A 72,089-nucleotide genomic window follows, 5' to 3' on the forward strand; every position below is an offset into this window, starting at 1 on the left:
TGCTAAAGGATTGTTCTGAGTCTCTAGCATCCTGAAAGTAATCTAAACACACCTATCAGATCTTTATAGGAAAGCATATGTTAATTTTAAAATCAATTTCTAATTTTGCCATACAGAAGATTTGAAAATGAAATTGTCAGTCTTCACGTCAAAGTATAAGTGAGACATGTATTTTAAAATCAATCATCTATTATAAACTATCGTGTAAAAATCACACACATTTCAAGCCTAGGATGTGGCCCAGAAGCAATTCTAGTTTTTTTCCTATCATTTATTACTGTGAATAAGTGACCAAGTCATGTGAGAAATGGATGAAAAGATTCACCCAGAACAAACAGAAGGTGGGGTGGTGTAGGACATCTGTGCTCACTTTGAAAGGTGTAGTGGCTTATGCGCAAGCAAAGTCTCCTGTGTGCAGACTGCCTGCAGATGCTGAGAGCAGGTAGGCAGCCCTGAAATCACCATCAGAACAGAGTGGCTCAATGCTCAAAGAAAGGTTCAGGACCACCAGAGTCAGAGAGGTGAAGGGTCGGCAACAGCAGACTCTCCATCCCACATTGTTCACTAGCAAAGCATAGTCCTTTTAGCTTTAGCAAGGAAAGCCTGGTTTGCACATTTCTCTTCACACATTCTGTCTAACTAGATTTCCCCTAAAACCTCTCAAAATCAGCCATCAAACAGATGAAGAAATCAGCTGAAAGGCTTAGCATAATGGGAACCTAATTGGGGGGTGGGGGTGGGGGTGGTGGTGGTGTGTGTGTGTGTGTGTGTGTGTGTGTGTGTGTTCAAAGGACACAGGTGATTTGCTTATTTACTGGATTAAGCCAAATCAATTTGCACATATATCCACTGCTATAGAAAGCTGCTATTAACACTTTAAATTTTTTCACTAAAAATATGATCCAGATACAGTCACATTCTGAGTTACTGGGGGTTGAGGCTTCAACATATTAATCATATTAATTTGGGGAGACACAATTCATCCCATAACAAAATCTATCACAAAGTGATTGCACTATCTGTGCAATATGCAGTTGTTATTCATGTGGCTGTTAGGCACATATCATTTCACTACTATACTCAAGTATCTGAAGTTTTGTAGATTAAATTTAGTAATGTATACTATACTAAGTGATTGCTTTTGTTTTATCGGTTTCATAATAAATAGTAACCATTCTTTTCACAGTGTCTAAAACAATAAGATCAACTATTAATTAAACTTAAAGCAAACAATGTAAGTTTTAAGAATTGGACTTCTGAAACCATGTGTGCTTAAATTTGCTGGAAATTTTTAGTTTATTATTTGGATATATATGTATATTATATATATAATATACAAACATTAGAGATTATAAAGCACAATGCCTAGAATAAATAATGGATGATTTAAGTAAATGCACCATGTATCTCATTAAACATGTAAAATATCTGATGCAATGCATAAGAGGAAAGTGCTTTATTTACCCATTTACAATCCTGTATTTATAGAAAATAAAAAATATTTGGCATTCATTATAAATGACTATGATCACAATCTTAGATCATTTTTGATGTTATAAAATCACAGACAGATATTAAACAACTTAAAGTATCTCCTTTTTTAAAAAACAAATTGTATTGTCTCAAAAAGACAACCAACTATATCTTTCTGAGAAAGATCATAGTTTTCAGACTTAGTGTCTTAAAATTTGAAATTTAAAAACTTGACACATTTAAAAATTTTAATTCTGGTGAATTTTTTTAAAGCTACCCCCCAAACGAGAGAAGAGTTAGTATTTATGGTTATCAAAGGAAATAAAAAGTTAGAAAAATGACATTACCTGAAAATACAGTGATAAATTATTTAGAGATGCAATAGTGATAATTTACAAAATTAGTAATAAAACTATATTCTCTATACGAACCATTTGTAAACATACTTCCCAGAACAAAGATGAAATAAAGCGATACATTTTATATAGCAGTCACTACTACACAGAAGAATCTAATTGCGGGTTCAATGAAAATGACACATATCATTTTATAGTTTACAAGTACTTCCTGTAGCAGAAAGCATTCATTGTAATAATCATCACATCCAAGTCTTAGCAGAATCCTTCTAAAAGCTCAGAAGATTTTCAATTGAATTTGTCGGTTGTGATCTAGGTTTAGGTTCCTTTAATTTAGCATTTTGTAAAGGTTAAGAAAAAGATAATTGAGGATTTTAATGATCTAAAATTCATATGTTGAAGTCCTAACTCCCAGTACCTCAGAATGTGACTATATTTGAACACATGGGTGGGCACTAATTCAATATGACTTGTGTCCTTAAAGCAGAGACTAGATTACAGATACACACAGAGTGAGGGAAGAGAGTGTGAGGACACAGAGAGAAAGCAGCCATCTGCAAGCCAAGGAGAGAGGCCTCAGAGGATACCAAACCTGCTGACATTTTGATCTCAGACTTCTGGCATCCGGAACCGTCAGAAAATAAATTTTTGTCATTTAAGTCACTCAGTCTGTGGTATTTTTTTATGCTAGCTCTACCAAACTGTTAGAAGGACCTCTGAACCTAGGCTATAAAAACAAAAACACATGTATTTAAATATATAACTAAAGGAAGTATGAATATTTATAAACAAGGTAAAACTAATACACAATGTTGTTCTGATAGTAAATTCTAATTGCTCCTTTACAAAGAGTTGTGGAAATTTTTATCCAGGTAGTATCTTCATATCACTGTCCTGTTCTCCATCAGATTTTCTTTTTTTGCAATCTATCTTGACATCATGCACAAACCTATGTCCACATTGTCTACATCCCACTCTAGCCTATACCAAAAGAATTCTTTAAAAAGATATATGATATGATTACATTTCTATCAAATTCCAGAAAATGCAAACTAATCTGTTGGTGAGAGAAAGCAGATCACTGGTTGGCTGCATCTAGGAGGGCAGGGAGGTGCAGGGGGAGAGAAATTATAGCATGAGTTCTAATATCAATTGCAAATTATTGTTTTGCTATCACATCAGTCCTCCAAATTTGTTTTTTAAAAGATCCTTGATTAACTATTTCTCTGTAATTGATTTATGCATTCATATAATATTGGAATATAAACTTTTCAGTAGCACTGAAAATGCCTATACGTCTGCTTATTATCACACGCACACACAGAGAGACACATACACACTCACACACTATGGGTTTTCTAACTCTGGGTCAAGGCTCTCTACTTCGCACCATTATCCTTGTATATGCCCACTTCTGCATTTCTTTCAATGCACTATTATGGGAAATAGAGTTTTATAGCATCTGATTTTGTTCTGATGGGACAAAAACAATTTTCAGTTTGAGAAAAACAACTGCCAATAGTTTGGCTGGTACTTAGAAAATCATGTCACTATGCAGAAGTTTTTGAATTCTTTGATAAATTTTTGTACCTAATGTTCAAACCTCCCCAGAATAGAATTCACTGGACTTGTGTTTAACTTTTTAGGCTGCTTTCTTATGGCCTATACTATTAGTGCCATTGTAGAATTTTTCCATATACTAAGTTCGTACAGTGCAATTTGCTATTCCTATTTTACACTTCTCTGTAACGCCTTCTGAGAGATTGTGACTTGGAGTAGCTTACCTGAAAATTATGGTAATTAGCAAACTTGTCTAATATAATTTATTCTAATATACTTAAATTTTTTTTCTTACATCAGTTTATAATATTTACCACCCTTAACAAATGTTCTGATGTTCATTTCAGCAATCTGTGCTTAAGGTCAGTAATATATGTCGACAAAAAAAATTTTAAAGACCATTCAGATGTCTTTAAATTTTTTTACCCACAAATAATTATAATTGACATGATAGTTATTATGCCCTTGAATAATAGAATTTTTACTCTTTATCCTTATGCTTTGGGCCTTCATTTTCTGAAGAGGAACAGAATTTATTTTTGAACAAGACTCCTAATTCCATAATGTGTATTGTGACTTCATAAATTTTGTAATCTAGTAAGGGATATTCCATAAAAATCTATAATTCCCCAAAATAACTACATTGATTTCATAAAATTAATAATGTATATGATGAACATTTCCACCATTATCCTTTTGTAGGGACATCAATATTTTATTCATTTCTAAGAGAGAGACTTAAAAATCGGGGTTTTTACCTTTTGTATTCTCAATAAAATGCTTTTTAACTATCTGAATAATAAACCTAGACAAGTCACCTTCTAGGCAGAGGCCTCACTTCATTTCTACTTTAAAATTACAGTTTTAATATCTATTCATACTTTATAATGTACCTCCAAGGGCTGAGTTCTCCAGAAGAAAAGCCAAGGACAAAATGGGCCCTTAATTATTAAATATGCCTCATACATAGTTCATAGCTAATCTGACTTATCAAGGATTCAAAAATTGCAAGTGCTTTTTTTTAGAACATGCCATTCTAATTGTAATTCCATGAACTTTGGTATAAAACATTGCAACCATCTCTGTGAGTTAAACTTCCATTAGCATCACAACATATGAATATAACTTTTTTCAAAACCCAGAGAAGATTTGTCATTTGTGATTTAGCATTTCTTTTCTTTGCTTCTCAGAGCCACAGAGTCCTTCTCACCTGATCTGAGATTAGCACCATTATTTTCCTTTTTGGTTAAACAAAATCTAAGTCACAGTATTTTAAAAGATTCTCTGAAAAAATTTTTTTTTGAATTTTATTTTATTTATTTTTTTATACAGCAGGTTCTTATTAGTTATCCATTTTATACAGATTAGTGTATATATGTCAATCCCAATCTCCCAATTCATCCCACCACCACCCCCCCACCATGAAAAATATTTCTACCAAAAGGGGCATGGTGGTCTTTAGTGGCCACAGTAGCAGAGATGAATTTATCAGATGGGCGAGTCAAACTCTGAAAGGCTCAGAGGAAAAAGCTGTGTGCCCATGGCCAGGTGAGTCAAAACACACAAAGCCTCAGCTTCATCATCATCAAATTGAAAGTGGCACTAAGTAGCTTAGAGGCTGATAGGATGAGGTAAGATGATTTGTGAAAGCGCCCAAGAATACTTGGGACTTACTGTTGTTGAATCTTGAACCTGGTATAGGCACACTGATAATGAAGCACTGGAGGCAGGGGAAATGAATTCAAGCCTAGATAGTGCTCACAGGTTCAAACTCTTGACATTGGGAGAGCAACATAATACCTGGAACAAAGCAGAGAAATCCTGGATGACAGGGTGACACGTGAGAAAGCAGAGGAGGCCTAATAACAAAATAATAAAGACACAGACTAGGGCGTGTCAACTGAAAAATAATGCACAACCTAAAAGTGGAGAGTTTTATTTTATTCAGCAGACATACTGAGGACTTAAGCCCAGGAGACAGCCAATCAGATAGCTCTGAGGGACTGTTCCAAAGAGGTAAGGGAGGAGTCAGGATATATAGAGTTTTTGAAAACAAACAAACAAACAAAAAAACCAGTTAGTCAGAACATCAAAAGATTACTGTTAATTAAAGAAAATCCAGACATCTCAAGTTAATGCATTTAGCACTTTTCTATGTAGGGGAAGATGCAAGAGTCTGGACTCATTGAAATCATTTCTTTGATATATACCTTAACTATCTAGGACCACTATCCTGCTTTCTCCATCCTGAATCCCCTCATGGGTTAGGGGGTTAGGGGCAGCAATGGCTGCAGTGGCTGATGGCTTGATGGCTGCAACATCCTTTGTTTACTGATATGGCAGTGACATTCTTTGTCCAAAGGGGTCATCCAAAAGACACAGTCTACCCAAATATAATTTTTTTAACTTAAAACAAAAGTTTCTCTAAATATTGTTGTAAAGATTTTCTTGATAGTCTGAAATATACACTATTAAAATCATATTATAATGTACTTAATTTTTATTTTATTACTGCTCAGTGGAAGCAACAAATAAATGTTGAAATCTCAATAATAATGCTATACACATAGAGAACTCTACATTAGAAACTATCCGTGTGCTTTAATTTAATGTCACTCTTTCTAGTGTTAATTGTCAAGGTGTAGTATCCAAGAGATAAATCCAGCTTTTACGTGTATTAACCTGACATTTAGCCTTGGTAAACTGGACCTTTAATGGCTAAATCACCAAGAGAAAACATTCAGTATAGAAAGTAGTGAGGAAACAGTGAAGAGTTATTACTAGGAGAATATAAGCTATAATTAAAACTGCAGCTATTAGGGCAAAGGAGATTCATTGTTGTCATGGAAACATGGTTTTATTAATTCATGTCTTTCAACAGATAAAATCAACTAATGCTCTGTAATTGTCAACATAGAAATGTAGATTTTTTACATTGTTTAATATTTTTAACAATACTAGCATACAGTATAAATTGTTTTACATAATAGAATACCTCAAAGCTAATAACTGAGTTTGTGCAAAGGTGAGCTCATTTCCTGATGTTTCTGTATCAATAGACTTCTAAAATACCATACTATACTGCACATATATTATGAAAATAGAGTATTAAGTAGCTATGGTGAGGCAAGAGCAAACCATAAATGGACCAAAAAATCATAAATTACCCCACTACTCTTCACTCTTTCCTGAGGTAAAAAGAAGCAAAGCCTAACATATTTGCCATGCTAGGAGAATCTAGATTTCAAATGTCTCATTGTCCTGACAAGTACTTCTCTGCTTAGTAAGTTATCTGTGACAATTACATGTTTGGAACACATGGATATTGTATATATATGACAACTGCTACACTGATTTTCTTACGTTTAGGGTTATGTTTTCTATTGTAAAATAAAATGCTGTGTTTATATTCCCTTTATATTTCTGTCTAGTACTGTAAGCCCCCGAAGTCCCAAACTATCCTGAAGATCATTTGTTCTCAACGTCCATTGGGTGACATTTGGCAATGTCTGGAGACATTTTTTGATTGTCACACTCTGTGGGACAGGCATCTATTGAGTAAAGATCAGGGATGATGTTGAACATCCTATAACACATAAGACTGCCTGCCACAATAAATCATTATTTGATTCCAAATATGAATAGTCCCATGCTTGAGAAATCGTGCTGCAGAGTAAACAGTTAAAAATGAAACAAAAATTATCATCATCAACAACAAAAGAAATCTATTTTCTTTTTTGCTTGGAGAATAGAATGAACAGGTCAGTTTTCAAGTTAAACAATAATTAAGTTGCCCTATTTTTTAGGAATGGCAATGAGTTCTACTTCTTCCTTATTATCAAGATTTGAGATTGAAGAGGAAACTCTTACCATCAAAAGTAATGAATAGAAATGAGGGAATGAAAAATGGCCATAACAGTGCTACACATGAAAATGTGTGGCATCAAAAGAATCTGTGACACACTTTATTCTTTGCTAAGTGTATGAAACTATTGCTTTATTTTTCAAGTGTCATTTGAGTTTAATTTTCTCTACATTTAAAGTTAATATCTTGAGATTGCCAAAGCTTCCCAAATCAGGGAAAATTAGTTTAGTCCTTTATTTCATCCTCTGCAGAATCTATAGCTGCAAAATTCTGTCCTCTTTATCAGGAGCAGTTCTTAAAAGGTTTTACCATATTTATACAATGTTTAGACTTGGTAGCTGATGTAAATGATTACATTTTCCCCTCACAACCACACTGACATTTACTTAGCATTGGCTGCAGCTTTTAAATTTATATAATCATATATGCTAACAACTCACAAAGCTATAAAACCTCTTATACAAATCTCAAAGCAGGATACATTAAACATAAATATTATTTTTAGAATCATACCACCATTGCAAATATACTCAAGTGAGGAACTAGCTGGGAATTTGCTTTCATGTATTTTGAGAATTCAAGATATATTTTTAGAAACTGTAAAAAACTAGGGAAAAATTGTTGCCAGACACACCAAAAGAAGAAAAAAAGGTACAAAATAAATACTTTGAAAAGTTGCCCTTGAAAGTCACATATATACAAGTTCAAAATTGGGACCTATCTCCAAAAAATATTCTAAAAGTTCAAAAATGTTACAAATTAATTCTTCTTGTCCTCTAATGTAAGTGGGAGCATTTTCTAGCATCTGCCTGTATGTTATTACAGTGGTTTCATGTGCTTTTACATATGTTCACCAAATTTAAATCTACATATATCAGAGAAACATAACTGCCTTTACAGCATTTTAGATCCATTGAGTAATACATTGTTTCAAAGACATGATATTCCCCCATCTGTGAATAATAATATAAGCCCTATTAAAATAGGTATTGAGAAAATAATCCCCAACACACTAGCATAACAAAGGTCAAATGAATAACACTTTTAAATGAAGTTATATTAAACAAAAAACAAAGGAAGGCTGAACTACACATATTCAAAATGTGCCAACCCTGGGCCAGGCAATGCACTTGGTTCTACAGAGAAATGCAAAAGAAAGAAAAAATTATTTATACTTTAAGACAATGTCCATGCTGTTTACGTATCAGTATGCTGCCTAAAAATAAGTTGAGGCTCAAATGTCTTAGGGATTAAATGGTTAGGGGGCTTGCTCTTTGCTAAGTGTGCATGGATCATGGCATAAGACATGCACTTAGCATGGCTCTCTAACTGCAAGATTATCATATTTCAGTATTGATTAATGGAATAATATCCAGAAGCAATTTCATGATATAAAGCAAGAAGACAGAGAATGAATAGTTAGTTGCTACTATAAGGGAAAAAATAATTATTTCCAATCTTCTTATTGTCAGAGCCCTAATACTAGGGCTCTAGTAAAGTTTTGTGAGTTGTTAACATACATGATTATATACATGTAAGAAGCTGCAGCGAATGCTAAATCAATGTCAAACACCACTGTTACAATGCCAGAGGGTCTCTTGAAACTTCTTTGGCTAGACTCAAAAATCTGTGCAATCCTTTGACACTTTCATTGACTCTTACAGCTCTAAGAATATTGAGGCCTAAATATTACTGTTGCAGAACCAGCTAGTTTTAGCTGACCTTTCATTTCTTAAACTCCAAATAAAATTGTTCACTGGAGAAATCGTCAATAGAATGTTCAAGAAGGCAATGCTTCAAACTTTATTTTCCATCCAAGGTACTCAATGATCTGTTTCTCTTTTAAGTCACATAGGAGTGTCTGTTAACCTACTTCAACTTTCACATATTTTATCTCACTTTTAAAGAAGTTGAAACAGCTAAACTGAGAGAAAATGGGGCTGGGTCAACACTCTATTTTCAGAAAAAAAAAATTCCCTGCTGCCAAAAATTTTGTATATGTCAGAAATATTCTGCCAACTTTTCACATTTCCAGAGAAAAAGGATAGTATTTTTGATGGTGATGAACATCATCATCTTGGAAAAATTATTATTTTCTAAGCATTACTTGACTAGATGATTGACTTATTCAAAATCTAAATAAGGTTGTTGTTCTAAAATCCCAAGTTTCTTGGCTCATGCTAAGAGACATAGTTGCTTCTTCCAAAGGTTTGATTTCTCCTGAGATGTTTATCACTTGAAATCCTCTTGAACTTGAAGAGTGCACACCACTCAGGTTATCAAAGTCACTGCCCACATATTAAACTGAACCAAATATGGGAAAGTGGCATCCCTCACCCCATTCTATTTGGATCAGCAATCCACTTATATGTCATTTACTTCAAATTATCTCTTTTCATTCCTCCATTAGTTCTGCTAAAGCAGATGGCATCATGTAAGTGTGACTATTTGCTATTGGCATACTATATTCCCTTCTGATGACCAGATGTGTCTTTTGGGCTTCAGTTCTCAAAGGTCTGCATGTTGTTATTCCTTATTCCCTGTATACTAACTAGGTTAAGAGGTCAAAACCACAGAATTAGCAAGAGAATTGTCCCTGACTATCATGCTGTGGAGAAAATAAAAAGAGCTCTTTATATTTCACACAAATTGAAAAACACACCTTATAAAGAGTAAATATCCAGACGGCTAAACAGAGATTTTTGTTGATCTGTTGACATATGCCTAGAAAAGTTTTCAATGTTTTATTTTATCATTATTCTCACCTGCCCATGGACGTTGCCCACCGACTGTAAGAACATAAAAGACCCACATTTACCAAAAGAATTTTTAAATTTCAAGTAGAATGTATTTTTTAGGGACAAAATAATGAAAAAGGCTTGTTCATAGGAGTCACTTAGTTGCATGCTCACATCTTTCCATGACTAAATTTTAGAAATGTAAAAAGATATATATTTTTGCAGAAAAACTAGCCTTGTCTCTTCAATAGTCATTTACATTTAAAAAAGCTTAATGTTAATTAAAAGGGATTTATCAGACATAAAAATCAGGAACGACAGGTGGCCCTGGATTAGAAACTGGCTTATGCAACTCATTCAAGTTTTATTTTGTTTTGTCTATTTTCTCTAAACAGAAACCAAAAAAACTAAAGATGCTGGTAGTTGCAGAAGAATGTGAGCCTAAAAGATGGTTGTTGTAGGATGAAAGAAATAACAAATGGTTCATATGCTCATAGGGATGATCCAATCAATGGGAAGGAAAAGTGGATGATTTAGGTTAGAGTAGGAAAAGCTGCTGAAGGGATGCTCTTGAATAAGGAAGAGAGATCTGGTGCACATGTGAAAAGTTTGGTCTTAGCAGAATGGAGAGATCATCCATTCCATAGGTACAGAGAAAAAGATGAAGGTAAATTTCTATGTGTATTTTACCAGAATAAAAAACACAATTGGAAGTGTCAATAGAATTTCATGAAAACAATTAATTTGAGAAAAAGAGTTGACATCTTGTAAAATTTAGTTTTCACACTAAGAAGAGAGTTCTATGGAAAGAAATTGGTTGGTGTGGCAGTGGAAACGCAAATCATTTCTCTTCTTTATTTTTCAATGAAAGAGAAAGCTTAGTCATCACTTGGAAGCATGGATGAGAAGGCAATATTGGACACTGGAAGGGAGAGAAGTTTTTTGAGAGAGTGGCAAAGTGCCTGGACCAGGCAATGTTATAGGACTCTTGGGCAGCACAAAAGACTGACTTGAGCTTAATGAACCTGAATTTAGAATGATTCTTGTCATCATGGCCAGATGATTTTCAACAACTACACTCAAAAAAAAAATGTGATGGATTATAATTTAGGTAAGAAAGACTATACAAAACTAAAATAGGCAGATCCACACTAAGAAATATGGCCTTTGCCTTATCTAAATGGAGTGGTGAGTAAATGCCCATGTGTATGTTTTCATTAAAATGTTTAAATATAGGTGCATTATTTTTAAGATCTCTTGTTTTAACTAAAGTTTTCAATTGATGACCATATAACATTGAGAATTTTCTTGAGTAAACAAGCTTCAGGAAAATTCAAGATATATAAGTTTAAAATATAAAACTTAATGAGTAGTCAGACAAGAATAATCTTTTATTTATACTACCAATAGACTACTAGAAGCTGTATTTTAAAATATTATTTATAATAGTAATATAAGTGTAAAAGAGATTGGAATAGACATAATAAAAGAAATATTGGGGAAACTACTACAAAACTTCAATAACAAAACTAAATTCAATGTCAAATGAGACAGAATTTTCCTTAGAGTGAAAACTAATTTTACAACATGTCAACTCTTTTTCTTAGGTTAATTGCTTTCATGAAATTCTATTGGAGTTTCCAATTGTGTTTTTTACTAGTTTTTTTTTATTGTGGTAAGATATACATAACAGAAATTTTACCACTTTAATCATTTTTATGTGTACAGTTCTGTGGCATTAAGTTCATTCACATTGTTGTGCAACCATCACCATAATTCATCTCCAGAACTTTTACATATTCCTCAACTGAAACTCTGTCCTGAAGTCCCTGGAAACCATCATTCTCTTTCTGTCTCTATGAATTTGACTACTCTAGGTACCTCATATAATTGGAATCATACAATCCTTTTGTGATTGGTTTATTTCACTTACCATCATGTCTTCAAGACTCATCCATGTTGTAGCATGTGCCATATTTCCTTCTTTTTAACAGCTGAATAATATTCCATTTTATGTGTATACCTCATTTTCTTTATCCATTCATCAACTGATAGACATTTGGGTTGCTTCCACATTTTGGCTATTGTGAAGAGTGCTTCTACTAACATGGGTGTACAAATACCCGAGTTCCTGCTTTTGTTTCTTTTGGATAAATACTTGGAAGTAGAATTGGCAATTGTGTTTTTCAAACCATAAGAAATAGTTCTAATGTTAACCCAAAACAATTAAGAAACAAGGATGTATACACAAGAAATGTGTATAAAAAGGGTTATACTGGAAACTGGAAATAAACGTTAAAGCATATTATAGAACTATAGTAATTAATCAAAATATATATCAGGGGCAAGGAAAGATATATAAATGTGGCAGAATAATAGAAATAGAATATAAGCTTTTTAGCCATCGGGGAAATGCAAATCAAACCACGATGAGATACCACTTGACACCTGCAATGATGGCTATAACAAAAAACACATATAATAACAAGTATTTGCAAGGATGTAAAGAAATAGGAACCCTGATACCCTGCTGGTGGGAACATAAAATGGTGCAGTCACTTTGAAAAACTAACACCTCCTTAAAAGGTTACACATAGAGTAACCATATGAGCCTGCAATTTCACACTTAGGTATATTCCAAGTAAAACAAAAACATATTTTCACCCCAAAAATTGTACAGGAATATCTATAAGAAGCATTATACTAGTAGTGAAAAAGTAGAAAACCTCCAAATGTTCATCAACTGATGAGTATATAAATAAATGTGTTATACCTCTATAAAGGAAGATTATTTGGTAATAAAAAGTAATGAAGTACTGATACATGCTACAACATGGGTGTACCTTCAAAACATTCTAAGAAGTCAGTCACAACATAATGTATGATTCCATTCATATGAAATATAAAGAATAAGCCAATCTCTAGAGACAGAAAATGGATTAGTGGTTGCTAAGGGCTAGTTGAGGTCTGGGGGAAATGATGAGTGACTGTTGAAGGGTATGGGGTTTCTTGTTGGGGTAGTGAAAATGTTTTATTGATTGTGGTGTTGGTCGCACAACATTGTGAATATACTCAAAACCATTGAATTGTTCGTGTATGGGATGTGAATTATCCTTCTTTAAAGCTGTTAATCAAAAAATAACTTTAATATTTGAAAAATGAAATACCTAATCAAAAGGGAAAACTAACTTATATTTCTAGGTAATTGATCTTTTAAATTTGAAATAAACATTATTTTGAATTGTTCTCATTCACAAACAAATAGATGCCCATGAAGTATTAGACCAAATCTGAGATGAAGGGGTATATGACAGGGAAATACTTTTTAAATTAATGTCTGGAGAAAGTCACAAAGAAAATTATCAATAAATTTGACCATACGCACTTTGTAAAAGTCTTCTTTGAAGTATTATGTTAACATATATCAAGAACCTTATAATCATTCATATCATATTATCCCAGTAATTCTACTTCTAGTTGTAAATTCTAATAAAAGAATATAACTCATAAGCAAACATATATGCAAGCTCACTTCCATTATGTAATTATTTGTAATGGTAAAATAGTAAAAAAAATAAAAATAAAAATAAACTCACCCGTGAGTTATTTAAGTAAATTATCTCATATTTACTTAGTTAATAGATTACTATTATTTAATAGATTACTAAGTAGCTACTAGAAGTCATACTTAAGTTTTAAGGACATGGGGTAAAACTGACATTTTAATGATAAGTGGAAAACTACACAATTGTATATAAACTATTTATTTTGCAAAGATAGAAAATGAGAAAATTATAACAGTGAAAACAGTGGTTGACTTTGATTAATAGGATTTAGCTAAAAATTTTTCCCTACTTTATTCTATTTTTCTATCGTTTCTAAGTTTTTACAATAAACAATGAAATAAATAAATAATTAAAACAATATTTATAATTTTTAGAATTGTTTTAACTAGAATCATGCCAGTACATGGTAAGCATATAAGATTCTAATGTAATTTTGATTACAAAAAATTTATTTAGGCAGCAATATACAAGAAAAGATGAAAAAGAGGATGATGATCAGGGGTATCTTCTACAGGTTTAAGAATTTTTCTACAATCTTTTTTCAATTTTATCTAATTTTCTAAAAGTTTTAAATTAAGTATATCAATTTTCATATTTTACCTTAAGATGTAAATTTTATTTAGAAAAATTAAAATATGTGCTTAGCCCATGGTAGGAAGGAAAACAAAAATGGATGAATGATTCACTTTTTTCTCTATATTTTCCATATTTGTCAAGAAAGACCTCTCTTCTGAGGTTTATACTGCCTAAATGTCTAAGATGTGAATGACTGTATCTAATTATTTGCCATAGAAAGAGTTCTATGACCTATGAGTAGTAAAATCACAGGGGAAAGGTTATAGATAGAGGCGTAAAAGACAGAAATAGCAAAGAAATTGAAGAAGATACCTTATACCAGAGAATATAGGCACCATCAAGATCAAACGGTTTGTCAAAGAGAGATGTATAAGTGCCCAAGACAGACCTCATCTACTTTAGTTTCACCCTAATATATCCCACTTAATACAGACTTGTTAAGCAAAGATCATGATTATAACACCTGAGAAATCATTATAGTGAATGGGAGCATAATATATTTAGAATAACACAGTAATAGAAAATGATAATGACCATAAATTAGCATGCATTTGGCATAGATAAAACCTATAATGATCATTTTAATTAAGCAGGTACAACATAGCTTATAGTTTTAAATTTCCTTAAGGGATTCCCCCAAGGATCCTTGGAATAGTATAATAAACAACAGAGGTCTCCTTTTAGTCATAATTTTAGAAAGCATAATTTACTAATCCCTAAATTAAATGGCTAGCCACATGGGCAAAGAGTGGACAAATGGACAAATTGGTTGGGTGCATTTTTACTGTATATTAAAGCCTCCTGTCAATGTGTACATAGGTGGAGTTTTTATAGACATAGGCAAAATTACAATTTTTATTACACTTTAAAGCATGAGTACCAAGACAAGTAGACAGCTTAATGACTTCCCAATCTACATCAAAATTACTAAAAATACTATGATTTTGAAATAATACAATCTCTCAGGAAGAAAGGCAGAATAAGGGGGCATGTGTTTCCATCCCTAAGGAACTCTCAAATATCCAATTATACTGTCTTCTACTAGAACGATAAAGATAGAAAAGAAAGAAACAATGTCTGGTCTATTTACCATCAAATGTTAACAAATGTTCAATAGCCAGAAAAATTTTTCAGATAAAATATGAGCACAATATAATATCGTATGGCAAATGTATTTTACTGCACAGATGGCTCATAGAAGATTACTGAAGATGGTTTGGAGATTTACTATACACACGTAAGGTAGGGTCTTTAAAATGAGGCAATGCAAGAGAAGAAATTGAACAATAAAATGAACAACGTAGGTATAGAAAAACGTGCTATCACAAAGAAAATGAGAGTAGACATGAAACAGGAGAACAATATAATTTGAAGCATCATCTTATTCTAAAATAGTGATGACCCATATCACTACGACTTAGGTTGACAATATTGAAGCTATATTAATAGATAACAGCAAATGAAGATTAATGAGTAAGTAATCATTCAGCTTATTAAATTAATAAATTGCTACATCATGGTATGATCACTAAGAATGATTTAATGATACAGATGTATTTAACCACATTGGATATAGTGCTTCAAATATGTGGTAGAAGTTTTACTGTCTTAAACACAGTTGTCTTTTTTAAATTAAGTAATTGTCTTGAGAAATTAAGAAACATGTTCCATTTAAGATGATAAAGCAGTACAAAAAGTCCCTAATAAAGATCACAGGTAATATCCTAGTGATTAACGAGGCAATTAGTCACACAGGCATCCTATTTAAGGTCCTCTGATAAAAAGTAACTATATAGTCTTTTAAAAATTTATGAAAATGATATGGTGTTTTCCACCTGCTTCATTGTTTGCATTGTCAATTTAAAATCATATTCATTATGTATTCAAGCATTCCTATTTACCAGCTGTCTGGCTAACAAATTTCTCCATAAATATGGGGTTTTTTTGTTGTTGTATTGTACACAGCAAAATTGAAACCAAATCATTATGTAGTTAATGCATACAAACCCAGATATTTAAGGACCCTAACTACACAGAAAAGGTTGATATATAATTTTAATATTTCATTGTTTAAAGTAGATCAATTTATTTAATGGAAATACATATTCATAAGAAATTAAGAGAGTGTGGATGTGCATTAAAGGAAAAGCAATAGTCAATTTCTTGATTCACTATACTCACACACCTAACCATTTCCATCTCCCATAGGTAACAACTGCTAACAATATCTTATCTAGACTTTGACTTATATATGTATATATGTATATTTAGAGGAATAAAAATCATATAATCATTTTCATTTACTGTATTTTATTGTACCCTATGGTTATACAATAATTGGTTTAACTGCTTTCTTAGAGTTTTAGATAAACCCAGTTTTGCATTATAAATAATGCTTCAATGAACATCTTGCTATAAATTTCTTTGGATAATTGTGCGACTTCATCTGTAAAGAAGTTAAAATGGAATTTCTTCAACAATTTTTATGCATTTATAAACATTTTATATGCACTGCCAAACCGCCTTCCAAAATGATTGTACCAATTTTTATTCTTATCATTTTTCCAAACCCTTAAAATTTTCTCTGTTTTCACTCTCCAATTTTCATATGACACAGTGACCACTTTAAAATGTAAATCTGTCAATTCCCTACTTAAAATCTTCCAATATTTCCCTACTGTATTAGTTTGTGGGGCTGCCAACAGAATATTACAGACTGGGTGGCTTAAACAACAGAAATTTATTTTCTCATAGTTCTGGCGGCTGAATGTCCAAGAAGAATTCTGGCAGCACTGGTTTCTCGTGAAACCTTTCTTCTTGGCTTGCTGAAGGTCACCTTCTCATTTTGTCCTCATATGGACTTCCCTCTGTGTGTGCATGAGAGATCTTTGGTGTCCTTTCCTCTTCTTAAAAGGAGACCAATCCTATCAGATTACAGTCCCACTCTTAGGACTTCATTTAATCTTAATGACCTCCTTAACCTTCAGTTATATAACTAGAAAGTCCTGGGATGTAAGGTATAGCATGGTGACTGTACTTAACAATGCTGTATTATATATTTGAAAGTTGCTAACAGAGTAGATCTTAAAAGTTCTCATCACAAGAAAAAAAGTATGACTATATGTGATGATGGATGTTAATTAACTTTATTGTGGCAATCATTTTGCAATATATACATATATTGAGTCATCATATTGGACACCTAAACTACTACAATGTTATATCTATTATATCTAAGTAAAAATCAATGTACAATACAACTATTCTGAGGCTGTGAGGAAGCCTAAGCCATAAGAAGAAACCATATGTAGGCATTTCAGTTAATAGTTCCAGCTAAGTCTAGCCTTCAAGTATTCCCAGCCGAGGCACCAGACATGTGAATTAAGAAACCTACAGATGATTCTCCAGCTGTGAGAGTCTCCTCTAGCTATCTGAGAAATGGCAGCTGATGCCCTAGACATCGTGAATCAGAGATAAACCATCTCTTCTGTATTTTGTCTAAATCCTAATACAGAGAATCCATAATGAGAGTAAAATAGTTGTCCTTTTATGTGACAAAATTTTGGAATGGTTTACACACAAATTTGGATTGTTAACTAGAATGCTTTAAATACAGTTTCATTTTATTTTTTAACTTAGATCACTCTAGATCATTGGCTGCAATGGCAGATGAGGAAGACCTTGAGCTCACCTTCTCCCATGGGCACACCAAAATTACAAGTATTTATGGAGTAGCTATTAAAGAGTTTCTTTTAAAGAAACAAGGGCTCCAAGCCCACCTCAGGCTCCCCAGCCCCAGGATCCTGCACCAGGAAGATGAGCCCCAGAATGTTTGGCTTTCCAGGACAGTGGAGCTTACTTTTCAGAGGCCCAGATGGCTGTGGTAAATAGACACACCACTCTTAAAGGGCACATGCAATATTGCAAATGCTCCAGGACCCAGGGCAGAAACAATAATTTCAAAGGTGCCTGGCTCAGACCCACCTGTGATCTTAGAGAACCTCCTGGAGAGGCAGGAGGCAGTAGCGACTCATCCCAGGGACATAGACACTGGCAGCAGCCATTTGGGGGAGCTCAGCCCACTATGGGGACACTGCTGCTGGCAAGTGCATTTTGGAAATCCTCCGTCTACCTTATTAGTGATGGGATGCAGACACGCCCACCAGCCAGGCAGCACCAGTCCTGAGTCACCCCAGGCCAAGTTGTTAGCTAGGCAGGAAACAGCCTCACCCACAGCAAGCCAGCTGCTGTCGGACCTCCTAGGCACAAGCAGATCCAGGACATGGACCTGCCTACCAGCAGATCAGCACTAGTCCAGGAACCCAGCCTCACACATTAGTGGGCGGGCACCAGCCCTGGGGACCCCCTGGGCACTGGTTCCACCTACCAATGGGCCAACAGTAGCTCCAAAACCATCTCAGCCACACAGTAATCCATGTCAAGACCAGGCAAGACACACTAGTAAGCTGGAACGAGCTCCAGGACACCTGGACCTGAAGCCCATCACCCAGGATCTGGTTCCACCTACCAGTGGGCCAGAACTATTCCCAGGAAATTCAGGGGCTCCACAGCCAGTTGCCTCATGACCTGGCTCTGCCCACCAGTAGGCAGGGCCTGGCAACCAACAGGACTGGGAGCCAGCCACACCTAACAGCATGCCCACAGTAGTGAGCCCACACAACAGAAGGACACATGTAGCCCACACAGAGGGCATGCCTAGAGCATGTAGCTCTGGTAACCAGAGGGCAGTGTGCTGCTGGGCCCCACAGGATGTCTCCTAAAAAAGGAAACTTCTCCAAGATCAGGAAACATAAACACCCTACCAAATACGTAGAAATAAAAACAACAAATTAGGCAAAACGTGTTCAAACAAAGGAACAAGATAAAACCCCAAAAGAAGAACTAAGGGAAGTGGAGATAAGCAAGCTATCCCATAAAGAGTTCAAGGTAATGATCATAAAGATGCTCAAAGAACTCAGGAGAAGAATGGATGAACACAGTGAGAAATTTAACAGGGAATTAGAAAATATAAAGAAGAACCAAACAGAGCTGAAGAATATAATAACTGAAATAAAAACTACACTAGAAGGAGTCAACAGTAGATAAGGTGATACAGAGGAACTGTGAAGCGAACTGAGACTGAATAGAGGAAATCACTCAAGATGAACAGAGAAAAAGAAACAATAAATTTAAAAAATGAGGAAATTTAAAAGACCTCTGTGACAACATCAGCTGTACTAACACTTGCATTATAGGAGTCCCAGAAAATGAAGAGAAAAAGAATAGGGCAGAGATCATATTTGAAGATAATAATAGCTGAAACCTTTCCTCCAGGTCCAGGGAACACACAAAGTCCTAAACAGGATGAACCCAAAGAAGACCACACGAAGACACATTGTAATTAAAATGGCATAAATTAAAGATAAAGAGAGAATATTAAAAGCAGCAAGGGAAAAGCAACAAGTTACATACAAGGGAACTCCCATAAGGCTATTGGCTGACTATTCAGCAGATACTCTGCAGGCCAGAAGGGAGTGGCACTATATATTTAAAGTGAAGAAAGGGGAAAACCTACAGCCAAGAATGCTCTACCCAGAAAGGCTTTCATTCAGATTTGATGGAGAGATCAAAAGTTTTACAGAGAGGCAAAAGCTAAAAACGGTCAGCACCACAAAAATCAGCTTTACAAGAAATTTTAAAGGGACTTTTCTAAGTGGAAAAGAAAAGGCCACAACTAGAAATATAAAAATTACAAAAGGAAAAATCTCATTGGTAAAGGCAAGTATACAGTAAAGGAAGAAATCAACCATGTACAAAGCTAGCAGGAAGGTTAAGAGACAAAAATAGTAAAATGATCTAATTCCACAATTAATCGTTAAAAGATACTCAAAACAAAAAGATGTAAAATATGATGTTAAAAACAGTAATTATGAGGGGAGAGGAGTAAAAAATGTAGGGCTGTTAAAATGCATTTGAAATTAAGAGATCATCAACTAAAATAATCACACACACACACACACACACACACACACACATGTATTTGTATATAAACCTCATGGTAATCACAAACCAAAAATCTATTATAGATACACAAATACAAAAGAGAAAGTAATCTAAACATAAACTAACGATAGTCATCAAATCACAAGGGAAGCGAACAAAAGAAGAAGAAAGGAACAAAAAAGAACTACACAAACAACCCCAAAACAATTTAAAAACTGGCAATAAGTACATACCTGCCAATAATTACTTTAAATCTAAATGTACTAAATGCTCCAATCAAAAGACATAGAGTGGGCTGAATGGATACAAAAGCAAGTTCCATATATATGCTGCCTACAAGACTCATTTTATATCTAAAGACACACACAGACTGAAAGAGAAGAGATGGAAAAAGGTATTCCATGCAAATAAAAATCAGAAGAAAGCCAGGATAGCAATACTTATATCACACAAAATAGATGTTAAAACAAAGACTGTAACAAAAGACAAAGATATTACATAATGATCAAGGACCAACCTAAGATATAGCAATTGTAAATATATATGAACCCAACATAGGAGCACCTAAATACATGATGCAAACATTAATAGACCTAAAGGTAGAAATCGACAGTAACACCAACCATATAGGGACTTTAACATCTCACTTACAACAATGGACAGATTATCCAGATAGAAAATCAGGAAGGAAACACTGGCCTTAAATGACACATTAGATCAAATGTTCCATATATATATATGGCACATTCCACCCCAAAGCAGCAGAATATACATTCTTCTCAAGTGCACATGAAATATTCTCCAGGATAGATCACATGCTAGGCCACAAAACAAGTCTCTGTAAATTTAAGAAATTGAAACATATCAAGCATCTTTTCTGACTACAACCCTATAAGACTAGAAATCAACTATAAGAAAAAAAATTGCAAAAGCACAAACACGTGGAGGCTTAACAATATGCTACTAAACAACCAATGGATCACTGAAGAAATCAAAATAGAGATAAAAAAATACTTGGGGAGCAATGCAAACAAAAACAACAATCCAAAATCTTTCGGGTGCAGCAAAAGCAGCTCTAGGAGGGAAGTTTATAGGGATACAAGCCTAACTCAAGAAAGAAGAAAAATCTCAATTAAACAACCTAACCTTTAACCTAAAGGAACTAAAAAAAGAACAAGCAAAACCCAATTTTAGAGAAGGAAAGAAATCATAAAGATCAGAGCAGAAATAAATAAGATAGAGACAAAATAAATAGAAAAGATCAATGAAACTAAGAGTTGGTTCTTTGAAAAGATAAATAAAATTGATAAATCTTTAGCCAGACTCATCAAGAAAAAAAGAGGGCCCAAATCAATAAAATCAGAAGTGAAAAAGAAGTTACAACTGACACCACAGAAATACAAAGGATCATAAGATATTACTACAAACAATTTTATACCAATAAAATGGATAACATAGAAAAAATGTACAAATTCTTAGAAATGTACAATCTCCCAAGACTGAATCAGGCAGAAATAGAAAATGTGAACAGACCAATTACCAATAATGAAATAGAAGTAGTAATTTAAAAAAAAGAAAAATTCTCAACAAACAAAACTCCAGGACCAGATGGTTTCACCGGTGACTCCCACCAAACATTTAGAGAAGAGTTAATATCTAACCTTTTCAAACTATTCCAAAATATTGCAGAGGAGGGAATGCTTCTGAATTCCTTCTACAAGGCCAGTAATCACCTTGATACCAAAAACAAATATATCACAAAAAAGAAAGTTATAGACCAATACCACTGATGAACATAGATGCCAAAATCCTCAACAGAATATTAGTAAACTGAATTCAACAATACATTAATAGGATCAAACACCATGATCAAGTGGGATTTAGCCCAGGTATGCAAGGATGGTACAATATTCATCAATCAATCAATATGTAACAACACATTAATAAATTGAAGAATAAAAATATGATCATCTCAATAGATGCAGAAAAAACTTTTGACAAAATTCAACATTAATCTATGATAAGAACTCTCAACAAAGTATGTATAGGGGGAACATATCTCAACATAATAAAAGCTATATATGAGAAGCCTACAGCTAAAATATACTCAAGACTGAAAAGCTGAAAGCATTTTCTCTAAGATCAGGGCCAAGACAAGGATGCCTACTCACAGCAGTTTTATGCAGCACTGTATTGGAAGTGTTAGCCACAGCAATCAGAAAAGAAAAATAAATAAAAGGAATATAAATTGGAAAGTAAGAAGTAAAACTATCACCATTTACAGATGACATGATACTATACATAGAAGATCCTAAAGTTGCCACCAAAAAACTACTAGAGCTCATTAATCAATTCGGTAAAGTTGCAGGATACAAAACTATATACAGAAATCTGCTGCATTTCTATACACTACCAATGAAGTATCAGAAAGAAAAATTAAGGAAACAATCCCATTTACTACCACATCAAAAAGAATAAAATATCTAGGAATAAATCTACCTAAGGAGGCAAAAGACTGGTACTCCAAAAAATATAAGACACTGATGAAAGAACTGAAGATGACACAAACAGATGGAAATATATACAGCATTCATGGTTTGGAAAAATTAATATTGTTAAAATGACCATACTACCCAAGGCACTCTACAGATTCAATGCAATTCCTATCAAAATACCAATGGTATCTTTCACAAAGCTAGAACAAATAATTCTAAAATATATTTGGAAACACAATAACCCCGAATAGCCAAAGTCATCTTGAGAGAGAAGAATGGAGCTGGAGGTATCATGCTTCCTGACTTCAGACTATAAAACAGAGGTACATTAGTCAAAACAGTATGTTACTGGCACAAAAGCAGACACGTAGATCAACGGAATGGAATAGAGAGCCCAGAAATAAAACCACACACTTATAGCCAATTAATCTACAACAAAGGAGGCAAGAATATAATGGGGAAATGACAATCTCTTCAATAAGTAGTGCTGGGAAAACTAGACAGCTTCATGTAAAACAATGTAATGAGAACATTTTCTCACCCCATATAAAAAAATAAACTCAAAACGGATTAAAGACCTACATATAGACTGGAAACCATAAAGCTCCTGGAGGAAAACAGGCAGAACACTCTTTGATGTCGATTGTAGCAATATATTTTTGGATATGTCTTCTAAGGCTAAGGAAATAAAAGCATAAATAAGCAAATGGGACCTAATTAAATTTAAAAGCTTTTGCACAGCAAAGAAAACCATCGACAAAACAAAAAGACAACCCACTGAATGGGAGAAATTATTTGCAAATGATATCACCAATAAGGGATTAATATTCAAAATACAGAAAGAGTACATATAACTCAACATCAAAATAAACAAACAACCTAATTAAAAAGTAGGCAGAAGGTCCAAATAGACATTTTTCCAAAGAAGACACACACATGGGCAACATTCACATGCAAAGTTGCTCAAAATCACTAATCATCAGGGAAATACAAGTCAAAACCACAATGAGATATCATCTCACACCCGTCAGAATGGCATCAAAAAGACAATGTACAACATGATAAATATAACTAACACTGCTCTATGGTATATCTGAAAGTTATTAAAAGAGAGTAAATCATTAATTCTCATCACAAGCAAAAATTATTTTTTCTTTTCTTTAATGCTGTATCTATATGAGAGGATAGATGTTTACTAAACTTATTGTGGTAATCATTTCACGATGTATGTAAGTTGTTTGACATTATGCTGTACACCTTAAACTTGTATAGTGCTGTATGTCAATTATACCTCAATAAAACTGGAAGAAAATAATGTTTCTTTATATATAAAGAAAAAGCCATGTTGAAAAAATAAGTCATCTAACTTTTAGGCCAATATTGTGCCACCACTGCTTCAGTAGTTGACTTTGCATATTGAAATATGATAACTGTAGGTACATGACCCAAGAGTATCTAGTCCTGTTTTGATGATGGGTTTATCAAAATATAATTCTAAGTTTTAATTCTGCCTTTGATTTTGATTTTTCTATTTCTTATTCTGCTTTGAAATTTATTAAATTCTAGGATCTTTAAGGGTCACAACGACAAAGGAATACTCTTACTTGAAGTCACTGGCCAGCAAATTACAAAAGATGATAAAGGGGAAAAAATTAAAAGTTAGCAAAATGAGAGTAAAACAAAGTTGCAGTGTTAAAATCACATTTTTCCCATCCTTGAAATGTGATGATAAACCCCTTTCCTCTGTCTCCTCTCCTTTTACTCCCTCCCTCTATCGCTTCCTTTCCTCTCCTCTAATCTTTCCCCTTCTCTCTCTCCCCATCTCCTCTTTATTTATAGTAGCATGTATTATTTAATGTAGAATATTTCACATGAATCTTGTATTGCCATTTGCTGAACACTTTCTCTACGTTGGTGACTGGCACATGTTATCTTACTTAATATCTACAACCCTCTGAGTTTGTAACTTAAAAATTCCTAATAAGAGTGTGTGTGTGTGTGTATTAAGATCTTGACACTGTGCCAAATGCTTTATGTCCAATATTTCATTTAATCCTTGCAGTAATCCCACAAGGTTGGTACTATCATCAACTATTTTGGAGGAAACAGCCTATCAGTTGATGAATAAACTGTCTGACTCCTGTAGTAAATTCCACAACCAAGATGTAGTTTCAGTACTGTTTGATTTCAGAGTTCTGGTTCTTAACTACTGTAATTCTCTCCTGAATCTCACTAAAGGAAGGTTTAGCATTATTGTCAACCTAATTTGAAAGAAGTCACACAGTAAGTAACTGACAGAGCTAGCTAGCACTTCTTACAAATAGTAAAAAGTATTTCTTCATAACATGCTATATTAATTCCTTGACTATCAAAAAGTCACTATAAAACTAAAATGTGTACTGTATACTTCTTACCATCAGAAGTGTATAGTCTGATTGTGAAGACTGGCAGATACAAAGAATTTCACAGATTATGGGGGTGAATTTCTAAGTCACTGAATTTTAATCTCCCCTCCACTGACTTTCAATTCTAACTCGTAGTTACCTTCCACTGCCATATCATGTGGCTGACCAGATTGTGTATGACATTCTCTGTGCAGCACCAGGAGGAGGTCCTGTCTTGATTTTATCTATTATTTATTTATTTCTGTATTTTATTCAATTTTATAAAATAAATTATTTGAGGAATAGAATAAACCATACATGGAGAAAATAAAGACAAACTTAAATTTAAAATTACGTATAAACTATACTCAGAGGAAGATTTAGACTGAAATAGTTAAGTGGAAAATCCAGCAGTTTTAATTTTTGAATTGTACCCCTATTCTATCTTGGGCTTGAGACAGAACCTCCCTTGGACTTATTAGTTATTTCAAAAACATTTATTGAGCGTCTTCTGAGATTCACCAGTGAATGAAAGAGGAAAATCAGTGAACAAATGAACCAAGAGGGCAGATTCCTGACCTCATGGAATTCCTATTCAAGTCGGTTTAAGAAGTGGTAATCAATAAGCAGAAGAAAATAAATTTAATTAGTGCATTAGAACAGAGAAGTATAAATAAGATTAAAGAATAAGTGGTGTATAATGGGGAGGAGGGCAAAAGAAATACTATGGGAGGGAAATAAACAATTTTTACAACATAACACCTTTTATGGATCACTCTGAGGCAAGTTCTCATCACAGTGTCCCTAGAACTTGGGGAGTTCTTTGGTGTTGTTCCTCTTCCAGTGATACAGGGAATCACAGATTTTGTCTGAAGGTTGGAAAAAAGTACCTGTGAAGAGTGGCTGTAGGAATATACCAGCCTGAATAATAAGAAAAGATGACATCTGTTGAGTGCTCATTATGCAACATTGTGCAAAGTTCTGTGAATTATTTTTTAAAATACTTAAAACAAGCCTATGACATAGGCAAATAATACATGCATTTTGTAGATGAGTAAAAGGAGGCCAATGGAATCACTGGGGTTACCCAAGGTTAGAAACTTACTATGTGGAAGAGGAAAGTTTCCTGAGCCATAATGCCTGACACCAAGTTTTTAACTACTATTACCTCTCATCTATACCCCAGATTACCTCTCATTTATCACCTCATTATTACCTCTCATTTATACCCCAGAACCTCTAAGACTCAAGTAAAGAAAGAAATTATTTAGATCTCCAACTAATTATATTATGCTGAAGTGGATGTGGTGATATATGTTCCAGCAGAAGAAGTGTAAAGGTAAAAGTTGTAGGGCCTTTGTCTTGAACCTTCCTTCCTTAATGTGATAGTGGCAGTGGAAGTTACTTTAGCAGTAATGGAATCAAGAGTGGTGGTGGGGTAGAAGTAGTAAGGGGTCCTTTTCTTCTCTGAGTACTTCTTTAGGTCTTTTATTTTTAATCAGCTAATGGTGAACAATAGTTCTTTTTAAACAAAATAGTTTGTGTCTCTGCCTATGTGCTTATTTCATTCTATAGGTAGTGTAATAATATTTCAAAATTTATATATGGCTGAAGTTCGGCTTAACAAGCAGGCTGAAAATAGGAGTTCAAAGCTGTTTGCATAGGGAAAAAATCAGTAATTTGTATCAAACACAAGGATATGTTTGTTGGTGAATATAGTCTCTTCATTTTCCTAAGATTAGAGGGTATATTTTAGAAAGCTCCTCAAATAATTTTCAGGTTGAATTTGGTGTATGTGAAAGTTTGATGCTCTATCCAAGATGTCTAAGCCAACATCTTGTTATAGACAAATCACTTCACATTTTTCTTTCAATAAAACTTTTCCCATTCGTGAAAAGAAATATATCATCTTCAGATAGAATTTATCAAAATAAGATTATTAGTACATGAAAATATTTAATAATGTAGGAAATGCTCTAGGAGTCAAAAGTGCCCCCAACCCACCTCCCCTCCAGGCACTGGAACAGTATGGCAGTACAATGGAATAAGATTAATTTCTATAACTTGGCACAAAAATCAGTGTCAGAGTCTAACATTTCTAAAACAAACTAGCTCATTCTTATTATTTTAACTGTAATTTTTCTTTGTTTTAGGAATTTGTTTTGGAATTTAATTTCTGCTAAATTAAATGATTTTGTGAATATTTTCATAAGGATATGTAGGATACTCTTAAGAAGATAATATCAAGATTTATAACAGGAATGGGAGGGTTGCTTCCATTTTTTTATTCACCCTATCTGAATTTTAAATTCAAGAATATATATTTATTATATAATGCAAACCCTTTATTAAAAGTAAAAGGCTCTTGGATGGAAAACATAGCTCTGACCTGAATTTCTATACCATTATATACAAGAGATTATCATTACTGTGGCTGCCAAGAGTTTCTTAATAAGCAAAGTATATTTAAGATGTTATTATTAGCAACATCTCTGCTGCTCAAGATGCTACTGGCTGAGAAATTAAAGCTTTCTCAGCACCTTTGGCAATGACATAGCATGCTGTTCTTCATGTTCTTGGCCCTTCACGAGTAGAACATATGCCTTGACATGTGTTTCTATAAATATGGTAAGTTGCGCTGTTAGCTACACTAGTGTCTTTTTAAAACTCACATTATATAAAGAGGATTTATCTGGGTTGCAGGTGCATTTATTTTTCCAGTTTAAACATCACAATCTCAAACCCACCTTTCCACATTTCCAGCTCACTCTCTCTAGTACCCAAATTTGAACAATTTTTCAACTCCATCAAGAACTAAAATCCATTAATCCTACAACTTTTCACTAGTTTTACAGAACATTTCCCTCCTTTCCAGAATAAATCATAGGCATTTATTTTATTAATCTTCCTGCAGTCATCTTCAACTCCTTTGAACCTGTTACTTGCAAATCTGGTTCTATTCAGATTTCTATTTTGTACCTGCTCTTTCTGGACTAGTTAGATATAGCTGGACAATCCTACAAAGCAATGCTAAGTCTCTTATTATAAATTCACTTATGTCAAGTAGTCTTTTCCTGTTTGTACATTCATGCTCCATTTCTTAGATGACACTCTTACCTCTACTTTTTATGCAACCCTATAATACCTCCAACTCGAGGACGCTTGTCCTAGGAATAACTAGTGTATGCTAAAAATACTTGTTGATGAATGAACCTATATGGTGATCATTTTATGTTTGTTTTGATTTTTGAGTTGTCTTTTCACATTGAATTATCCAAAAAGATAAAAAGAAAAAATTTTGAAGATACATTTAAAAAAATATTTTGTGTTTTTTAAATGTTTATTTTTATTTTATTCATTTTATAAATGATCTTATGACTTAGTTGAGTCTGATTTATCTTCTTTCTATTCTATTGTTTTGTTTATGTTGTTATGGCTTTACTCAGTCAAGAGTTTAAGTCAATATTTTCAAAGCTTCTAAAAAATGTTATTTTTATAATGTTATTGTCTTGAGAGTCAATTCTTTATTTCAGATAGCATTTATAGGCATGTGACACTCGTTAAACACATTAGGCAAATTCACATACAGCCATGATGAAAAAACAAATTCTTTCTTTTTTTAATAAGGTAATGCTGAGTGAGAATAGGAGGTTATTACAGAATGGCAAACATTTGTAAAAATAAATTCCAGGAAAGGAAACCACTTAACTGTCTTTTGACTCATCTACTGAAATAGAGACAAAGAATGTATCTTGAAAGTGGGTGATAATTTTTAAAAATACAATTTATTCTATCATTTCCATTTAGTGGCAAATAAGAAAATAATTCTGATAAAAGCTAGGAAGTGATAACTTACTTTTTTTTTTTTTTTTTTAAATGAAAACTTCTTTATTTATTTATTTATTTTTATTTTTGGTTGTGTTGGGTCTTCGTTTCTGTGCAAGGGCTTTCTCCAGTTGTGGCAAGCGGGGGCCACTCTTCATCGCGGTGCGCGGGCCTCTCACTGTCGCGGCCTCTCTCGTTGCGGAGCACAGGCTCCAGACGCGCAGGCTCAGTAACTGTGGCTCACGGGCCTAGCTGCTCCGCGGCATGTGGGATCTTCCCAGACCGGGGCTCGAACCCGTGTCCCCTGCCTTGGCAGGCAGATTCTCAACCACTGCGCCACCAGGGAAGCCCTGATAACTTACTTTTAATTGTTATGTCTTCTATTGTTATTTATCTCTGTGCTATCAAATTGCTTCCTTAAACCTTGCCAATAACACAATGGAAAAAAGAGAGAACTTTTCCAACAAATTGTTCTCATTTTGCTTTCTGACTTTTCTTCAGAATAAAACAATACAATCTCAGAGTAAATTACAAAATAGTTCCCAGAAAAATAATATGTCCTATTCAGCTGTAGGCAAATTTTTCTTTCAACTTTGTGTTTAATATACCATAAAGTGCCACAAAATTTGAGAATGCCTGTATAATCTCCCATTTATAGATGCATTTTCCTTTAGAAAAATTGCTATATTGCATGTATCTTATTCCTATTTATATTTTATGTTTTTTTCTAAATGGAAACTGATGAAAACAACACTTTTCACATTTTACTATTTCATTTGTTGAAAGTCATACTTATCAGGTATTGATAACTTGTTAATAATTTTAAGAGCCCACTATAATGAAAAGAAGTAAATTACATAATCAAATCTTTGTGCATGCCACATGAATATACTTTGTATAACATATCTTCAAAGTCTCATATGTTAGAGTAAATATAACAACTCTAAAGACAAACTGATATAAAACTATGAGAAAGTGACAAGTTATTATTCGTCATTTTTACTTAGCACTGAGATGTATTGGTTATAGGCATGATTGCTGTAAGCAGGGGGAACTAAATCCTAGAGCAGAAAAGAACTGAGTCATCTAATGTTATAATTCATAAACTTTTAAAGGACATTTGATAAAATGCTATCTTATGTCAAACGTGAACAAACAGACAAAACGAATAGCTGCTATCATGGAAACTTTTCAGTTCAGCTCTGAGTTTAAAAATATTGATTTAACAGCCCTCCTTCTGATTCATGAATATCATCTACAATAAACTTGATAATTGGCTTTTGCTTTGACTCCCCCTAATAGGGAACTCCTTTTTCCCATGATAGTTTTCCTTCACCTTGCTAATTACTCTTCATTAGATCTACTAGAGTTTGACTATACCCACTTAAAGTGATATATTTCAAATGTGGTCTCACTGGATTAAAATAGATTTTTTTCTCACTATCCTGAAGACTCTATGTCGATTAATGCAGCCTATACAATCTAAGCATACTTTAACTTTTTGCCAACCAACAAATAATTTATTAAAGCTATGTATCAAAAAATATCCTAATAGTCATAAGGGTCCCCATCTTCCTTACCTTTTTCCATACTACCCCCTGCCCCTATTTTGTTTCATACACTTATATCTAAGTAGACATGGATATAGATTTACATATAGATATGATGTAGTAAATAATCTTTGGAGTAGCTGCCAAAGTCATGATTCATGCTTTTCTGGAACCATTCTGAAACAAGATGGGGCTCTCGGTGTCCACGTCTGTACTGCTTGACCACACCTCTCTGTGCACAATCAGTGATCCATGAGTAAACACTTCACTTAGTTGAGACTCTCGGGATTCTTGACCAGTACTTTTAAGGCAGGATTTGGAAAAGAAGGCCGGCCTCTCTCTGGTGTATCTGCCATGTGATTTCATTCCCTACCCTCTGGGGGAAAGTCACATTTGGAGGTTTTCTTTTTGGGTGGGAGGATTTAAATTCTGCTCTAGGGAGGAACAGTGGCCAGCACAGAGGTTTCCAAACATCAGACTGCATGTATTCCCCAACATGAGTTTTTAGTAAAAGCAGCCAAGAGTCACCATTGGAAAAGAAGAACAATGCCACTCTCTTTTACCAGTCTGGGCTCTGCAGCTCATTTGTTAGAAGCAGGATTAATTGAGTGTCAGGTTGGAGAATCCTGCTCTTAATATTTTATGATTCACTGACTCAAGTTCCACAAAGTCCTTGGGAATGACCCTCCTAATGTAAAAGACCTTGAGCATAATAAATATGAGATTAAAAAAAGCAAGCTTTGGACCTGGGTGTAACAGGTTCGTTACCTTCCTAAGTGGAGCATGTGAGAGGCATTGGGAGACTTCCAGGCTGCCAAGACTTGGGGTTGGAAAGAGGAAATATAAAGCAAGTCCTGGAATCTTTTAGTACTTTTGCTCTGAAGCAAACAGAGCTGTTGGTGTTTTTAATGATTTTTTTGTTTTGTTTTGTTTTTTAGCTTTTGCAAAAAGGATGGAAATCCAGATTTGATAACATAAAGACAATCAATTTCCCAACTAAAGAGTAATGAAACACAATCTTTCTCAATGATTTATTGAGATGCTCATACACCTCAATAGCAAAAAAACAAACAATCCGATCAAAAAACAGGCAGAGAACCAGAACAGACACCTCTCCAAAGCAGACACACAGATGGCCAACAGGCACACGAAAAGGTGCTCAATATCACCAACCATCAGAGAAATGCAAATCAAAACCACAATGAGATATAACCCTCACACCCATCAGAATAGCCACCATCAAAAAGACAACAAACAACAAATACTGGTGAGGATGTGGAGAAAAGGGAACCCCCTGTACTGCTGGTGGGAAAGCAAACTGGTGCAGCCACCACAGAAAACAGCATGGATGTTCCTCAAAAAATCAAAAATAGAACCACTGTATGATCCAGCAATTCCACTCCTGGGCATCTACCCAAAGAAAACAAAAACGCTAATTCAAAAAGATACATGCACCCCAACGTTCACAACAGCCTACCTACATCACCACCTACGATGGTCAAGACACAGAAACAAGCCAAATGTCCATCAACAGATGAATGGATAAAGAAGATGCAGCACATATACACATACATAAATACATACCCACAGTGGAAATACTACTGAGCCATAAAAAAGAAGGAAATCTTGCCACCTGCGACAACATGGATGGATCTCAAGGGCAACATGCCAAGTGAAATAAATCATATCGAGAAAGACAAATACTGCATGACCTCACTTCTATATGGAATCCAGAAAACCCAACTCATGGAGAACAGATTGGTGGCTCCCAGAGGCAGGAGTGGGGCCTGTGGGTGAAATGGGTGAGAGGGGTCAAAAGATACAAACTTCTAGTTAGAGCAGCGGTCCCCAACCTTTATGGCACCAGGGACCGGTTTCGTGGAAGACAATTTTTCCACAGACCTGGGCATGGGGAGGTGTGGGGATGGTTCAGGCAGTAATGAGAACAATGGTTCAGGCAGGAAGGCAAACAATGAGGAGGACGGTTCAGGCGGTAATGTGAGCAATGGGGAGTGATGGGGAGCGGCTGATGAAGTTTCCCTCGCTCGCCCGCCACTCACCTCCTGCTGTGCGGCCGGGTTCCTAACAGGCTGTGGACCAGTACCGGGGTTGGGGACCCCTGGGTTAGACCATAAATAAGTCCTGGGGGTGTTGCGTACAGCATAGGACTATAGTTAACAATAATGTATTATATATCTACAAGTTGCTAAGAGAGTGGATCTTAAAAGTTCTCATTGCAAGAAAAAAACTTTAATTCTGTGTGGTGGTGGACATTAACTAGACTGAGTTTGGAGGTCCCTTCATGATATACCCAGGCATCGAATCATCATGTTGCACACCTGAAACTAATGTCCTATGTCAGCTACACCTCAATGAAAAGTAAAGCTGGCCTGTCACCTCATATTGCTCTAGCTGAAGGCTGAGTTGATCAAGAGACTTGTTGACAACCATGATATCAACTAACAGTGACAGGTGCTCTTCAGTAGGAAAGAATCAAGTGGTTTTGCAGATAGAAGCAGATAAAAGAGAGAGAGAGAGAACTGAATATCTGGTTCTACATGTCCATAGCACCTAAGCAGATTCATGCCTTGCCTTTGGTTTAGTTATTACATGAGAAAATCAAATAGGCTTTCAATAAAACTCCTTCTCTTATTTCAGGAAGCTCAAGTCAGCCTTCGGACATTTAGGATCAAATAAGAAATGCCTAATATTATGTATATTTGTTTGTTCTCTTTATACAGAATATTCATACTATACATATTTATTCTGTTTCCTTCTGTTTTTTTCAAATTTAACAATGTATCCTGGATATTATTCTAGGTAGTTGAGTTTTTTGGCATTTATTTTTAGTAGCCTTCTATCTCATCAGAGACTGCCCCTCCTGTCACATTCACCTCCTTCCCTTATCTTTATCACCCACAGTTAGTTGTTACAGTGTTGTTCCTGAAAGAAAGAAATGCATTTACTATATGACAAGAGTGTATATTCTTAACATATACCTATTTTAATTTTTACCAGAAACTTCTAAGTTAGGTATTATTTTCCTTATTTTACATTAGGAAACCAGCTCTAACAAGACTGTATTTCTTGTTCTGGGATATTATGACAGATAGAGAATTCAAACCAATGTTTTTCTGACTACAAATGTTTATTGAAAGAATGTACAGTGAATTAACATAAGGCAGCAGACATCTCTGAGATAAATTATAGATGGTAATTTAAAATTCACGTTTTGTAATAAATCCAATGTAGGGTGATAAAATCAATTAAAAATAAATTAAAATCAGACTATTTGCCTCTAAGTGTGTTTGGAATTCAAACTAATTCCTAAATTAACTCAGTTGGCATCCTTTTCATTTGCATGGATTTCAGAACTCCATGGGTAACTTCTTTTATTCTGTTTTTAAAACTATAAATTATGATCATTAGGGATGTCTCAATTCTCAAAAAAAACTGTAATATTAAAGAAATGCCTAAAATAATGTTTACAATGGAGGAAGTACATTGTGGAAATAAGGGACAATATAAGAAAACTAAGTGAATAGTGTACATTTTTCTGGTCGACAAAATAAGACATAATAACATGAAAAAGACTGAGTGTGAACAATGTGGCAAACTGAGAGACAGACTATAGTACAGAAGTCTCCATTTGCAAAGAATTTCCCACTCTATCTTCCTCATTCAACTCCTTTCTCTCTGTCTCCCTTTCTCTCTGTCACACACATACACATTACTATAAACTGTTTCAGAGGCATCTCATGAAATTCACCAAGTCTCCAAAAAAATCAGTAAATAAGGCAGTTCACTGAAATTGCTGTAGTACCAAAGCAGAAATATAGTCAACATGATAGCTTTAGATTTTGAACCTAAATTATTTATATCACCACTTTCAGAAATTTGAAATTAACGTTTTTGCTGTTTCAAAGTTTACTAGAACATTTGTGTCTCTTTTGCCATACTTAAATCTTATATATGCATGAGATGGTATGGGGGAACATTTCAAGTAATAATTGACTCTAAGGAGAAATATTCTGCAATGCATTTGAATATTACAAAAGGCACTGTCACGTGTGGAAAACACATGTTTGGCGTTTGAAAAATTGGCTCCAAATGCTGGTTTGACCACTTGCTGTCAATGGGATTTGGGCAGGTGAATTAAATTCTATGAACCTTGGTTTGCTTATGTGTAGAATGTAACTTATAATCAAGTATAATACTGTTAGAAGGACCGAATGCGATCAGGTAGATAAAGAACAGAGCCAGGGAATTCCAGAAAACATGATAGCTAAAAAGTCAACAATTATTAAGTTCTTACTATGTACTTGTTATAATAAACTCAGTATATGAATGGACATATTTAATCTTCAAAACAATACCATAAAGTAGTTACTATCATTATCCCCATTTAAAAGATGGAAAAACTGAGATATAGAGTTTAATAACCATTCTAAATCACAGAGCCAGGATTTGAACTCAGATGGTCTGCCTAAGAGTGTAAAATCTTAACCAAAATGAAAAAACTTGACATTTATTTTATACTAAAGAACATGAAATCAACAAATATACTCAGCAAATAAAATATAATTAAAAAAGAAAAATTTCACGCGTTTACATCTACTCATATACAAGATTAATTGCCACATATTAAATGTGGACATAACCAAAACAAGATTTCCATATTGAATCACACTTCCCAGCTTAGAAGCACAGTGAGTCATGGCGGATTGGAAAAGAATATAAATTCTTAAGATTCCTACAATAATAACAAGATTGCCAGGACAGAGCTGAAGATGTGTTGAATATGTTGGTTATATGAAGATCTGTAAACCTCTCTTTTGGAGCTAATTATTCCACTGCAGTTGTCAGAGAAAGCAGCCTCAGAGAAGAAATTGCTCAGCTAGTATATTTTTCTCTCCTCCCAAATCAGTTTCCTGATTGGGAGGGGTGAGCTGTGCACACAATTCTGCTTTTCTCCTGCAGCAAAGAGGCGTCCGTGCAATGAAAATTATGTGCTGAACTACAAACAGCACAGCCCATGAGCTGCAAGGCTGTCACCATCAACAGACCTAACCAACCTAACAAAATTGGTTGTTATCCCTCAGCAAGAGACCAAACCAAACCCAAGTGGAATTTCCCATCCCTCAGAGAACAGGTTAAGCTTCCCACCTGGAGGAGAAGGCCCCACGCTTAAGGCTCAACAAAAACTCAAATAACAAAGAACAGAAGAGGGCACAAAGTTCTCACACAATTCTTCCCTCTCTCCTGACAATTTTTATGATACTGGCATTATTGAGTTTCACTGGGGAAAAAAAAAAAAAACCCTGAAACTATCCAGCTAGAAATATAAGCTCATTTCAAAAGGATAAAAAAGTAGAGTTTGGGATAACTTTAACTGAAAAGAAGAAAATAAAACAATATCCATATTGTTTGCAGTGCAAAAGGCACCAAGAATTATAAACTTAACCAAATTCCTAATGAACTAAAAATTATTCTGATATAAAAGGAGAAAACTTTCCTGAAATAAAGGAATATATCAGGAGCAGATTTTGAGATGAGGAATGTATGCAAAGGATTATCAGTGTTTCCAAGATAAAAACAGCAGGGTAGTGGAGAAATGGGCACAGGAATGGAAGGAAGCTAAACAGTGGTATGATACCTAGTAAAATACCAGAAGGGGGAAACATGAACACAATCCCACTTGGCAGCTCAGGAGACAGTATAGCTCATTTCTGAGAGTTGTCCCAGTCAGAGGCAAGGGAATTGCATTATTTAGACCCTTGCATGTTTCAGTCATTGTTTAACAGCTAATCCCAGGCCAGCTGGGGATATAAATTCTCAGGACCCTTAGTTTTTCAAAAGCAGGTGAAATGAGGTTGGTAGCCTGAGGACAGTCCTCCAAAAGAGACCCTGGTACTCACTGCTGTGAGTGAGAACACACTGGGAGTTGGTGTGCATGAAAATGATAAAGGGAACTGAAATGATATAGGTGAAACACAGCATTTGCTGCCACTGGCATCTTTAGACTGAAAGGAAACCAAGTTCCAAGAAACCTTGGTACAGGACGATCAACAAGATGATATAATCTCTTATTGCTTTTTTCCATTTCAAAGGCAAAGAAAAATTCTATGGTCTCTAAGTACAAAAAGTCAACCACTTATTAGTGAAAACAACAACAACAAAAATAACAATCTGAGTTCAAAACTTTTACAAAGGATTCATTGGTCAATACTAGAAGATACATTTACCAGACCTAAAAGCGTTTGAGACATAAGGTATGACTGAATAGTTTTATTCCCAGCCAAGTTATTATCAATTTAAAATGTAAATTAATAAAACCTTGTGGTTAAAATTCAGTCAACTAGGGATATATCAAAAAAATAATAATAATACCTCATTTTTTGAGAAACTGTGGTAAAAAGAATGACAATGAACATGAAAGGCATTTAAATAGAAAACTATAACTAAATATTTCTGGGAATTTTATGTACAGAGCAGAATGCAAATGTCTTAAATCTTGACAATATAAAAATAATAAGCGAGACTATCTGGAAAGAGGTGGTAAAAGGGAAATGACAGAACTACGTAAGTGTACCAACTTCCTTAATTTTTTAGAGGAATCAACAAAATTTGTCTGAAATCAGAAAGTCATAAAATAGAGAATTATGTACATTTTAAAATAGAAATATCTCTATGCTATATTATTAAGTTAAAGTCCCAAAGTACAGAATCATGTGAAAAAGAAACCTAATAAACTTTTCTTGAAGGATCAAAGAACTTGTGGAGGGTGGTTACTTTTTAGCAGCGGGGCGAGTTGAAGTCATGGTGCAGAAAAAAGAGGCATTTAATTTTCACTTTATCTCCATTACTACGTAGATTTTAACATACTTATGCATTACTTTAAAAAGAAAAAAGTTGTAGATACATTTATTAAAAATAATCTTCATTACTGTGTCATGATGACATTATACATTAAAAAATACTAGAGTATTCTGGAGTTTTTCTTTCAAAAACTCATTGCTACTGGAAATATTATTGCTTAGAGTTTTGGGGAATCTTCTTAGTAATCTGATTAATTCTCAGCATTACTAAAAGTTTCTGAAAGAAGTCAATTTTGAGTACGCAGAGCATTCTATTTTACTCAAAGATTATTTAATCGTTTTCGTGAAACAGTTATTTTTGAATTTCCAAGTTAAAACAATATTATACACATCACATAGGATTTTTTGGCACCCCTAAGCTTTATTAAGGATTAGATTAAATCATATACACTGAATCTTGATTGATAAAGGCCTTAGAATACTATATAACTTATGTGAAAATTTTGCAGTTGTTTCACATAACTGCAATAGTTTTATCAACAAACTTCATGTTTACACATAGAAATTATGCCTTCAGTGAAACTGTAGAAGTTTCCATTAAAGAATGGACTTCTTACTCTCAAAAACTTCTGCTAAGAAAAAAGCAATTTTAGTATTTAAGAAGTTTATTATATTATGACAAATATACAAAAAAAACAAGTAAACTCATATTATTTAAAATAACTTAGGCTATACTAAATATTAGTCCCTAATAGGTAATAGTTTAATATAAAGTAAGTTTATAATTTACGTGCAGTTTAGGATTGCTTCAGGAAGGCGGGATAGGTGTGGAGATAAGGGGTAGATGGGCGTGCTCTGTTTACACAGTTATTCAGAAACTTAGGCTGAAGAAAGTTTGATCTTCATTACCTGGTTTCATGCCACCTTAGGTATTGTAATCTCAATGAACTGGAAGGGAAAAAGCATGGCAAATCATCCATGGGAGGTGTTCTTGGTTATGTCTGAAGATGGCCATCACTTCATCTTAATATTTCTCAGGCTGGAACTCAGTCATATGGCCATATTCAAATAGATTAGAGGGTGGAAAAGCTAGAATTAATTATATACCTATGTTAGATCTAAAACTGTCTACACATTTCTGCAGTCTCTCTCACCAAGGAGTGGGGGTCTTTTTTCCCCACACCTTGAATCAGATCTTGTCCAAATGAGTTGCTTTAACCAAAAGATCAGATGTGACTTGTGCACATTTTGAACCTACGACTGAAAAAGCTTGCTGTTTCTGCTCTTTCTCTCTTGAAATATTGCCAAGATTGGAAATCAATCTAAAGTGGATGGAATGACCACATGGAGGAGAACCTGGCCAATAGCCTGCCAACCATCAGATATGTGAGTGAGGCCATCCAGCCCCAGTAGGTCTATCAGCTGACCGCAGGTGCCTTAGTAAGCCAAGCCCGGCGCATAAAAACTTCTCGGCTGAATCTAGTACAAATTGCTGACTCACAGAATTAGGAACACGAAGAAAAAAAAAGATTGTTAATTTGAACCATTAACTCTGCCATGGATTGTTAGATAGCACAGGCTAACTGATTCAGTGCCCATGAAGAAAAGAAAAAGTTAAACAGACTGTGGCAAAAAGCCAGCACCTTTGTGATACTCATCAGAGGAGAAAGATCTAAAATTGTCTAGAATTTCAGGATTTTCTGAGTTTCTTAATGGTAAAAATTAGCAGTTTCTTACTTATGATTTTCAGGTTCTATCAAATACTAGAGGAAATAATATAAAGAAATATTGTGATGCTTCTTAATTTACAATATTCACAAATCTATACTCTGCAGTGTAAAGGATGTTAAAAGCTGATGCATACATAACTTGCTATTTGCAAAATCTCTTATTTTCTGCCTTACATTTTTATATTTTAGTAAGAATCAGAGGCAATCCACTCAGTGCCTAGATTTAACTGTAAAATATTTTATAGACTAAATGCTTTTAATTGAAGGGAATATATTCAGAATATTCTTTTAATTGAAGGGAATATACTCAGAATATGCACACTTGGCAAAATATATTCAATTTGAAATTCACAAAACAAGGATAACTCAACCGAGAAGAAATAAGTATAAAAAGAGAGAGAGAGTGGGATGTAAAGAAAAAGAAAGTTTACAATAATATTCCTAAATCTTTACCAATTACCCCTAGATATTTAGCACTATATGGTGGCAACATTTTCCAAACCAAATATCAGATATAGAAATGTATGAATAAGGACTATTGGACAGAATATTTGGATTCAGGAAAATACAAGATAGAGGCTCTTAGATTAAAAAGTTTTTGGACTATTCCATGTAATGTATGATTCATATTCATATCTTGTTTTGAGCCACACAATATACAGAGTTGATATCTTACAGTACAATTTCTAAATGATCTACGGTATGACCTCAATTGAGGGCAATAAAAATAGTTTCTTTCTTACCTAATATAAACGAATATGTAATTTCTAGACTAAAAATAAGACACATCGCTTTAAATTTATATTTATACATATATTATAATAACTCTGGAGAGAGATATTTATAAACGCAAGTAAAATTTTCCTTGTTTTAGTAAATGATTAGGTTTTGCAAACGACTTACGTTGCAACAAAATAAAATCTGGAGCATTCTGTGGGCTACCTTGTTTCATTTATAGAATTGTCTCATTTCTCTGGACCCTTTCATATAAACGTGGTTTCAGTAAACATAAACAATTGTGATTTTACAGAAGAAAGTTTATTCACTAAATCTATACCCTAAGTTTAGCACTAAAAAGTTCAGCCAGACAATGGGGTGTATATGTATGTATGTATGTATGTGTCTGTGTGTATCCTATTGGTTATGTGTTTCTGGAGAAGCCTGACAAATACAGATATGCTTTATATTTAATTAAAAATAAATTATTAGATGAGCAGAGAGACAGTGAGCTCTTGATGTATTCTGACTATATCTGCCTTACTTTTCTCAATTAGGGTGTGAACAAATAATTCCCTCTTAGCACTTTAGCTCTAGCACCATATTTCAATCAGAGATTTTAAGGAAATTTTCTTCCTAGCAGAAACCAGCTTAAATCTCCCTGTTAGAAGCTTGTAGATATTTGGATCTGCTATGGCTGTTGGGGTTATGGGGTAGAGGTGTAACTTTACTTATTTGGTTTTACATTTTTAAAACATGCAGTAGGTAGATAGTATTAGTGTTAATATTAATATTCTTATCATTTCCATTTTAAAGATAAAGAGGTAGAGTTTATGGAAATTAAGTACCTTTCCCATTTATAGCAAAACATTGCCCAAGTCAGAATTTTAACCAAGGTCTATGTGGTTACACAGGTAGTATTCTTAACAGTCACACCAAATTAATAAAAACAAGTAAAGAATGGTGACACATATCTGTATGTCATCAAGAAACAAAATTCCCCCATTTTGATTGTGCTTCTTAGTTAACAAAAAGGAATGAGATATTTCTTTCTTAAGTGCAATTACAAGAAAATATGCCATTTTAAAAGTTGTCCTGATTTGCTCTGAAATGAGGGAGATAAGGTTTTATAATCTTATAAATGTCATTGGATTCATGAAGATTAAATGAAATGAAACTTTAAAATTTATATCCAGGTTTTAATATTAACTATTATGTGAGGGCTATTACGAACTTAATTTAGGAAAAATGGCATATTTCACTTTGTTTAGAAAATATTCATTATAATGGAATTATTATCATAGAAGAATGCTTATAATATTGGAGTTATAATACATACATTTTCACAGATATTAACTAAAGCATTTTAAAACATTATTTCATTAGCTTTACTTCAAAAGAAAAATGAAATATGAATGTACATATACACACACACATACACAGAAGGAAGTGGTTCAACTAACTTATTGTACTGCAGTTTTTCATTGGTATTTGACATTGCATTGTGGAAATTTGGGATGTTTTTGGTTATTGTGATTTTTCAAATCAGAGAATTCTGGTAATATAATTAACATTTCATTTTTATTTTGCTCCTGTAATGTATCTTCCTGAGCTCAGAACATTAAAGTGTGTTGAGTTTCTTCAATCGCCCCTCCAGATCTACATTACACCTTTTCCCACTCGGATCTCTAACCAGGATGTAGATATTTATAAATTACATCACTGTAATCTGTACCATCTGCCTTCAGTTTGAGTTGTGTCAATAGGACACTGATGAGAACACCTGGGAAGGAGGCGCGAGAAGTCAGGTAGTCCCTCCCTTTCATCTGAAGATCCATTTCAAGACCCGCAGGGGATGCCTGAAACCACGGATAGTACCAAACCCTATATTTAATATGTTTTTCCCTATGGATACATATATATGATAAAGTTTAATTTATATATTAGGCATAATAAGAGACTAGCAACAATAATGAGTAATAAAATAGAACAATTATAATAATATACGTAATAAAAGCTCTGGGTATATGGTCTCTCTTTTTCTCTCTCTCAAAATACCTTATCATACACACTTAATACTTTTTCCATCTTAACTAAGCGCTTACCTCTCACTGTGGCCATAACTTTTGCAGTTTGGGTTGCGACAGCAAAAGTAGCACAAATTTCTTTTTTCCTTCTTCACAGTTTCATGGATAGAAGATTTGTTCTTATGGTAGATCTTGGCGGCCGCAGCATACAATTTTTTTCTTTCCTTATTAAGTCAACAACTTTCACCTTTTCACTTAAAGGAAGCACTTTATGGGGCTTCTCTTTGGCACCTCTGAATTGCTGGCATCATTACTCTTGTGCTTCGCGACCATTATTAAGTAAAGAAAGGGAGACTTGAACACAAGCACTGTGCGACCCCGCAGTCCATCTGAGAACGAAGATGGCTACTAAGTGACTAATGGGGAAAATCTGGACAAAGGCATGATTCACGTCCTGGGTGGGAACAGCGCGAGATTTCATCATGCTACTCAGAATGGTACGTAACTACACAATTTAAAACGTATGAATTATTTCTGGAATTTTCTTTTTAATATTTTCAGACTGTGGTAGACTTCGGGTAACTGAAACCTCGGATGAGGGGGGCTACTGTATTTATTTCCTGTTTCCTTGAGGTCACCAGGACAGACTTTTCTCAAAGGGAGGATCACTTCTGCTCTCAGTGAGGTTCAGCTGTACATGGACTTCCTTCCTTCTGGTTTCCAGTGATCTCTCTCCCCTTGCCCTTTGGGCCTAGGAGTGATGTCAGCCCATGGCTGCTAGCTCTGTGTTTCTGTACTATCCCTTTCACTTCCTCTGTACTCTATTCACACCTGTGTAATTAATTTCTTATCCATAAACTCTCTTCTAACTATCCTAATGTGAGAATGTCAGCTGTTTCCATTTTGTTTCCTTATAGACTAACAAAAGCAAAGCAACTAACCTCAACTAAGATGTAATTTAAAAACTATATGCTTTTCCTTAATATTTTGAACCCAGCAGATATTACCCAGATTAATTCCTCTAGAATATTGTGGAATTGGAGATATTAATTTTGATTCTTTGAGTCATTTCATCCAAAATGTTAACAAGTATTAATTATGGTATAGTTTATGAATAGCAAGCATAAGTGTAGTTCCAAAGGCAATATGCTTTTGGTAAGAAATCACTTATTATTCTTCCATATTTTGCAGACAGAAGAGTATGAAACAACAGATGTTGAAATTATTAAGAGTATTCTGACAATGTCAAAATTTTGGCCTTTTATTTAATTTGGCTGGAGACCATGAGCTCAGATTTTATCTGAACCTTGTCTGAACTAAAGCAAAACTTACAGGATTTGGTTCACAGAGATGGAGCTGAAGCTTTGTGTGTGAATTCATTTTGCCATCCATGAGTTTTGCTTAGAAGTTTGGGTTTGCCTCCACAATGATTTTCAAAACTTACCTCTAAAACCTTAGAAACTTTAAGCTTCTATCAATAGCACAAAAAAAAAAAACAAAAAAAAAACTGAACATAATAGTCTTTAGAAGAAAATATAGATTATTGCCTTTTAAAAATTTTATTATGAACCTTTTCCATTTATTTTCTAATTATCGACTTGATTACCTCTTTCACTCATGCATTATGTGAGCCGAGCATAATAATCCAGGATTATTTCAATTCTAATTTAACTTTTTAAACACACTGAGTTAAATATTACTGTTATTGTTTTATATGATCAGTATTTAGTTTACCCATGGGTTAAGCATTTTATGTGATAACCATTCATTTTTGTATCTTAGTCCTATCTTTAGGAATTGCCCAGAGCCAAGTTCTAGGTGGGTGTGCCCCCTTTCTATGGAGCAAGTTCCTTGCTAATGTACCCACTAAAACTGTTCTTCACAGAACTTGACTTTTTGTAAGTGATTTTGTGTGAAACTCCCTTTTTCCTGCTGACCCCCGCCCCCCACACACATACCTCAGGTGCCAGGCTTTGACCCTGTACTAGGTTCATTTGGTTAATCAAAGGCAGGTTTTAGTGCTCCAGAAATAGGTAGATTCACCCAGGCTGACACTGTTTCCAAAGTTTTCTTAATCCTATGGATTTGTGCCTTCTTGTCATTTTTGACTTCAGTAAATATTCTTTGTTTACCTCCACATAGCTAGAGACTAGAAACCGTGTTTAAAACTGTATTTTAAAACTAAAGCGGATTATGAAAACAAAAACAAGCCCCTATATTTAAGTATATTTTTGTATTTTATCCAGTGTTTATAGCTGTGTTAAAGGTTTTCTCTGAACATCTGGCTCACTATATTGCTGGAAATATAAGTCTAAATATATATGCTTCCAGAGTCTATTAAATAAATATTAAATAAATTTCATGAAGTCTATATACTCTGTGCATGTATTATTCTTAGAAGTAAATTTTGAACAATATGTTCATGAATGCATTCTCAAATATACACTTAATACAAATAATTCATACTATAATTATATGCTGTGTGTATTTATATGAAATATTTTTAAAGGAAATCGTTAAAAGCAGCGTGTAAATTTAGCCAATTAATCATTTCACAAACTTACCAGTTAGTAAATTAGCCATCTGGAGCAATTAATTGGTTTTCCATGAGTTGATTGTTGTGGAATTGGCCATGTAGTGAATTGAAAAGGTGAATTGGCATTCTGGTAATGTTCTTTTGTTGAACGAGCCTATATTTATCTCCAGAGTTAAATCTTCTTTTCATCTGCAGAGTGCAGGTCGACAAGAAGGACAGTTTTCCTTGTTGTAGCGGCTAATGGAAGAGATCTGAGATACTTAACTGCTCCTTACACAAATTTTCAAACCTTTTTGATTTTAATTCAATGTTCTCTCCATCCTCTAAAGGTTCTTGTTGAGTCAGTTATTCATCCTTCCTGGAGTGTTGAGTCATAAATATACTTGCTTCTTGCTGACTTTGTCCTGCTGTAGGCACTTAGGTTCCAGATTCCTAAGTCTGGAATTGACAGTTGCTAAGTCAACTGTCAATTCTCCATCTCCATTTATCTTTCCCAGTTTTGCTGTCATCCCTCCTCTGCTATTATCTTTTCTACCATTTCTTTGTTAACATTTTTTTTTAAAGATTTCCTTCCCTGCTGTTTTAATGTAGTTATGACAGGGACTAGAAGTAAGAATTTATTTAATCCTCCAGGATTACTTGTTGTCTTTCCCCACTAGTTGACTGACTTAAAACGTATACTAAATAATGCAATGATAAACCTCTTTGTACCAACATCTTTTCCATAATAATTTGTAAAAGAGGTTGACGTTCTAAGTATTAAGTTAAGCATTTTGATGAAATGTGCTTTTAAAAATGTATTTGGATAATTATGGTGCATATTTTATTTTCATACACACATTTAATTTCATAAGAATAATAACTAGTTCCAAGTGAGTTCAAGACCTCTTGAAAATTTATGTGATGGGTTATATATCTTAAATATTTTAAATGTTTGTTCATTTTCTAGGAATAGGGTCTTTCATTATAGATTATCAAGGAATTCTATAAAAGCAACAACAAAGAAAGTTGATATATTGGATAAGTAGAATTAGGATTAAAATTCCCCAATTCTTTCTGCTTTATCTACTAAGCCTTGGAACTATTAATGAACAATTACTATGCATAAGAGCCAGGGCTTAATACAACTTGAATTATGGGCTTAATACAACTTGAATTATGTGTGTTTAAATTTTCATGGGTGTCACTAGAATAGATGGCTGTCAAGAGGCTGTGTTCTCAACTGCTACCTACTATAATACAATTATGGATAAATATTTAATAAGATTTGGTCCAGATTAACAGTAATACAATTATTGCCCATTGTAAAACATCTTCACTGGATTATTATTTGTATCAAGAACTTAATTTGTATAGCTTTTCATTAAAATACTTTCTTTTTCTCATACTGATATGAAGTGTTTTAAAATGTACCTCTAGCAAATCTGCTCATTATTAAAACAAGCTGAGAAAAATGTTGAGATTGGTATTTTCAAGACTTTTAAATGATTTACTGGATGCAATTCATCATTTATAATATTTATTTCTCTTCAGTTAATTAAGCATATGGTTAAATTTTTAAAAAAACTTATTTTCATGAAATACATAGACTATCTTCACTTATTCATGACAAAATTTGTGATTTTATTTTACCGCCATGATAAAACTCCATCAAACTCCATCAACAGATTTAGTTATGGGGTAAACAACATTCTGTTCAGAATTTATAGTAAATCTTGACAGTAAAATTAATAATAGTGATATATTTGAAGTTTTTTTAATAAAATAAGGAGCTTTTAATTAAAAATGTCTATGGTAATATAATAACTTGTAGATAATACTGCTTAATTGTATCAATCATTCATACTTTAGGTAGGACAAAATGCTCAAGATTGGTAAAGCCAAATTCACTTATTGTAGTTTTTAAATATAACGTTTTAGGAGGTATTATACAAAATTTTAACAAGATGATTTTCATAGCTTCCCACTTAATAAGATAATACTGTTGAAAAGTTATAACTATTTTATCCTGTAATAAAAGCAAGTTGGCACACTCCTTTCATTTGTCCATTCTACTATCTATTTCTAGTTGTTTAGTAGTAACATCTTTATGTCTATTTTTTCTTTTTTCATAATTACTTTCGTCAAATGAAAGAAACCAATACATTTTTATTTGATAAAATGAAATGTACCACTTCAATAAAATAGCACTGAAAAGTAAAGAGAAAGAAAATCCCAAATCCTCATAATATTAAAACTAAGAGACAGTTATTACAAACATTTAGCATATTTTATTTTGCTTAACAACATATACACCTTCCCATGGAATGACTATCTACTTACAATCTTTTTTTTTGTCTCTTTTTTTAATGTGTAAGATTGTATTTTATCCTATCTGATGAACATATTATAATTTGCTTAACTAAATTTATTCTTTACATTTTTCTCTAATATAAATAAGGATAGTAAATATCTTTAACATAATTGGCTTCCACTTACTGACAGCTCACTCTCCTCACAGTTACCCCATAACATGAGTGCACTTATTCTTATTGTATAGGTGGAACCAAATCTTGCCAAAGTCCTATGGTTTTGTAAGTGACAGATCTGAGATTAAAACCGGAAATAAAAATTTTAAGAGTCTATTCTTACTCTTTGTGAATAAATTTTTGCTGAAGTTGTAGATTAATTCTTTATGACAGATTCTCAATCAAGTTATTAGATATGAATATTTTTATGTCTCTTAGAAACTACTAAAATACTTTTAGAAAATAATTGTAATAACTTACATTTCTATGACCTATTTATAAGTATGGTTTTGAGTATTACTAGGGGGGAGAATGTTCATTTTATAAGAAAATGGTGAACATTTGTTATTTTGTCTAATGATGCTTTCATTTTCTCTTCTTGCGGTAATATTGCTGTAGCTATTTTTTTTTTTTTTTTTTTAATTTTAAGAAAACTAGATACTCTGCACTTGTCTTCATTTATGGTGTCTTGTTTTCTCCCAAGTAAGACACATGACCAAATTTAGAACAACTGGGCCCTCTGCTTTGGATTTTGAATTTTTTTAAACTGTTCATTAAAAAATAGCTTTTATTGATTTATTTTTCTTCTGCTTACTTTTGGTTTAATTTTTTCTTCTTTTTCTAGTATCCTAAGGTGGAAGCTGAGATCATCGACTTGAGAGCTTTCTTCTTTTTAATGCAAACATTTAAGCACTAAGCACTGCTTTAGTAGCATTCCACAAATTTTGATATATGATATTTTTATTTTCATTCAGATCAAAACATTTTCTAATATCTTTTGTGATTTTTCTCTTTGATCCATGGGTAAATTTCCAAATATTTGGAAATTTTTGCAGATATTTTTGTTACTGAGCTCTAGTTTAATTCTCTGCTGGTCATAGAATATACTTTGCATAATATTAATTCTCTTAAATCTATTGAGACTGTTTTACAGCTCATAATAATGTCTATTTTACTGAGTGCTCTGGGTGCCCTTGAAAAGAGTGTGTATTTTGTTATCAGATGGAGTGTTTTATAAATGTTAATTAGGTCAAGTTAGTTGATAGTGTTGTTCCAGTCTTCAGTATCCCCACTGATTTACTGCCAAAACTTTTGCTATCAATTATTGAGAGTGAAGTGTCAACATTTCCAACTATAATTGTTACCATAAAATGTCAGGTATCAATATAGCCACACCAGCTTTCCTTTGCTTAGGGTTTACATGGTATAACTTTTGCCATACTTTTATTTTTAATTATTAAAACCTATTTAAGTGGTATCTTTCAGGCAGAACATTGTTGGCTATTGTCTTTTTATCTAATCTAAGAGTATTTGTTATTTAATTCAAGTGTCTAGACCTTTACATTTAATGTAGTGATGGATATTGTTGGTTTTAAATCTTCCATATTGTTATTTGTTTTCTCTTATTTTCTCTTTGTTTATCCCTTTCTCTATTTTCTTTTGGTATTAGGTGAGCATTTCTATTACTCTGTTTTATTTTCACAATTGGGTTATTAGCTATAAATCTTATTTTTTTAGTGATTGTTCTAGGGTTTACAGTATAGATTTTCAATTTATCACAGTTTACCTTCAAGTAATATACCACTTCACACATGATGTAGACCCTTACAACATTACATATCATTTCCCCTTCCATACTTTATTTGTTTCACTTTTATTTATGACATAAAGTCCAGAACTCACCACTTTTTTTTTTAACTTTAAAGAGCTGTGAAGAGTTGCTCATCTTTTAAAGAGATGGAGAATAACAGAAAAAATATCTGTTCTGTTTATACCTGCATATTATCTATTCTGGTGCTCTTCATTCCTTTGGGTAGACTCAGATTTCCACCTGTTATCATTTTCATCTGCTTAGAGAATTTCCTTTAATATTTGTTGAAGTGAACATTTGTTGGTAATGAATCAAAACTCCCTTTATTTTGCCTGAAAGTCTTTATTTGGCTAATTTTGGAAAAATATTTTCACTATATAAAGAATGCTTGGTTGACAGTTTTTGTCTGTCAGTACTTAAAAGACGTCTTTCTACCATTGTTTGGCTTGGATAGTTTCTGACAAGAAGTCTGAGTTCATCCTTACTTTTGTTCCTTTCTATATAATCTATCTTTCCCCCCGGTTGCTTTTAAGATTTTACCTTTATTACTGTGATGGGATTTTTTCAATGTCATTGTGATTTTTCTTGGCTTCTTTTTTTTAAAATATTTTTTTCTGCTTGAGATTCATTGAATTTCTTGAATCTTTGGGTTTAAAGTTTATAGTTTTCATCAAATTTTGGAATTTTTAGCCAATATTATTTAAAATATTCTGTTCCCCATTTCTCTTCCTAGAACTCCAATTTTATGTATGCTTCCCGATAGTACTGTCCCATATCTCACTGATTTCCTGTTCATTTTTTTTCCTCTCTGTGTTTATTTTGGTGTATTTATTTTGCTCTATGTTCAAATTTACTGATATTTTCTTTTACAGTATCTAGATGTAAATCCCCCTAGTGTATTTTTTATATTAGATATTATATTTTTATTCTCTAGAAGTTCCATTTGGGTATTTTTCATATTTCAACTTTTCTCTTTATCATGTTCATCTTTACCTCTACCTTACTGAACATATGAAGAGTATTTATAATAGATGGATTTTTGAATTTGGAACAGAAAATGCAAACACTAAAAAATGTAGAAGCCATTCAAATTGGCAAGGGCACCCTGACGTGACTGTAATTATTTTCTGCTACCTCAATTGCAGAGCCTTTCTAAACTTGTCTTTCCTTAGACCTGATTTCTTTACTCTTTTAAAATTCTTTTTTGTTAACACATATTTGTTGAATAAAATTATTTTTTACTTAAGTTGGCTGCAGTGAGTTTCTATAGCACATGCTAAAGTTGTAATTAAATTTTTCTAATTAAATTTGTTTATTAAATAATCCTTCACCACAATTTTTTACCAGTGTTTTGTACTGTCACCTTCATAATACGTTAAATCTTTAATTTATGCTTTTTTATTTCTTTGTATTTTCCTCTTCTATTTAATAAGATTACATTATCTATTTTAAAGTATTATAGAAATTGTTTCCTCAGACAATTCTTCATTAGATTAATTTTTAAAAGATTAATTTTATTCCCTTTTTATGGATATTTCTCCGTGTAGCACAATATTAAAATTATTCTTTGAATTTTATAAAAACCCTGTATTTATACTCCCTACCTTTTTTAGATTAATTTTTTAGCTATTCTTTAATCGCCTTTAAAACTATTTTATAATTTTTAAACTTATACAGGGATTTATGGTAAACTAGCATCTTTATAATATTTATTCAAGAATAGTTTTATTTGGAAGATATCTTCAAAAAGGTCCTACATATATGGATATACACTTTCTTATGTTTTATTCTATGGGTATTTTTATGTGTGGCTATTTTAATCAAGTATTCATCATGTAAAAACTTGGATTACTTAGGATGTGAATAAAAGCACAAATATCCAAAACACATATACATATGCACATATATAATCATATATATACAATCATACATATACAAAATACATATATATGATCTAGGCTACCTTATTCCTAGGAGCTGCCTTGCCTGATATACCTTCCGTGGGTACAACTCTTATCTAATGACTGATCAATGTGGGTAGATCACAAGCCCTGGTTCTCTTGTCAACATTTTGCTATTGCAGCTTCAGAGCTTCCCAAGGCACCAGGTAGTATCTTACTTTTCTAATATTTTTACCTATAGTAATCCTAAGAGCACTCTGCTATAAATCCACAAAAGAAAAATCTACCTCTGAGTTCATTTCCTGGGGAACCTGACTGAAAACATGGGCATTTACATATCTAGCCAAATGTAAACTTTTGGCTTTGATGGTGTAGCAGGGAAAGAGCAGTGCAACCTCAGGGCCTCTCTAAGGTGGAAAGACTGATAGGAAAACGTCTTCACCTTAAACTTGGACCTAATGGTCTATATCCAAAAGCAAAACCAGTCTGAAAACAAAATAAAAATGTTCTTCCTAGGTCCTCAAATATACACACATGCAGACACATTAATATAAAAATGTTGCTTTGATGCTAAAGAGAGCCAAGGAGGAAAAACACTTATCCTTATGTTATCGTACACACAAACTAATAAAGTGAGATTTTTCCAGGGCAGGGACCATGTTTTTTATATACTTATATCCTTAACACACTGTAGGAGAGCATTAAATATCTGAGAAATGAACACTTAGAAAAACACATATGTTTTGTACCGAGGCCTGAAACCAAATAAATATATTTAAGGTAGTAAAGTACATTTCCGATTGCTACAAAGTATTATAATGATAAAGTGATGGTGTGAGTTTTCTTGTTAGCATGGTAATAACAAACCTAATTTTTTAAAGATATTGCCCTAAGCTTCCAGGTTAAATAACTAAAGTTAATGTGACAACATGTACAATGTAAATTTTGTTTGAGAAATAATTTGTAGTAAATTGAATGACAGGCCAGAGATGGTCTGGATAAATCAGTAAAACATCTAGTCAGTATACTAAGTTCACGTTATATTTTAGATGAGCAGCAGAAGGTAAAATCATACAAAGGAAAAATAAAAGTAATAGCTCTCCTTCCTTGAAGAACATTAAAAATTGTTGTCTAATACAAACACTAATACAAGCACATTTGTCTCAATAAATCATTAAAACAAACATCTACAAAAGAAAAATACTCATCAGGTCATTGAAAAGTTTGAGTGCATACAGTGTGTGTGTGTGCGTGCACGTGTATTATAAAATTTCATTTTCCCATTCCATGAATATTAACTAAATTTGTCTCTAGAGAGAAACTGAAGAAACTGTATCATTGTTCAGGAAGCAGGAACTGGCTTTTGATAAAAGGCTTCCCTTTCTCTTCCACAATGCATCTGGGACCGTCACTGTTGATTACTGTAATATTTATACAACATAGCTTTGACGTATAATTGAGAACTATAACACATTTAATAGTGGAAAAAGTTGGCTAGCATCAGATATTCTTAATTAATTGGAAGACAGCCTATTTTGTTTTGTCTGAAATCAAGAAAGAGTGCCAGGTTGGTCACTAAACACTAGTCAGTTTCTTTTAAAAAAAATGCTTTGGATTTAAAAACTTTTTGGATGTGGTTTCCAAAAATCCTTCATAATTACACTATAAAATGAAAATGAAAATGGTGCCTTTTTACAGACCCCATTAACTGGAGCATCAGATTGATGGCCTTCCTCTTACAAACACAAAGATCATTGTACTGTTTGTATTTTTTTTTTTAATAACTACTTTTCTTCATATGGGTATAGAGAGAAATTTTATTTCACTCATTTGGAAGGCTTAAAAGTGATGGGAATCCTTTTCTTTTTGCCATGTCTCTATTTATTTTTAGTAAACACTATTCTGTTCTGAATAAACACTCTTCAGATAGGTATTCAAATAAGTAAATTAAAAAGGAAAAAACAACCCACAAAACCAGGAACCTATTTAGTATCTAGGGCTATAAACAAAGTTAGTAGCTTAATTACTGCACCATCTCCGAACTTTCATTTACTGCCCCTTGTTTTCATTGGTTATATAACTTGTACATGTTTATTATAAATATATATATGTAAGAAATATTTTAAGAAAATGAAAAAAATATATTTTAACATCTTTATTGGAGTATAATTGCTTTGCAATGCTATGTTAGTTTCTGCTTTATAACAAAGTGAATCAGCTATACATATACATATATCCCCATATCTCCTCCCCCTTGCGCCTCCCTCCCACCCTCCCTATCCCACCCCTCTAGGTGGTCACAAAGCACCGACCTAATCTCCCTGAGCTATGCAGCTGCCTCCCACTAGCTACCGATTTTACATTTGGTAGTGTATATATGTCCATGCCATTCTCTCACTTTGTCCCAGCTTACCCTTTCCCTTCCCCGTGTCCTCAAGTCCATTCTCTATGTCTGCGTCTTTATTCCTGTCCTGCGCCTAGGTTCATCAGAACCTTTTTTTTTTTTAGATTCTATATATATATGTTAGCATACGGTATTTGTTTTTCTCTTTTTGACTTACTTCACTCTGTATGACAGACTCTAGGTCCATACACCTCACTACAAATAGCTCAATTTTGTTTCCTTTTATGGCTGAGTAATATTCCATTGTATATATGTGCCACATCTTCTTTATCCATTCATTTGTTGATGGACACTTAGGTTGCTTCCATGTCCTGGCTATTGTAAATAGTGCTGCAATGAACATTGTGGTACATATCTCTTTTTGAATTATGGTTTTCTCAAGGTATATGCCCAGTAGTGTATTGCTGGGTCATATGGTAGTTCCATTTTTAGTTTTTAAAGGAACCTCCATACTGTTCTCCATAGTGGCTGTATCACTTCTCATAAGTCGTATTGATGTCCTGCATCCCTGATAGGATGTACTGAGAAGGTCATATCACCTCTGCAGTACTCTTGCCAAAAATGTGTAACTTCAATTCAGTTATGAGAAAATATCAGACGATCCCAAAGGAGGATGTTCTGCAAAGATAACTGGCCAGTATTTCTCAAAAAATGTGAATGTCTTGAAAGGTAAGGAAAGAATAAGAACTGTCACAAACTGCAGGAGACTAAGGACATGAGGACCAAATGCAATTTGTGATCCTGATTGGGTCCTGGAAAATAGAAAGAATAATAGTAAGAAAAGCAACAACAAAAACTCCTTGAATACAAATAAAGTCTGCTGTTTAGTTAATTGCATTGTTCTGATTTTCTGTGTCCACATTCAATGCATGTCTTTGTAGGAGATCATCTGTGCTATTGTTATGATCGAGAACTTTTAAAAAGTCATTTCTACTTGCTTCTTTAACCTAATTCATCCCCAAAGGAAACGACTAAATGGGTTTCCTTCTGCACATTTCTATATATAACCCTACACAAAAATTGTCACACACACACACTTACAGAAGATTTAGTGTGATTGTTTTTCAACAGCAATAGATCACATATTGTTCAAGCAACATTTTGCCTAACTTTAAAATTACCTTATGAAAATCTCTTCAAGTCAATGGCATAGATACAAGTAATTATTTTTATAGGGAAATATTCCATGTTACTCAACAAAGTTTCAGTGTTTTTTCAACCCTTCCCCTATTGATGGGCATTCATTTTGTTTCTAATTTTTTTTTTTCAACAAGCAATTCTACAACAAACTACATTTTACATTTCTGTGCATATTGGTGTTTTATTTTTCTGAGATACATGCTCATGAATGGGAGTATTGGAGTAAAGAAGGTACTTATTTTATCTACAATTAACTATAATTGATATTGCTAAATTGTTTCACTTGAGATAATGAACTAAATTTCTATGAGCAATATATGAAAGTTCATCTTTCCACTTATTTTTTTTTTTTTTTTTTGCCTGGCGGTCCCCCTGTGGTGTTTTATTTTGTTTTTTATTTATTTATTTATTTATTTATTTATTTATTTGTTTTTATTTATTTATTTTATGGCTGTGTTGGGTCTTCGTTTCTGTGCGAGGGCTTTCTCTAGTTGTGGCAAGTGGGGGCCACTCTTCATCGCGACGCGTGGGACTCTCACCGTCGCGGCCTCTCTTGTTGCAGAGCGCAGGCTCCAGACGCGCAGGCTCAGTAATTGTGGCTCACGGGCCCAGTTGCTCCGCGGCATGTGGGATCCTCCCAGACCAGGGCTCGAACCCGTGTCCCCTGCATTGGCAGGCAGACTCTCAACCACTGCGCCACCAGGGAAGCCCCCCATCTTTCCACTTATTAATGCCAGTCATCAGTGTTGTAATCTATTATCATTCCTTTGTATTGGTAATAAGTGAGCTTTCATTATTACTTTAATTTTGTCTTAAATCAGTTTTGTCCTCAACTTACAGAGTGCTTCAACATCTTCTGGTACACTTACAGGTTATTGAAAGCAGCTTTTTGAATTGTTAATTTGTACATTTTTCTATTGGGATATTTATTTTATAGTTTTCAGTATGCAGATGCCTTTGAGTAACATCAGTATGAATACATTATCCACCAGCTGTGGTGCAAACTTTATTTTCTTTTGATTTAGTATCTTGTACTACAGAACTTTAAAAATTTGTTTATATATTCAAGTAAGGATGGCTTTTCTTGTATTGCTTTCAGACTTAATTAAAATGATCTTCCCAAATCCTAGGTACCATATATATTCCTAAATTTTTTTGTTTTATTGTTTTCTTTTTTAAAACATTTAAGCACTTAATCCAATGGCAAGTGGTTTGATAATGCACTCATTTTTGTTTCCCTTCCTTGACTTCTAACATCTCAAACGGTGTTTCCATTACCTCTTAAATAAGCTACTTTCATTCAAGTCTTTGCTTAGAATCTGGGTTCTAGAGTAACCCAGTTTGACACAGAATTTAAAAAATTTTTTGATTAAGGGTTTTGAATATTTTAGTTTTCAGATACATAAGTCCTCAGATAGTGTGGTAAATCATCAATCCCCAGAATTAAAAAGAAAAAGTTTATATTTGCATTTAAGATGAGTCTAACAGCAGGGGACTGACAGTGAGTTTGAAGATATTAATCATTTCAGTTTAAGCAATAATCTATGATTGTCCAACCAGAAGAATTCTAAATATGAACGGGAACACATTTGACCACCTGAATTTAGGACATTAAAAAAAAAAAGGTAAATCACTTGGATAAGGGATATAATTAAGTTTGAAAGTACAAATGTTATTATTAAAAACTTTAAGCTTATTTCTTCTTCTGCATTCCAATAATGAAGTGTTATTTATCTAATTCCAGATGGCAAAATTGATTTTTTTCACTTTATATGTGCATACTTTCACTAAAATATATATATTTTTACAACTAACTTTTATTTTTATAGCCCAGACCCTATAAAATTGCACTGAATCTAGTAGGTACTCAATAAATGTCTACTGAGTAAATGAATGACTTTTATACCTATCATTTACTTTCTTATATTGTTACCTCAAATTTTCATAGGTCTTATTTTAACCATTTAATTTTACAGTCAGTGACTTGTGAGCAAGAATCATTGTGCCCAGACCTACTAGAGAATGGACTTGAGGATATGGGGAGGGGGAAGGGTAAGCTGTGACAAAGTGAGAGAGTGGCATGGACATATATACACTACCAAACATAAAATAGATAGCTAGTGGGAAGCAGCCGCATAGCACAGGGAGATCAGCTGGGTGGTTTGTGACCACCTAGAGGGGTGGGATAGGGAGGGTGGGAGGGAGGGAGACGCAAGAGGGAAGAGATATGGGAACATATGTATATGTATAACTGATTCACTTTGTTATAAAGCAGAAACTAACACACCATTGTAAAGCAATTATACTCCAATAAAGATGTTAAAAAAAAAAAAAGAATCATTGTGAATTTCCACAATGCTCAACTATTTATAGCTGACTATTAACTAACAGCTGACACAAACAAATTTATTAATTGACTTGTTTATTGAAAAAAATATACTTCAGCTACTTAGTAAAGGTATATCTTGGCCCACATTGTGAAATTATCTCTCTTAACCACCATATTTATGTTAACATTTGCACATATTTTTGTAAATCACCTCAAATACCTTCTCAAATAAGGTGGGTTTGAGTGGTAACTCTCTTATTGTTAAATCTTTTGATTTGTTTCTCAAATCAAACATGAAATACTGTCGAACACTCCTTCTATATACTTCCTCTTATTGCATTTCTTCCTTCTTCCTTCTTCCCTCCCTACGAATACCACTCTGCTTCAGAAGGCCATTACTTCCTGCTTGGATTGATACAGTTGTCTTCTAGATGCTCTCTTAATGTCTAGTCTCACCAACCTCAATTTTATTTGCACTAATCACTCCTTTGAAAATGCAGATTTGAATTTGTTCATGTCATTCTCTGCTTAATAACTTTTAATGATTTCCCTTTGTTCTAAAGCTAAAGAACAAGACTCATTTTATAACTGTTGCCTCAATTTAATTCTCCTGTCTTGTCTCTTAGTACTCCTCCCTCTACATTCCAGTACTCTTCAATGTTTTTCAATAATCAGAAAATATCATTCACATTCTTTTTTCATGTTTTCTATTCCCTTTGTCTTGAGCATTCTAATACTGCTCTCCTCACTCTATGTGTTGTATGCAAAACCAGAGTCAATCTTTATATCTCAGCATAGATGTCACTTTCTCAAGGTCACATTCCTTCAGCTTTCCAAGATAGGTCAGTGGCAGTGTGCTTCTTTACATCCTGAACTTCCCCATCATGTGAACTGTCACGAACAACTCTAAAAGATACAAAGAAGAAATCAAGCAATCAGGACGATGTGGGTACTGATTGAATATAAGGTCAAGTGGAAAGGCAAGTCTTTATATTGCCCAACATCTCTGAGTTAATCAAATATATTATTCATCTCTATATTCCCAACACTGATGCTTATGTGTATTTTGTAGTAGATGCTCAAATAATTGTCATTGTATGAAGATCATTGTGTTAACCTTATACTCATAGTTCATTCATTCATTAAGAATTTATCAAAACTTACTATGAATGGAGCTCTGTGCTATGTTCATCAGCAATAAACTAAGCTTGAGACACAGGCCAGGACTTCAAAAAACTAGGGTTAAGTGGCAATAATATTATTGTTTTCCAGTATAGTATGATAACCTCTTTTCCATACTGAGAAGTTGGTAAGGCCTAGATTTTGTTATGTGGGGTCTTGATAATTATATGACATTACCAAATTCTCAGTAAGAAATTCTGAGCTGAAAAAAAGAGTTAAATCTTTGAGGCCACCGCTATATTTTCCCATTATATCACCAAGACATTCATTTAAATAAATACAATAGAACAAATAAATCAAAGAGCCATTGCATCAGAATTGAGAATTGACATTATTCATTTCTTAATTAATTTTTAACAGGTCACTGCCTTTAGAGTAGCAAGTATAATTTATGATTAATTATGAAAACAATTTCCTCAGATTCATGTCTCTTTTGAGCAGTACACTGGAAGATCATTTAATATGAAACCCCAGCAAGCAAAGTCCACGAATGTTAACAATTTAGAACCTGAGGAATTATTGTTTTAAACTAAATTGACATCCCTCACTTTTCTAAATTAGCACTTACTGAATTGTTTCTTTTGTTTCCTTTCATAAGTGGCATAATAGCTCATGTTTTAGAAAATGGATTCTTTAAAAAATTACATTAACTTTTGTGAAATTTGTAGTAGATAATAGAATTAAAACAATGTTAAATCAAAGATTTTTTTTGAGGTGACCAACTTCCATGTAGCTAAATTCATATTAATTCAGATTTTCCCTAATTGAAATTGTATTATTTCTAATCTCAATAAAGGAATAAGAAACAGAATCAGTATAACTTAAATCCATCTTGATGTTTGCACTGAGTGTTTTTCTTGTAAAAAACCTGAAAACTGTAGATAATTGCTAGTGTTAATTTTTTTCACTTTGCTCAATATAATTCCAAACTTGAAGAAAAGGTACAAAAATGATAGATAACCTCCCCATGACCTTTATCTAGATTCACCAGTTATTTACATTTGGCATGCTATCTCTCTCCCTCTCTCTCTCTCTCTCTCCACCTTCTTTCCCTCTCTCCTTCTCTTGCTCTTTTCTCTGTCCCTCTCTCTAGATAATTAGATAGTTAGATATCCAATATCTATATGGATAGATATATAAAGAGAAAATTATCTATCTATATCTATCTATCTAACATCGGTAAAATAAGTGTAATCTACAGATCATATTCAAATGTTGTCAAATGTCCCAATAACATTTTTTTTTTTAACCAGGTTTTGGATCAAATCCAGGATCATGCATTTTATTTAGTTTTGTGATCCTTTAGTCTCCTTTAATTTGTAACACGTCAACTTTTATCTTTCTTACTTTTGATATTTTTAAAGAGCTGCTATTTTGTAGAATGTCTTCAATTTGGGTTTCTTTGTCAGGAGTAGTATTGAAGTAATGTATCCATCTCAGGGCATTGTTATTAGGAGGCACACAATGAGTGACTGTCCTGTTATGGAACATGGTTGGTTTGATCATCCATTTAAGGTGAGGTCTACCAGATTTCTCCACTGAGGAGATAATATGTGTTCCTTAGGAATTAATTAGTAATTTATGGGGATATATTTTAAGACTATATAAATATCTTGCTTCTCACTAAACATTCAATTCCTTTTAGCTTCTAACAATGATTATCTAACCACATTAGTCCTTCTATACTTATTAGTTGAAATTCTACTCTAAGAAAGTGTTTTCCAATTTCTTCTATGCATTTGTTTTTTCACTTAACTTCTTTCATGAATTTATGTATGCATCTTTGCCCAGTGAGCGCCTCTTCAAATTGACCCCATTAATATTCTCTCTCCATTAATATTCTATCCAAAATATTAAAAAAAATATTCACAGGTTGGAATAATGGAAAGAACTCCCAAGACTCCACAGAGCATATTTATACAAGGTTTTAATAGATTTAAAATACATAAAAAGCAAGTACAGGCAAGAATTGGGGTCCTAAGACACTTCCTTCAGGGAGCTTTGTGTCTGGATTATCATCTATCAAGATATGTGTGAGAATTCTTTGTTTCAGGAGAATTTAGACAAATATTTCAAGTAGGGTCTTTGATGCCCTCCTGGTGGGGTTGCCTGAATTAGCAAATAAAATATAGGATCCAAGTTATAATTGAATTTCAGAAAAACAACAATTTAAAAATATGTATATAAATTAGTGTAAAATAATTCACAGGTATTCTCTCTTTTATCTGGCAACTCTATCCAGTGGTCAAGTAGCCAAGCCAATCAAGATACCAATTAAAACAATTTGTAAGCCATCAATTAACACATCTTTAAACAATGTAAACAAACTTGTCAATATCCCATTCCTTTCCTTTTGGGATTCTAAGTATACAATACACTGCTTGATATTGTCCAACAGTTTATTGAGGCTTTGCTTATTTTTCTCTAGTAATTTCCTGAGCTTCAAGTTTGATATCTTATTTTAATTAATTATCAAGTTTAGGCCATCTCAGACATTGGATTTTATTAAGTATGTAGCCAATTTTTAGTATACTTTCTTGGCTAGTAAAATTTAACTTTTGAATGTCCCATCTGCTAAATTAATATGATATTAATTGCTCCACCTCAAGTTTAAAATGCAAACCAATGGCTTACTTTGATATACAACTATTAATTTAAACTAAGATATTTTTCTTCAGTTTTATTTATCTAGTACTTATGTATAACCTGAAGTGATCATGGAATAAAGCATTGCAAATTTTAAACTAGAAGTTCACTTATTCTTTCTCCTAACTTTTTTCCCTTTGTCAGGGGTATTTTATGAATAGTGAATATATATTTCTATATACGTATTTTTTCATATAAAGTCATATGTTTCAAAGATATTTATGGACAGTAATTTAATTTTAAACTTGTTCTAAAAGCAGTTAAACTTCTATCAACAGATTTAAGAAAATCCTTTAAAATTATGCAATATTTTAACATAATATAAATGCCAATTTTAGTTTACAAAAGCAACTCATTTTCTTTAATCTTGTCCCAAGTAAACCAATTAAATTCACAGCTTTAATTATCTGTGCAAATGAAAATGATGGAAAATTAATCCAAACAACAGACAATGAAACAAATTACTTGAATAGGCTCTGAAAATATAACGTTGTATTTTTCTCTCAGTAGATTTACCTTCTCAGTTGATCATGGAAGTTAATTTTATCACTGATTTTGTATTCCCTAAGAACATAGTAGCTAGTGGAACAATCATGGTGCATAAGGGAGCACTGAGTAAGTATGTGCTTTTGTATATACACGGTGGGGGTTTTGGAAGGGGGTTTTTGATGATAATCAGATAGCATTTTCTTATTCAACACACTTATTGAGATCCTTTGTGCTTGACTTTAGTCTCTCTACTAGGCTTTCAGTTTTAAGAGTGAAAACAACAGTAAAGAAAAACAAATCTCTCCCTCATGGAGCTTATATTCCAGTGGGAAGAGGTAAACAATAAGTAAATAAGCAGACAACTACTACCATATGTTCTGCTACTGCTAGTATCTTAGGAGCTCAGGGAATAGGCACCATGGAGCCCACTGAGGAAGTGATATGTCCCAAAGGTGCTGGTACCAGACAAGAAGCAAATGTACTCAGATGGTAATAAATGTTATGGATTAAAATAAAGGCAGGGAAGGGATACATGGAGTGCTGGTGAAAGGAGTGTTACTTTATGTTGGGTGGACAAGGAAAGCTTTAGTCTTCGATCATCATTTGAGAATAAACTTGATGGAAGTGAGGAAGTAAGTGAATATATAAGGGAATTACACTCCAGACAATGGGAAAAGCTAGTACAAAGTCTCCAAGTAAAGAGAGTTCTTTGCCTGTTTGACAAACAGCTTGGCTTCATCAGAGAGAGGATATTGAGAATAATAGATTATGAGGTCAGAGGGACCATAGGGGGTCAGATGACTTAAGCAATAACTTTGGGTTTTACTTAAAGTGAAATAGGAAGCCAAAGTAGTGTTTGAGCAGAGGAGTAAGTTAACTTATTTTACATTTCAAAACAATCACTGTGGCTGCTTGGTTGAGAACAAGCTAAAGGGGCAAGTTTGGAAGCAGGATGCTCTTGCATTACTTCAGGGCAGAGTTGAGAATGCCTTGGACTAGGGTGTAGCAGTGAATACAGTAATTCATGACTGGATGATATAACTAAGGCAGCTCCTGTTTAATCTATTCCTGAAAATCAGTCACTTTGCAGGAAGATGTTAAGTTCCTATTTCTCACTATTTGAAATTAAAAATGTTCTAATGGGTCACAATCAAATCAAAACCATCAACAAATATCCTAGACATAACTGTAACCCAGTAAAACATCTGTATAAACATAGAAACTATCAAAATAGCATATAAGATGCATAGCATATTGCTTCCTGATCATCAGTTAATATGCTTTCAACAAATTAAGTCCTAAAATAATGAAAATGAATGAAGTGAGAAAATATAATTAAAGACAATTAGAATCAGGATGTATACAGAGGACATAAAATAATTATAAGATCATACTAGGAAAACCTCATGGGAAGATTGCCAAGAAACATTTGTAAAATAAGAATAAGGTTAGAGAATCTAATCTGATGAATATATATTTTGAAAACATTTTAAACACTATAGAAATTAAAAGACTATAGCTCTGAAACCAAAACCGACCCAACTAAAAAAGTGGAAGAGACTAGATAATAACTGAGCAGATACAATGCTCAGCATTTTGTCTTGAGGTAATAATTAAACATGAATGCAAGTCTATTAATGTAAAATTATTGAAAATAATGATGACTAAATGTAATTTAAATTCTATACAAGGGCATGTCAGGGTTGCTTAATAAAATAGCTTTAACCACTTGATAGGTTATTCTGTAGGTTTTATGTGTGTTTTCAACATGTTTAATAACATAGAAATATTATGATGTAATAAGAAAAAATAACAATAATAATAGCTATCATATTTTCATATTTAGAGTACTTATTGTGCTAACACCCTTGTATATATATATATGTATATATATCCTCACAATTTTATAAGCAAGAAGACAATCTTTGCAAGGTTACATAAGGCTTCACAGCTTCTAAAATGCAGCCAAGTCTCAACTCCAGGCAGTGGAGCCCCTAAACCCCATATGCTCTACCAATCTCCTTTGACACCATTCCACCGTCACCAAAAGCAGAACACAATTGGTTTTTTTTTTTTTTCCTATCATTTTAAGCCTACAATGTAATGTTTGTACCAAGGAAAATAAACCTGAAGAAAATACATTAAAGTGCTAATCATATTACAGTGCTAAGTATCACAAACATTTATTTTCTCTTTTGTTTGATTTTTCCTTTTTAATTCTATAAAGAGAGAAAAAGATAAAGATGAAGTAAAAAAATGCAAAAAGTTTTTACCAAGAAATGACTAATAGTTAAGATTAGCTAAACACTAAGTTTGAAGAATAAAGGTATTATTTGATTTTACAAGGTGAAAATATACAGATGTACTTCTATACAGTCAGCCCTCCATATCCATGGGTTCAGCATCTAGGAATTCAACCAACCACAGATGGAAAATATTTTTTAAAAAATTCTAGAAAGTTCCCCAAATCAAAACTTGAATTTGCCATGTGCAGGCAACTATTTACATAGCATTTATATTGTATTAGGTAGTATAAGTAATCTAGTGGTGATTTAAAGTGTACTAGAGGATGTGTGTGGGTTATATGCAAATACTACATTATTTTATATTAGGGACTTGAGCAGCCATGGATTTTGATATTCTTGGGGGTTCTGGAACCAATCCCCCATGGATACTGAGGGATGACTGTATTATATTTTAAAGGGTTTCCAAGTATCTGCAAAACTATCAAGGAGAAACAGAGAATCAGCTGTGTGATGAGTATGAACTTGCTTTCTGAAGTAGGCACATTCTCCTAGTAAAGGTTTTAATGTAAGTTAGACCTCATTGTAGAAAACCTATGAATATCAATATATAAATTGATGTTTTGAAAGGCATATAGCTGATTCTTACTTCATCTGTTTCAATGATTGTGGCACTTTGGACATCATGGAGTCCAAGCCAGTAAACAAGGACACCAAGCCCCATGAACTTCGGATGTTTTCAATACAACCAGTTGACTCTGGGACTCCCATCTCTAAACCCCTCTACTACACCACTTTCTTCTTTACCAAATGGTTTCTGACATAGGATGTACCATAATGTAACACAGACTCATATGCTAGTTTCCAGCCTTCAGCATAATATCAGTATGTCAGTGTTTTTATTTTACTTTTATTATTTTTGATGGTGTTTTTGTTGTTTTTTAGGATGCAACAGAATATATGTGGTTTGAATAAAAACATTGCACTTTTCATAAAATCCTAGTAAATAGTAGCACATTTAAATAACACGGACATATAAAAAAGTAAGCTGCATAGAAACAAATTACCAGTTACATAATTAATTAGAGTATTTTTCCATCACTGAAATATTTGAGTTTTCCCAAATGTTTCAATCCAGGAAACATTTGTACTTAAAATGTTGTGTCTATAATATCCAGTGGGGAATAATAAGCTTATATCTTCCTTGGTTTTATACATGGGACACTTGACTCTCCAGAGCTATTCAACTGAGGCCACACTTGAGGACAACTGTAATTTTCTTTAAAGAGGAGAAAAACATGATTTTATTCTATGGATAATAGATGTAAATTACATAGATTTAGGTAGGATCTGGAGGCACAGGGCACCTATTAAAAATAGAAACATTCTACATGTGTTTTTACATGGCCCAGGAGAGCCCTGCATACGGAAACAAATAAGGGAAATCAGAGAGTAATGAGTTCCTATTAGAAGTGAACCTTAAAAACACCAACTGATTCAGAAAGAAAAGTAAAGGAGGAAAAAAAGAAAAACTGGGATAATTTTAAAGCATATAGTACTCCCCAAAATTTATCCACATGCGCCGGAGTTTTCTTGTGCTGACAATGGGTAAATAAATTACAAACAAGGGAAGAAAAAAACCTGGTTTTTAAACAACAGTAAAAAAATATGTATATAAACAACATATAGTATGAGTCACTCATATATATCAATAAGGTACTGTGACTTTTTCTAATAATACAATTTTAATCATAAAGAGTCAATATATATTTTTTCACAATCATTAAATTCAGGTATGAAAGAAGGAAACATTTCTTAAACTTTATGGTACTTTGTATTTATTTTTGACTGTAAACTTAAATGGCAATTTTTCTTTAAACCATTATTCTTAATATATTTTTTAACTAAAAAGCTGCCATGTGCATGTGTCTTGGAATGCTTAACTTGACTTTACGTGTTCACTTATACTGCTAATCATTTTTCCTGCTGTGACTTTTAAAATTGTGTCCTTTCATCATGCCAGAAAACTTTTTATGTAATATTATCATTGCTGGAAACTCATTCTTTGTGGAAAGTTTACATGCCTTATGCCTTAATCACTATGGCTTCACTAATTTGTCTCTCATATATAAAACAAGGATACACACACACACACACACACACATTCTGTAGGTTTCCACAACAGATATAAGATTTGAGTTTCACTTTACTATGATGATTTCACATACTATTTTTATTTCATGTTTAGAATTGTTTTCAATATTCAGATTCTTCATGAATTAGTGATAATTGAAAACATTCTTGCTTACTTATTAGTTAGATTTTATGTGCCCTGAAATTCCCAAATGTTATTTGAGAGAATGAAATATCGTAAATCCTTACCACAGTGTTTTACTGAATATATTCCACTTATCGGTTACTTCTGTCCTTCCTTTCTTATTTGCTATTCATTGAGTATCTACTATGTAGTAGGTTCACTGCTAAGCAAGGAGTTAAAACATTAACAAAACAACATACTATAAGGAGCTTATGATAATGAAAGAGGAATCACTGTTTATAAGGCAGAAAAAAAATCATGTTGTGCGTATGTGTCTGTGTGTATGTGTATGTGTGAAAGAGAGATGGGGGAGTGAAGGGAATATGATTCTAGGCAGAAGGCCCAGTATGAGCTGGAGCCATATTCAGGAAACATATGTAGTTTGGTGTGGCTGGAGTGTAGGGTGCAACTTGTTTTGACAAATCCTGAATAGCATCTTATATTCTCTGTCTTCCAGGAAAAGATAAACATAAAAATGCATTTCTTACACATATACTTTATTGATATATAGTGCAGAGAATCCAAAGGGCAATCTGCATCTATGATAAACACATTTACTCATCTTCATAAATTAATGTTTCTCTTCCACTTAAATTTCAGATGTTTTCTTCAGCTACTTTATCAGTGGTATACCTAGGGTTCAACTTGTAAATTGCACAAGGGCATTTGGTAGCATTCACAAAGTATATCTGAAATTGTACAAAATTCCAATTTAAAATCAACCACTATCAACTGCAATTTGTTTGTCTGACAGTGGATCTCCCTGGTAGGAGCATTTCAGAAAAAAAAAGAGTTTCCAATGAGATCTGAGTGGCTTGCTCATGTTGAAAAAGCAGAGGAGCCAGAGCTTGAGGGTATGGTAAGACATTGATTACAGCTGATGTTGGCCTTTACGTAGAGCATATGCCAAGTTCTCCCTGGGGACCTCAATGTCTACTATATTTTGTTTTTAGTTAGAATTATTGGCTGATCTGAATAGGGGCTGGCCTTTCCGCATCATCTCCTGTCTTGAAGCATAGGCCTTCACTGAGAAAAGCCTACATGCTTTATTGCATAATGGGGAGAGTAGTAATTTGAAATTCCAGAAAGATTAAAGCATGTAATCCCAACAACTACACACACATTTACACATAAATTCAATTTTCTCTTACTCTTTTTGAAGAATGAAAAAGACAAAGTCATGAATAGAATAGAAAAAGGGGATGTCTTTTTTTTTTCTTTTTTTAAAAAAGCAGTCAATGCCCCTTCCCCCAATCCCCCACCTCTGTTAACCACAAATCTGATCTCTTTTTCTATGAGTTTGTTTGTTTGTTTTTGAAGTATAATTGACTTACAACACTATGTTAATTCTTGATACACAACATAATGATTCAATATTTCTATACATTTCAAAATGATCATCATGATAAATCTAGTTACGATATGTCACCATACAAAGATATTATATAGTCATTGACTATATTCCCCACACTGTTCATTTCATACCTGTTACTCATTTATTTTGCAACTAGAAGTTTGTACTCTTAATCTCCCTTACCTGTTTCTTTCCTTCCCCCACACCCCTCCCCTCTGGCAACCACCAAATACTGTTTGACAAATACTATATGATTTCACTTTTATGTGGAATCTAAAAAGCAAAACAAATGAACAAACATAAGACAGAAACAGAGTTATAGATACGGGGGATACCTTCTTAACTAAATGTTTTTTAGATTTATTTTCTGAATGTTCCTGAATTAGAAAACAGTCCTGTGATTTCTTTGAAGGCAATGGGTTATGTCTTAGCAATCTTTGTACATCCGTAACTTAGGGTAGAACCTGGCACATGAGAGGAATTCAGAAATTTGTTGACTAGTTGAGCAAACCAAGTTTTAAAATTTTTTCTAACACCTACCGACATCCTAAATTTCCAAAGGAGTATTAAAAATCCTAGAACCTAAGCATCATTTCCTATATTTTGGGGAAGGCCATCAAGGTACTAATGTTTGAACTGTGTGGGGTTGAAAGTCAATTCAAGACAGGGTTAGCCACCCCATCCTGGATAAAGCCAAATGGGTAATAAACTTTCTCCTTCAGTGCCATTGGCTAAGTATAGCAATTGCAGGTTTGCTGTTGGAGTGTCTATGGGTTCAGAGCTTCACATCTTTAAGTCCTATACGTGTGTCTGGTATGAAATTAGCAGTATCAATAATTAAATAATAATATAAATAATAGTATCCTAGGAGCCAAGCCAGAGACAATGCAGTGTGTTTACCTAGAGGTAATAGAAAACATTTCACCAATAGGGTAACTGTGGTGATAAGATCTATGTCACACACTTTTGTATGAGTCCAAAATCAAATAATTTGTTTGAAATGATTTTGTAAATTATACAAATAAAAATGCTGTCCTTTCTTTTTTATCTCATATTTTTGAGAGATCTAATTTCCTCTTTTTTTAATAGGAGATCCACTCTTTAATTTTAATACTATGACAATCCTGCTTCTATTGTGAACACAACATTCTTTGTGAAAATTGATAGTTTAATCTCAAACATCCTTTGATTTATCCTTTGATATATGCAGACTTTCTATAAATTTTATATTCCTTCTCACAGAGGCAATGCACTAGTTTAAATGGTGTCAGACTTGGGTAAATTAAAAACAATGACATTCAAACAAGAATTTAGTGTGAAAAACTTTATACTTCCATTTATCCATTTTTAGTAATAGAGTAGATTAGAAACTGAAAATAACCACAAAAATTAAAATGCTAAGCTAGAAGACAGCTCTAGGAAATTATTTGTAAATCTCTTGTTATCCACAGCTTTGTTTTTCACTTTTTGGCTTGTTTTACATCCTATTGAATTAAGCACAATACATATAAGTGTACAAATTATAAATGTACCCATCAGTCTTCATAAAGTTAACTTAGCTGTTTAATCAATACCCATATCAAGAAGTAGAACATTTATAAAAGCCCAGAAGCTCTCTCATTGTTCCCTAGTTGTCACTACTCGATTCTTCTCCAAGGGTAAAACCTCTCATTTAGGTTTTAAAAGGCATGGAAGGATGAAAAAAGAAGGCCTAGAGTCTACAATTTGATTAGTGCAATGTTGGGAGATTGAAACAGGCAACACTCCCTAAAGAAAGACTGCTGTTTGATGAAATGATAAACTTAACCAGCACCACCACCACTACCATGACAAAATCCAATCCACAAAGGAAACTTACATGTCTTGGTCTTGATTTGGAAACGAGACTCCCCTGAAAACTTGAAATCATAAGTAGGTTCAGAACTCATATCCATGTTACCTGAATCTCCAAAATAAACTACAGCCAAGGAAATTTTCTGAAAAGTTATCAGGTGGTTTGGATTCTATTGTAATTTCCAAATTTGTCCTCACCAATATAAACTCTGTCTCACAACCTCTTCTAAAAAACTTCCCTCCTCTTAAACCTGGGTATCTCTTTTAAACTTCCTGTGATAGAGCATGACAGAATTGATACTATGTGACTTCTGAAGTGAGATTGTAAAAGGCAACACAGACTCCACCTAGCCCTTTCTTTTAGAACAAGTGCCTTTGGAGCTCTAAGCTGCAGTGTAAGAAATATGAGTACCCTGAAGCTTTTAGGCTGGAGAGAACACATACATATGTCGAGAGCTAACTGAGGAGTCCCAACTGTTTCAGTTTCCAAGTGTTCAAGTCTTCTCATTCAGGTACTATACATGTGAGGGAGTAAGCTTTCAGATGAGTACAGCTGTTGAGCTGCCTAGGCAGCTGGCCAAAGTAATACACAACCTTTTGAGTGAAGACGACGTCAAGCAAGATGTCATGGTATTTCCATGAATCCTCAAATTCATAAAGTCCAACACATCCTAAATAAATCAGATTATACAGAAACTTCATTGCATCAAAGTCAAGAAGAACATCTTAATAGCATACAGAGAAAAAAATCAGTATCGCCTATAAAAGAATATCAGTTAGACTGATAGTTGACTTCTTGGCAAAACACAGATGGCAGAAGAAAGAACAATATCTTCAAGTGCTAAATAAAAATATCACACTTATAATGTATATACAGAGAGACTATATATGATACTAAACACATAATATCAAATTTTATAGGCTGAAACAAAAATCTTCATAGGAACTCATAGCACAATGCATATATTTTTAAAAGAGACTAAAATTAATATCCTTTGATCCAGATTTAGATGTTGCAAACAAAATAGAATAAAATACAGGCATTCCTCTTTTTATTGTGCTTCTCTTTATTGCACTTCACAAATATTGTTTTTTTTACAACTTGAAGGTTTGTGTCAACCCTGCCTTAAGCAAGTTTATTGGTGCCATTTTCCCAAGAGCATTTGCTCACTTCATGTCTCTGCATCACCTTTGGTAAGTCTAGCAATATTTCAAACTTTTCATTATTATTATATTTGTTATGGTGATTTGTGATCAGTGATCATTGATGTTACTACTGCAAAACGATTATAACTTATTGCCCTGAAAAGGGGTCGCATGCTACTTCTCTGTACAATAAGATGTACATGAGCAAGAGGTGATCACGAAATGACTTTTGCTTCTTGATAAAAGGGATAGTTATAGCTTGAACCACTCTTCTCCTGTCTTCCTGCCATTTAAAGGTTATTTTTGCTAGAGCCATGGTGGTCATCTTAGGATGTTCGTGAAAGGCCATGAGAATTACAGTTACAGAAGACTGGAAGATTATTGAGCTGTTCCAGCTATTACCATCACCACCTCTTCTTGTTATGTAATAATAAAAAAACCCTAACCATTGTTAGGCACAGATTTCTTGATAATGACCAAGATAATACATACTATAAAGACCAAGTTAACAATAATGTAATAAAATATTTGAAAGCCAGGTTGTAGATAGCACTCAAATACAGTGACTGCATCAATTCACTGTTATGTCATGTTGCCTCTTTTTCTCAGTCCTCTGATCTCAGTCTCCCTCAAAACATAACACAAAACCAATGATGGTTAAGATTTCCAAGGTCTCAAGTGTTGAGCAATGTATGTAATTTTTTATATACTGAGCAATATGTGTAAGTTTCAACCCCCTTATATAAAATTATGTAAGGCAGAGAATTAAATCTATTCAGATGCTTAGAGAAAAAAACTGGGTTAATATAATTTGAGGATACAGTCCATTCCTATAAACTCAGATCTTTCGGATGGTATGATTTTTATTTTTAGGAAAGAAATAATGGTGAGAGGCATTTAATTCAACAATCCAATGTTTTTATCACTGATTTCTTGTCTCTACTATTAGAAAAGAAATGCAATGAGAGATGGAACTTGAGTAATGTTCTAGTAACTATTAATGTTCACGATTTCAGTAATAATTATACTTTAATTTTTGTCAAGGTCTTTTATTCATTTCTCTCCCAAGTATGATAGCTAAGGTGTGGTTTGACATATATTTTGCAATATTTAAAATATAATTTGTGAACACTGACACTTTTCTTTCTATGTGCAGCTGCCAGATGAGGGGTTTCCCAAAAAATGGATTTCCCAGACCTCCTGTCTGCACATGTATTGTAAAATTGTTCCCTCCAGGTATTTTAGCAGATTTAGGAAACAATTTTACTACCATTAGCTTCTCTATGTTGGGTCAGAGGTGCTTCATAAACCCTTGCATGGTCATTTTAATTTTATGGTTTTTACTGAGAGAAAGTCATAAAGCAGTCTAAGCCATAGAAAGAATCAAAGACTAACATGCCTATGCTTTGCAAAGGCATACTTCCCATTATTTGACTATTTCAAGGTCTGAACAAATTTAATGAATATGTCATAACCCCTTTTAAATTTCTGGATCATTAAGACAAGCAAAGAACAATGAAAAATGCCAATTGAAACCACATAGGAAATTGCCTGAGCTAACAGAACAGAGAAATATTAAATAATGTTAATATTAAATATTAAAATATAGTTATTTTATTTTATAGTAAAATGCTATCTGTGGAATATTTATTGTATGAACTATCCCAATAAAAATATGATTTATGTTTTAGTTAGGAAGAAGTTTTATTTAAATTAATTAAATCTTCTCTTTTGTAGTGAAGAGGAGTTGTGTGATGGAATAGTCATAGATAAAATATTCAAGATACAAGTTGTTTTTTCCAATGCAAGTAATCATAACTATATTAACAGTTACATTTTCTTCTACCTCAAAGCTAGATAGCCAATTAGAAAGATATATAAGTATCATGTTTTCTGAATTGACAGTAAAATATGTTCATATAGTTAGAGAGATTCACTTTATGAATCTGCTATTATCCTTTAAAAAAATTATCACTTAAAAATTTCATCATGAAATATCTCATATACAAAACAGAATAAGTATAATATATAATATAAAATATACCATGAATACTTGTGAATTCATCAAACAGCCTAAGAATAATAGAACATTACATAACTTTTGAATGTCCTTATCTTCATCCCTTTCCTTCTCTTTGACTCAAATTTATTATAATTTTGTTTCATATCTCAGTCATTTTAAACAAACAATATGTTATAAATTTTACCTGTTGTTGATTCCTATCTACTTGAATTATATAATACATAGTTTCACCATGCTTGTTTGTTTGTTTTTTATATTATTTTCCCTACTGTGTCTGTAGTTATCTCCTCTTTTCATTCTTAATAACTTTTTTGTTGTTGTTGTTTTTCTGTTTTTTTTTTCTTGTCAACTCTTGTGAGAGTTTGTTAAATTTTGTCCAGCTATTCAAAGATGCAACTTCCCATTTGTTGATTCTATTTACTTATTGATTTAATTCATTAATTCCTGCTCTTTATCATTTTATTTCTTATATTTTTGCATAGTACTATATTTTTGTTCATAAGAAAAAATAAAATATGGGATAGCAATATGCATGAATTTATAATCTGAAAAACTTTCTACTATAAATACCTGGATGTACACAACAAATTATATCAAGCATGCATAACTGAGATCTTACAAAGGAAAGCACAATTCCTCATTTTCTACAAAGAAGAAAGAGCTCAAAACAAACTCAGTAAGCAACCAATGTTGAGGCTTGTGTTGTAGCTTTTCTGAGTTGGTGGGTATGTGAAGATGAATGGGAGTTTTCTATAATCTAGAGGA

Source organism: Balaenoptera ricei, chromosome 10 (assembly GCF_028023285.1).
Source record: "Balaenoptera ricei isolate mBalRic1 chromosome 10, mBalRic1.hap2, whole genome shotgun sequence".
NCBI classification, from domain to species: domain Eukaryota; kingdom Metazoa; phylum Chordata; class Mammalia; order Artiodactyla; family Balaenopteridae; genus Balaenoptera; species Balaenoptera ricei.